This window comes from Euphorbia lathyris, chromosome 1 (genome assembly GCF_963576675.1).
Source record: "Euphorbia lathyris chromosome 1, ddEupLath1.1, whole genome shotgun sequence".
Classification (NCBI taxonomy): domain Eukaryota; kingdom Viridiplantae; phylum Streptophyta; class Magnoliopsida; order Malpighiales; family Euphorbiaceae; genus Euphorbia; species Euphorbia lathyris.
In genome coordinates this window covers 92972914-93045002 of record NC_088910.1, presented here as the reverse complement: position 1 = coordinate 93045002, position 72089 = coordinate 92972914, and the positions used below count along the sequence as shown (strand labels likewise).

The window sequence follows — 72089 nt, the reverse complement described above, 5'->3', positions numbered from 1 at the left end:
TCCTTCTTTTTTCTGCCTCTCTCTTTCTTATTCTTCTTTTTGCATTTTTTTAGAGAGGTTGTGGAAATTTTTATGTCGGTTGATGAACCATTTTTCAAGGGAAACTTGCGTCGGTGGAGTTACGAAGCGTGATCGGCCTTGGTTTGCGTCATTTTTATTCTTCGACTTTTGTTTTCTCCGGAGCTTTCCTTCCTTCTCCTCAACGGGTTGGAAGGTGCCTTTTGGTACCCAAATTAGGGTCAAATACATGAATATCATAATTAAGTACACAATTACAACTAAGTCATATCACCAAACTTAATTCTTAATATGTCATTATTCTCTATATATTATGATTTTGCATTATAGTTTAAAAATTCTAGACTCCAATTCATAAATCATAAACCCTAGAAAACAGATTCTAAATTTCTAATCCTTAAAATATATTAAAAGTACTGATTTTACTAGTTTAACATAATTCAAAATTATAATTTGATATAGTTGTAAATAGTTATTAAAGGATGAATTTTCCAAAAAAAAAATTACAAGTGTTGGACATGATAAAATCTCACACAGAAGGATTTCCTTAAGAGAGTAGTTTAGTCTTTAATATACAATGGAATATAAATAAGGGTACCCTTTGAAGGTATGACTATGGAATTCTTTGGCCCTGTTTGGTAAAGAGCGTTTTGGGATAAAAAGAGCGGTTTTGACCAACTTTAGAGGTTTGACCACTGAAACCGCTAATTGGAGTGTTTGGTGGAGAGAGGTTTGGAAGAGAGTTTTGGGATGAAAACGCTAATTTAGAAAAAGCTCTTAAAAGGAGCTTTTTTAATTAGCGTTTTGCAATATTAAAATTAATGGACTTCTTTAACCCTAATAGATAGACTCCCTCTTCTCCTGCGCCATAATTAATGCCCTTATTCGTCTTTTTGTACAAACCGCTGTTATCAATCAGCTAATTTTTACCAAACAGGTCTACACAAACAGCTAATCAAATCAGCTAGTCAAATCAGCTAATGTAATCAGCTAACAGCTAATAGCTAACAGCTAATTCCCAAACAGGGCCTTTATATTTACTTCATATATTCTCCTTAACTTCCTTAAGGAAGTTAAGTCCTGAATGATTAACTATATTGATGAGAGTCAGAGCCATTAAAGGAGGATCTATCTAGCCTCCAAAAAGTCTTCACCTCTTTAAATGCTAATATGTGGCAAGAAATTATTGATGATGAAATGGACTCTTTTGAGTCAAATACAACATGACACTTGGTTAAATTACCATCAGATTGGAAAACAATAGGATGCAAATGAATTTTTTAAAAAGAAACTGAAATCTAACGGTTCAATTGATAAATATAAGGCGCATCTTATATCTAAAGACTTCAAACAAAGAGAGAACGTAGGTTTCTTTAGCACTTATTCACATGTCACTAAGATTACATCCGTTGTGTTGATTGCTCTTGCTTTGCATAGTCATGTTGTGCATCAAATTGATGTTAAAACCTCATTTTTAATTGTAAATTAGAAGAAGATATTTACATGGAACAATCTAAAGGCTTTGTTGTTCCTGATCAAGCTCAAAAAGTGTATAAAGTAGATAAATATTTTGTTGGATTCAAACAAGTACCTGAGCAATGATATGAAAAGTCCAACAACCTTGTTATCTCATATGACTTCAAAGTGAATGAAAGTGATAAATGCATTTACTATAAATCTGAAAATGGTATTTACACTATTATATGTCTATACGTGGCTGACTTGTTGATTTTTTGTTTAAATGTTTGTGTTATGAATCTTGTGAAATCCATGTTTTGTGAGAACTTTGACATGAGAAGCCAATGTTATACTTGGCATCTAGATAACTAGGTAAGAAATGAACTTTCTTTACCGCAATCTTATTACATTGAGAAAATCTTAAAGAAATATAATTACATTGATTGTATAAGATAATAAGAGTATACTAGCATAATCAGCAGCCTTCGGTAAACGAATGATTGTGAAATCCATATTTTGTGGAGGTTTAGTAGACCTAGTGATGAAATATTGAGACTGAATAGTGACAAGTCCACTTGATTCGGTCCACTTGCATCGGGAACGGTCTCTAGGAGAGACTCTAACGATCAGGTAAGTAAAGTATCAATAAAGAGGGAAAGTATGAATGCAGAGAGAGAGAGAGAGAGAGAGAGAGTAAAAAAATGGATCTCTTACTTGATTGTCGTTCAGCTGTATTTATAGATATTGTTTGCATGCCAAATGTATGGTATCCCTTATTCCTATGCTAGTTGGAATAGGGTGTCATGTGGATTTTTTGGTGACTGCGGAGACCCTTCGCATACTTTGGCTCTCCTAGGCTTTTACAAATGGTCCTGTTTAGTAGGAGATTGGTTGGCTTGGATACAGTATAAGACAATAAGAGTATGATATCATAATCAACAATCTTTAGTAAGCCATTGATTGTACTATACCTAGCATAGCTTATGTCATGGAATTATTGTGCATGTTTACTAGTACGGTATTGAGCACTGGAATGCTATTGAAGGGGTCATGGGGTACCTTAAAAGAACCATGAACCTTGGTTGCATTATTATAGGTTCCAAGTTGTCCTTAAAGGATGATGTTGACAAGAACACTCTGTCAGATGATTCCAATGCAACCAGTGGCTATATTTTTAGTATAGTTGATGGAGCTGTTTCATGGAAGTCTAAGAAACATACTTTTTAGCTCAAACATTTGTGGAATAAAAAATAATAACACTAGCTACATCTAATGAAGAAGCGGGCTGGTTGAGAAGTTTGTTAGGTGAGATTCCCTTATGGGAAAGACTGATTCTAGTTGTATTGATCCACTATGACAGTATCAAGACTATTGCTAAAATTCATAATCGTTATTATAATGGCAAGAAAAGATACACACATATCATAAGAAAAGTCATGTTAAAAAGTTCTTCTCTATAGGAGCTATTAGAATGGATTATGTATGTAGTTATGATAACTTAGCTAATCCTTTGACGAAAGGATTAGCTAGAGAGAAACTACATAATACTTCGAAAAGTATGAGATTTATTCCCTTATAGTGATAAGTTACACATAATTGTTACCCAACCTACAGACTGAAGATCCTAAGAAATATGTTCAATGGGTAACAACAAGTTATGTTGTAATATGAGATAGATCATGCATACTGAAGCATGAACTTTTGAAGTGATGCCAGGTTGAGGTAATAGAAACTCTTAATAAGACCTATACTCCATTTGAAGTGGAGTACATGTATTAATACTTTTAATAGGGTCACATATGTGAATGTTGGAGTAGGGCCACTCCCTATGAATTTTGTCCAAAAAAGTTTAGAGAGTTCAATATACCGGGACATACGTGCATGACGATAAAAGCACCAAATTTTTTGAACTACACATTGAAAAGGTTTTGTATGGTACAATGTTAGAGATAAAGTTCAAAACTACGTGTCAGTTAGTATAATCTAAATTCTAATTACTATATAAAGGTTCAAGTCGAAAGATATCTTTGTTTATTCTCGATCTTACGTTTTGAAGTTACTGCTCAATAAAATATTTTGAAAATTCAAGTGGGGGATTATTCTTGGGCTTGGTCCTATTTTGCGAATTTATAAAAATATTACGTTTATCTTAACCTAAATTTGAGACTTGATAAAAATTGACTTAGTGACTAAAGTCCAATTTATAAATCTACTATAGTCTCGTATGGGATAAAAGAAGTGTTAAGAATTCAACATATATAACTTATCACTTCTAAAAAATAGTTTATAAGGTTGTGCCTCATGCCCTTGGAGTGTTCCTATATGATATTTGTTTAACCTTTGACCACCATACATGCGTGGGCTGCCGCTGGTTAGACTGGACTAGAATGGGTTGGTGTGGACACTTATATTTTTTGGAGAAATTTTATTGAATTAACAATTGTTTTTTTATTATTTTATATTAATTATTTAATTCAATTTTATTTAAATCTTTTTGAATCAGTTATCTGGAATATTTTCTTTTGAATCGGTCTTTCTAACAACCTGTATTTTTCTTAAAGCATATCTTTCACAGAAAAAATAATTTTCAATTTCGGAAAGATCCAAAGCAGTCTATTTTCTTTGAGTATAGTTATTGAATGATTCTGAATCATGCATATTATAATCGATTATAGTATGACCGAGTTGTTTTATCCTGGAGGCGGCTGACTGATAAAGTGCTTTCACATCTTAGAGGTAGTGTCGTGAACGTCTTAAATATAGCGACCTTTTCCACAACTCATTTTAGTTTAGTATTTTAATTCTTCCTTTTACTGTGAGACAACATTCTAATATCATGTCAATATGTCAAAGAATCATTTGACTCGAAAATTTAAACAAATAGATAAAGTTTAAAAATAGATTTTATTTTTTTACTGTAAGAATAAATTTTACTAAGCAATGAAATGCTTCCGGAGTTGAAAATAAGCGTAGGTCCGAAGTTTCCTAAATAGGTCAACCTTTCAAACTTCTATTGAATCCATGGGCATGCAAAAAACAACATGCCGAACTGAAAAATCTTAGTAACTACAGAAAAAGAAAGCAAAAACAATTCTCATAGTAGCGGTGAGTGCAATGGGATTAAAAAAAAGGGATTGCGGGAGGGAGAATAATACAAGCATCGTGCTGCTAAGCGAAGCACCTGGGTGATGTACCTTAGATGGTAAAGTCTATGTTGGGCTTATGGAGACTAATATATATAGGCCCAACTGAAGCGATGGGCCCAACTGCAGCGATCCAACTCATTCATTATAGTGAAATATCCTGGCTTGGTAGTGCCCCCAGACGTAGTCATTCTAATCGAGTGGCGAACTGGGTAAACAATTCTTGTGTGTTTGCTTATTTTTCGTTTATCGTAATTTCAATTATTCTTAACAACTGGTATCAGAGCGAGGATAATTACGATGGGAGACGAAAAAACCCATGTGGAGAAATTCGATGGTTCGGATTTCGGTTTCTAGAAGATGCAGATCGAGGATTACCTGTACGGTAAAGATCTGTACCAGCCTCTAGGTGAGCAGCCGGAGGATATGTATGATGAAGAGTGGAAGCTGTTGGACAGAAAAGCGATGAGCATGATTCGCCTGTCGCTGTCCAGAAACGTGGCGCATCACACGGTGAAGGCAAAGACCACGAAGGAGATGTTGGAGATCTTGAGTTCGTTGTACGAGAAGCCTTCCGCGGCAAACAAAGTTCATCTGATGCAGCGACTGTTTAATCTGCAGATGACGGAGAATATAGCAGTGGCGACGCACCTGAATGATTTTAATATAACAATCACTCAATTAAGTTCTGTAGATATTGATTTCGATGAAGAGGTATTAGCCCTAATTCTGTTATCTTCTTTACCAGAGAGTTGGAGCGGCATGGTTACTGCCCTAAGTGCTTCAGCAGGGAAAGAAAAACTTAGTTTTGATGATGTCAGAGACTTGATTATAAGCGAGGAGATTCGCAGGAAAGAGTCAGGTTCCACATCTGGATCAGCCTTGAATGCAGAGAATCGAGGCATGTCAGATCGCAGGTCAAAGTAGAATCATGGCAGGTCTAATTCCAAAGGGATAGGAAAACCTGTGAAGGACAAGAGCCACATCAAGTGCTGGAATTGTAATGAGAATGGTCATTACAAGAGTGAATGTAAGGCGCCGCAGAAGGAGAAGTCAGTGAATTCAACCAGCGAGGATTTTGGTGATGCGTTGATTCTGAGTAATTCAACTGCAGAAACAGCAGTAGAAGCCTTGGTATTGAGTGTAAGAAGTCCTCTAGAGTCTTGGGTATTAGACTCAGGAGCTTCGTTTCATTCATGTAGTAGTGCAGATTTGATTGAAAACTATACCCCTGGGAAATTCGGAAAGGTCTATATTGCTGATGATGAGCCTTTGGAGATTGTAGGGAAGGGAGATGTTTCAATCAAATCCCCGAATGGATCTGTGATAAAGCTGTCTAGAGTAAAGCATGTTCCTGGCTTAAAGAGAAATTTGTTGTCAATTGGGCAAATGGATGATGAAGGTTATTGTGTAATCTTTGCAGGTGGTACTTGGAAAATGACCAAAGGAGCCATGGTGGTTGCCCGTGGTGAGAAGGTTGGATCGTTGTACTTAACAGACAACATTTTCAATAGCATTGATGTCGTGAGGGAGAATGTCAACGCATATTTTTGGCACTGTCGTCTTGGTCACATGAGTGAAAAGGGGATGAAAGTGCTGTGTTCAAAGGGTCTGCTGCCGGGTCTGAAATCTGCTGATCTTGGGCTGTGTGAGGACTGCATCTTCGGGAAGCAGAAACGAGTCAGTTTCTCTAAGGGTGGCAGAACTTTGAAGAAAGAGAAGTTGGAGTTAGTTCACAGCGATCTATGGGGTCCTGCACCTGTGAAATCTCTTGATGGAGCTTTGTATTACATGACCCTCATTGACGACTCCACTAGGAAAGTGTGGATCTATTTTCTGAGAAAGAAATATGATGCTTTTGATTCCTTTCAAAAATGGAAGGCCCTGGTTGAGAATGAGACGGGTTTGAAGGTAAAGTGCTTGAGGTTTGACAATGGTGGAGAGTATGAGCTTAGAGAATTCAAGGAATTCTGTGCTGAGAATGGAATTCACATGGAGAAGACTCTGAAAGGAACTCCTCAGGAGAACGGAGTTGCAGAACGAATGAACAGAACTCTGTGTGAGCGTGCTAGAAGCATGAGGATGAAGTGCGGACTTCCGAAGACGTTCTGGGCAGAAGCAGTTAACACTGCAGCATTCTTGATCAACAGAGGGCCATCGAGTCCCTTGGAGAGTGTCATTCCTGAAGAGGCTTGATCAACAGAGGGCAAGAAAGTTATGTTGATAGGATATGTGGATGCAGATTTGGCATCTAGTGACCTTGATAAGAGAAGAAGTACAACCGGATATGTATTCACATTGGGTGGTACTGCTGTCTCTTGGGCTTCAAAGCTGCAGAAGGTGGTGGCTTTGTCTACTGCAGAAGCTGAGTACGTTGCAGTGACTGAGGCTAGTAAGGAGATGGTATGGTTGCAGAATTTCTTGCGTGAGTTGGGAAAGGAGCAGAAGGATCCTATTCTGTACAGCGACAGTCAGAGTGCCATTCATTTGGCAAAGAATCCCGCCTTTCACTCAAGAACAAAGCACATAGAGTTGAAGTATCACTACATACGGCATCTCTTGGACCGGAAGATATTGCAGTTGATGAAGATTCCAGGCACAGATAATCCTGCAGACATGTTGACTAAGGTTGTAACCTTAGAGAAGATGAAGCTATGTATGGCTTCAGCTGGCCTTGGTAATTAAGTTAAAGGCATGGCACTACCATCAGATGACGGATTTAGTCTCCAGGTGGGAGATTGTTGGGCTTATGGAGACTAATATATATTAGGGTTTCAGACGATTAGGGTTTCAGGGGTATAAATGTAACCTCTTTCTCTGTAATCCGTATCTCATTCATTATAGTGAAATATCCTGGCTTGGTAGTGCCCCCAGACGTAGTCATTCTAATCGAGTGGCGAACTGGGTACACAATTCTTGTGTGTTTGCTTATTTTTCGTTTATCGTAATTTCAATTATTCTTAACAGTCTAGTAACGATGTTAGCTCGTTTTTTCTATAGGGCCGTATAATATAAAATAAAGAATTAAATTTCCTCTTAAACTTGGGTTCTATATAGATTATTTGAGTTATCAATTCATTCTTTTATGATGGTGACTACAACATTTGGTTTGTGGTTATTGAGGATTACAACACTTGCTAGAGATTAATTGGATTTACTTAGAATGTAGCTACATCTTTATTATCTTCTTCTACTAGAGAGCTAGATCCTTTTTTATGAAATAATGTCACCCATGCTTCAAGAATCCTTTCCTTTCATTTCCATTAGCTAGGTTGGGTCATCCATCACCTCATTAAAGTTTCACTGGTTTTCCACGCAATTTCACACACTGCATTAGATTTGATGATGGACTAGAATTATTTCTATACATTCTAAACATAGCTACAGAGAAAGCAACTTACCCTCCTCCTACTGTCCAAAAGGTTGTTAGACATATATGCTTCATTATCTTCAACAAGTTTGATTGACACTACAAAAAGTTTGATTCGCATTCAACTTTCAAAATATTTCGATAACTCTCTTAACTCTCTTCAACTTAGGTAAAATGTAGTCAATTAATCATCGGCTATAAAAAAAGTAAGTTACATACAGAATGTGACAGCCTGGAAAAGTAAAACGACCAAGGTCGAGGTATGAGATTCTAATATCGGATATGACAAGTTTTACAATTGAGTAAGTAAGAACTTCCTTTTTAGTATGTTTTAATCTATTATGTGAATTATGTAATAACATTCTAAGGAGGGTGCAACACACCTTTCGCATTCAGCTTACTCTTTTTTTTTGTAACTGAATGATTAATTGATTACATTTTAAGCAAGTTGAAGGCGCTATCGCGACATTTTAAGCAAGTTAAGGGACTATTTAAAATTTCAAGGGGCTATCAAGCTTTTTGGACAAAGTTCAGGGGGCGAATAATGTATTAAGCCTTCTTAAAACTACGTGAGTGTTTGTTTCAGCTTTTCGGAACAGCGTTGAACGTTTCAGTCCAAACTGCATGAAATATGGTGTTTGGATATGTTTATGCAACAACTGTTTTTATCTTTTTTTATTATTATTATCATTGAAACACACCGTTTTGGATAGTTTTATACAACATATGTTTGTATGTATTCGTATTTTCACAAAACACATTTTTGTTGACGTTATTTATATCTCTATCATGTTGTTACTGAAAGGATAAGGTTTTATTCCGTTAAATAAATTTTTAATTTTAATTATTATTTAGTTTTTTAGATTTTTAGATTTTTTTATTAGTTTGTGTATTGCAATTTTTATTTTTATAATTTAGAACATGGACATATTAAACATTTTACATACTAGCTAACAATAACATTTAATTACAATTTTACCAAACATTAAAGTGTTGTTTGTTGCAGGAAATAGAATAGAATATGTATTAGAATATGAGAGAATATAATAGGTATTTCTTAGGATTAAATATTCCTATATTTGGTTGATCGAATAGCTACTTTTATTTTATAGATTAAAAGACAAAAATGTGAAAATGGTAAAAACGGAAAAACATACAAAAACGTGAAAACGGTAAAAATGGAAAAACATACAAAAACGTGAAAACGGTAAAAAAATAAAAATTAGTGAAATATGAAAATACGAAAAATATGAAAAATTAAAAAAAATGTGGAATATAATAAAAATACGAAAAACATAAAAAAACTATATATACATATAAAAATGAAATAAAATAAAATAAAATAAACTATGGTTGGCACTTAATGAACAAATAATTTCTCATGAGGTAGACAGATACTATAATTAAAGCTTTTCTATTTGAGATCCATTTAGATTCTGAATCTTAATGTATAAATAATTTTCTAAAACAGATGAATAAAAAAATAAAATGAGAATATGGAGATGCATGGGATAAATAATTTTCTAAAACAGATTAAGAAAATTGGTTTCAAGTGGTTTGCAATTTGAATTCGCTACTAAATTAAATTTTAAAAAATGAAAATATGAATGAACAGGACCGGCCCTGAGCATAGACTGGGATACGGCCGCCTAGGACCCAAGGTTAAAAGGATCCAAAATTTTCAATTTTATTGAATATATACTTTTTTTTTTTTTTTTTGTTATAAATGTAGTTATAATATCCATTCAAGTCTAAAAGTTGATCAACTAATATGATATTTTAGGTCTAAAATGGGTCCAAATTTCTATTTTAGACTTTTAAATACAATTTAAAGACCCATTAATTCTAATTTCGTCTAGGGTCCATAAAATGTTAGGACCAGTCCTATGAATGAAACGAATCTACTAAACATATGTGAACGTTGTTGTTGTGCAAAACTTCTTCATATAACAAGCAATTATGCTTTTTTTTTGTTTTTTTTTTGTTTTTTTGCTCTGTTTTTACAATTTTCCGTATTTCAACGTTTTTCCAATTTTTCGTATTTTTACTGTTTATATCATTTTTCACTTTTTTTTTACATGAAATATGAAACAAATGATCAATAGATATGAAAGAAGTAATTTTGGAATTAAAGAAAATATTGTTTATGAAATAGCTACTCCTGGATTAAATTAAGGAATCCCTATTCCACCCATTGTGAAATACAAATTTCATGAGAAAAAAAAAAGAACCAAATGGTAGAATACGAATTTTCTAAAAATAACTATTGTATTTCTATTTTATTCTATATAAACGTTAAATTATTAACAAACAACTTGTAATACTAAACAACTAATTTCAATTATTGTTATTTGGATTTATGATTTTGGAGAAAGAATTTTTAATTTTTTATCAAAATTATGAGAATGACAAAAAAAGTCCAAATGGAGACGGTAATAAATAATTTGAAAGCAGTATTTAGCAGCCCACCATATAAATGGGCTAAAGGATTGTGAGCTAATAATTGATGGGAAAAAAAAGGGAAAATTACACAGAAATTCATCTTTTAGAAACTATTTACAACTATATCAAGTCATAATTTTGGATTATGTCAAACTAGTAAAATCAGTACTTTTAATATATTTTAAGGATTAAAATTTATAAATTAGAAGTCTAAAATATATTTTCTAGGGTTTATGATTTATGAATTGGAGTCTAGATTTTTTAAATTATAGTGTAAAATCATAATATATAGAGAATAAAGACATATTAAGAATTAACTTTGGTGATATGACTTAGTTTGACAATAGGCTTTGATATTCATGTAATTGACCCGGAAAAAAAGGGTACTGGAAATCAAATGTATGGGCCGGAATTGCAGTGAATAAGAGGGGATTGGGCCGAAATTGAATGGGTATGGGCCTCTCGTACCATGCATAAATAAGGGTAGAAAAAGTTGAATGACTATAAAACAATTAATAATGTGAAAAATCTAAAAATCGAAAAATTAAAATAAGGGTTTGGAAGTAGGTAAGAAAAATATACAAAAGGATGTTATTGGTTTTTACATAGGGTCCGTTTGGATTAAAATCTCTTCCCCTTTTTTATTGCTGATATTTTTCAGCCAATTTTGTGATGGTTAAATCTCTGTCTTATTCCAATCCCGCAACCATTCATCACGACAACATTCTAATTTTCGATTATCATCTGAAAATTAAGTGCTGAAAAAATAAGTACTGAATTTTAAGTACTGAATATTATAAGTGCTGAAAATATTGAATGATTTAATTTTTAAAAAAGTATAAGTTGATAATGTTTAACTTAAAATGATAAGTTAAATATTTTGACTTATCAAAATAAGTGGTTTTTAACTTAATTAACTAATTTAAGTGGTGGAAAAACAACTGTTATCAAACGCACTTAAATTAAATAAGTGCTTAACATTTTAATTTAAGCAATTAAGTGCTTTATCAAACAAGGCCTAAGAATTCATACAAGATTGAAGCACAAAATATTCAAAGTTATATAACATTCATGGAAGGTAGAACTTACATGACATTAAATTAAATTCAAGCAACCAGACAATATCAATGGCTCTTTTGGTTTTACTGTGTCAACATGACATTGAAATTAGATTACTGCAGATTTGATATTTCCTTTCTGTTGCTTTAAAGTTCATTCCTAATTTTGGTTTTACACTCTAATTTAAAAATTATAAGTCCTAATTTATAAATCTTAAACTCTTAATTTATAAACTTTAATCATTAAAATATGACTTTGACTTGGAGATAGTTTTTGAGGTGTGAATTTATATACACGGATAGGATATATAAATGGGCTAAAGGATTGTGAGCTAATAATTGATGGGAAAAAGTGGACTGAAAATCAAATGTGTGGGCAGAAATTAGAGTGAATAAGAGGATATTGGGCCGCAATTTAATGGGTATGGGTCTCTGGTACCATCTACAAGAAGTTGAATGACTATAATACAATTAATAAATAGATGAAAAGTGAAAATGCTTGAAATGAATTTTTAAAGTTTGCTTTTATAATAACAAACGTATAGTTTTAAGAAATAAAGCTGTAAATTATTTGATTAATAAAAAATAATTTAGAAACTATAATAACAAATGTATATTTCTAAAGTCAGTTTTGATCACATGGACTTTAATGACCATGTAGTATTTGGTCATTTACCATTAGATATAGGCTTATTAGAATCCTAAGCTGGAGATTCAAAGTATACATGTATATACATTTCCCTATATGTGTCATTCATTATAAATATGATAATTCAATTTTAATTAAATCTAATTCTAATTATGTTGTTGTCGAGATTAACTTTCAATAACTATGTTAACTTTAGCTCTTTCCCTCAGTAACACTAACGCAATCTTTCCACGTTTTCTTTCAATTTTTCTTCCTTTCAATTAATTGATTCTTCCTTCTGATTAGAATTTCTTCTCATTCGGATTTTTTTTATTGCCGTTATTGCTAATATTTTTTATTCCAATTTTGTGATTGTTCAATCTCTGTTTTATTCCAACACCGCAACCATTCATGACGACAACATTCTATCATCTTTCTCTTTCAACTCCGATTACCGACTTATCAACAGATAAGAAGAACAGACCATTGTTATTTATAACAGAGAACATAATAAATTTATATTACTGTTTACCATTAAAAACAAACAAAAAATAAAGATATTTCATACTTATCAGAAGAACATACCTTATTGTTTATAACAGAGAACATAATGAATCTATACTACCGCTTACAATTAAAATTAAAGCAAACAAAAAAAAGTAAAGATATCCATACTTATCAGCAGCTAGGAAGAACAGACTTTATTATTTATAACATAGAACATAATGAATCTATACTATTATTTACCATTAAAATTAAAAAAAAACAAAAAACAAAAAAACAAAGATATTTCATACTTATCAGTATATAAGAAGAATATACTTATTATTTATATATAGGGCTGTAATCGAGCCGAGCTTTGACCTGTTCAAGCTCTGCTCGCTATAAAAGTAACGAGCTCGAGCCCGAACCGAGCTTGCTATAAAATTAACGAGCCGAGCTTTGGCTTGCTCAACGAGCTTCGAGCTTGTTTCGAGCCCAAAATCCTCTTTGGACTTGGTTCATTAAGAAAATTATCTAACCATTAATTGTTTGTGAGTAAATTGTTAATTATATTTGTGAAGTTTACTCGCAAATAGCTCTTTAATTGTGTACATAAACAAGCTCACAAGTAAAGTTCGTGAATAAATAAACAAGATGCTTACAAATAGTTCGTCTATTACTTATTTATTATGTTTGTGAACGAACTCATCTAATAGCAAATGAAATATATTAAATTTAGATATTTGTGAACAAACACAAAACTATATAGTTTTCTACAAAACTAAAATTTGTTCATAAATGTTCTAATCGAGCCTGCTCGCGAGCTTTCGAGCCGAGCTTTGGCTTGCTCAAGCTTGGCTCGTTTACGAACCGAGCGAGTAAATCGTGTTCACAAGCGGCTCGTTTACAAATCGAACCGAGTCGAGCCGAGCTTTTATCGAATCGATCACCGAGTCGCTCATGAGCGGTTCTGTTCATTAACAGCCCTATTTATATAGGGAACAACTTTAAAGATTTCATAATTATAAAAGTAGAATAAAATAAGTAAAATTTTAAAAAGTAAGAATTTATTTTCTTTCTAACCCAAGATCTCACCACATTTAAAATACATAATTACCTTAACAATAGAAAATTTTGATTCATTAAGAGAAAACTTATGGGGGCATTCGGAAAAAAGAAGAAGAAATTCTTCCAAAAACTAGTCAACAAATGCAACCCAAATAACAAATATGCATGATTTAATGTTATTTTTGCTAATGTTAACTGTTGTTTTGTTAACTGACTTAGAATCAATTCCAGCTTTTTCTATTACAATTCTTTCGAAATCTAGTAAGCACTGACAGTTACAACACTATTGGACATCGACACTCAAAAAAATAAGCAATGTTATCAAGCTCGGACCGGACCGGCCGGTCGGACCGGGAATCGGCAAGAAATCCGGTCCGAGCTTGACTGGTTCGATGGATGTTAAAAAAACCGGTGTGAACCGGAGTTGAACCGGCGACCGGAGGTCGAACCGGGAACCGGTGCAACTCCGGTTCAGTGTCTTCCCAAATTCCAGATCTAGAGAAAAGCTTTCCTACGCCGTTGAATCTTCTGTTTGTTCTTGCCCTTTTCAAATCCTATACCTTCTCCTTTTTGTGGTCATAAAAAATCTATAAACAATAACATAAAAGAATTTGAAAAATCAGAAAATGAGAAAGAGAGAGACGGAAGAATAGGAGAGAGAGAGAGAAAGAGAGGCGGAAATTTTTTTGAAGACGAAAGGTGATGAAGTGAAAGAACTTATAAAGACAAATTAGGTTTCTTAAACTGATGGGCCCAACAAATTTCAATTATCCAATTAATTTTAAAGGCCCAATAATTTACTATATTATTCATCATATTCATTAGTCTCACTCCACTAAATATAAATGGGCTTTTTAAATTAATTATATATAAATAATATTTATTTATTACGTCATCCGGTCCGACCAATCCGAACCATCCGATCCGACCAAGTGACCCGTGACCCAGTTATAAATCCGGTTTGATGTCCGGTCCGGTTCTGATAACATTGAAAATAAGTATTTCCTCTTTTTCTTTTAGAATCTGATAACAAGGGAAAAACTTCTGATCGGAGCTCGTCCCTGTGGGGGGCGTCGTTGGGTTCGACGGGGAAAACTCCGATGCCAAAGTGAGTAGAGAATATGAAGGATAAACTGTATTGACAAAGCTTAGAGAATATAGAAAAGTCTGAGTACCTTGATAGCCTAGAATGGTAGGTTATATATAGTTGAGAAGTTCGTAACCTCTAGGTAACTAGAAAGTCCTCAATAATGCTCATTTAATGGCGGTTACAAGTTACTCTTAACCTGGCGGGTAAGACAGTTAATGACCCATTTAATGATCCTTTATGGCCGAGCCGGCGGCCAGCCGTTACCAAGGTGAATGGAGAGATTCGCCTTATAGATCCGCTAGTGGATCTCTTAGAGCTAGTCCAGGGAGATCCGCCAGCTGACTTCCTTTGCTACGTGGCCTACTTAAAGGCAAATATCTCTTTTGGTCCTCATGATAATATCTCGATGTTATCAAAAGCCCCCCCTAAAATGCCTTTAAAGTCCTTTAGGGCTTTTAGACTTCCGCGCGCCGTCATATGCTCCATCATTAATGTGCGCTCTGTTCAACGCTATTTGATGGTTGACACGTGTGGTGGCACACTGTCCCAGGTAGGTTCAAAAGAAACCTTTTTCTCCTTCTAATTTCTCTTTCTTCTTCATTTCTTCATCTCTCTCCGTTTTCGAAGCTTTTCCTAGAAGTTTTCCAGAGCTCTTCTTCAACCTTCTACGTTTCCATGTAAGTGCCCTTTCTTTTCATCTTGAATGTTTAGAAGTTCATCCTCGTCTTCTGGGTCGACTTCTGAACTTTTTAACTCGTCATCCCCTCCTAAGATTGAAGTAGATTTTAGTTGGACCACTTCATCGTCGGAGGACTCCCAATCTTCTGTAGGTGCGATTAATTCCGGTTTAGCTGAGTTCAATAACTCGGCGCGTAACCATTACCAGACTCGTTCGACCAGAAATCCCTCTTTCTTTTTTCCTATTTCCAGTGCCGTTCCTGCCGGTGCTCGTAATCGGTTTCTGGGTTCCATGGCCACTTCTTCCCTCCCTACTAAGAAAAAGAATCCTCGAGCGGAGTCCACTCCATCCCATATGAATGCCGCGGATTTGGCGAATCTGGCGGATCGCTTTCCGTGGATCAAAAATTACGAAACCCAACTTGCTGCTTCTCATCAACGCCCCTCCAATCCGCCTAACGGCTTCCTTACTGTATTCTGTAGTCATGTAGTGAGAGGGTTTCGCCTTCCTCTTCCTAAGATGATGGCGGATATCCTCTCATACTTTGATATTGCCGTCAGTCAGCTACATCCGAATGGCTGGCTCGACATGGCCCTAGACTGCTATCTCGCTTCAAATTTAGGCGTTGTTTATACGGGCCGTATTTTTAGGGCCTTTTATAAACCTTCCAAGAGGAAGTCAGAATCATATCTTACATTCGCCAAATTTGGTGTCTATTCGCCTTTTTACGACAAAATGTCCAACGTTCATATCTGGGATGAGAGTTTCTTCTATGTGAAGATAAAGGAGGATGAACCGTTAGGTTTCCCTTCAGTTTGGAATTCTCGTCCGCTACATATGGCGGGTGACATGCGGATCTTAACAAGCAGTGATGAAGAGGTGGCGGATCTCATGAAGCAGATCAAGGCGGATGCATGGACTTATGCAGATGCCTTAGCCTTCATGATGAGTGACATTCCATTGATTCGCCGAGAAGGGGATCAATTTATTTATTCGAAAATTACTCAGTTTGATCAAGGTACCTTTCCGTTACTTCAAAAGTCTTGATTGTCTTGATGTCTTCTTTGGCAGGGGTGTATCTAAGGCCAATCACGCTCTTGCAGAGACACGCAGGAAGCTTTTGGAAGATGAAGCGCGCAAGAAAAGTCAGGCGGCTAATCCTCAAGTCGATACGGGCAAACGTCCTGCAGAGATAGCTGTTGATCCGCCACTGAAGAAGAGGCGACCCAACACTATGGGTAGTACCAAGATTATGGCGGACGCGATACGATCCGCCAAACCTGCTGAGAAGATTGTTCAGGTAATCCATCTTTTGATTTCCTCTGTTGCTCATCCGATTCTAAAGTGATGTATGGCTCTTCTCTGTTTGTGCAGATGGCGAAGCCCGATATTGGAGGATATTGGTCCACCAAATTAGGGGCCCAAGGTTCTTTTGAGAACGAATCCCTTCTGAATGATCTGGATGAGGCCTTGGGTCAGGTGGGAGAGGTACAAAGGAACTATAACCAAATCCCTGGGCCAACTCATGTCCAGAAGGGGAAATCGGAGCTTCTTTCGGTGAGTTCAAAAAGAATGTAGATAATGATAATTCCTTCACCTCTTTTTCGCCCTTAGACTAAATCATTTTGTCTTTTATAGCTGTATGCCCGTCTGCGTACTTTGGAAAATGGACTCCTTCAGAACGTGGCGGACAGGGCAACCATTGAAAGGTTAGAAAAAGAGATAGCGAATGCCAATTCCACCATTGCCTCTGCAAACGCGGATCTTGCTTCCGCCACAGCGGCCTTAGTTCTTCGGGATGAAGAGATTAAAAGTTTAAAGGCAACGATGGCTTCTGATGCCAAAAGCCATGAGGATGCTCTCGGAGAAGCTGAATACACGGCGGGTGTATAGGCGTTTTACTACGGCGAGATGCTTATGGCGTACTTCTCCCTGGCCCATCCCGAAGTTGACTTCACGGATCCTCTGCTCGCCGTCCCCGAACCGGAAGACGTGGCAAGGTTCAACAAAATGCCAGATGGCAGGGAGTATCTTCGCAATTATGTACGAAAATGGATGAAAGGACCCGCGCAGGAGACCAAACCTTCAACCACAGTTGTGGCAGACAATTCTGAAGAGATGCCGCTCAAGGTAGGCACAGAGCCCATTCCTGATTCTGTCCTTCCACCGGGTCCTACTTCTTCGAAGGATAAGGAGGTATCTTCTGGTGGCAAATCTGTGACTGCGGAGAAGAAGGATCCTCAAGCAAGCATCATAGGCGAAGGAAGCAAGAAAGAGGATGCTCCTATTATTATTTAGTTTTCTGTTTAAAGATCTTTTTGTAAAAAATCTTCTAAGTAAAATCTGGTTAATCTTTTACACTGTTATCTACTTATTTTACTCTCATATTTACGTAGAGAAGTACGTTAAACATAAGCATGTTTAGGATTTTATGTTTGGAGTAGGTGGCCAGCCATACTCCATGGTATGAACCTTTGTGAAGGTTTGAAGCTGTTTTATTCCTTCTTGGAGGAAGTAAAGCTGCCCAGAGGTTCAATTTGCTACCTATCTTTGAGGTGAAATGATCCGCCCATAGGACTTGTGAATCCCTCTCTAGGAGGGATAAGAGAGTGTAAAGACCTTACGTCCAAGGATCGTTTTAACTCAATTGGTGATCAGGATCCGCCAAGTGGCGGATCTACATTGAATGTGGAGAGCGTTGGATGCCCCCCTTCTTTTTAAGACTGGAATATTGATATTGCAGCAGTAAACTATAAAAAGAACATGAATAATAAAACCAACAATGTTTATTAATGAGAGAAACACCTTATTACAGCGAATAGGTCTTTATAAATGAGCCTCGTTAAAACCTTTAACAAGAAAAACCACATGGGAAAAAGCTTGTTTAAAGGAAAAAGAGTACTCAAGACCATGGTCATACTTCATTTTCTAACAAAGTATTTGCGGAGGTTTTGGAGATTCCACGTGCGTGGCAGCGTATTTCCCTCCATATCTTGTATTTTGAATGTGGTTGATCCAACCTTCTCCACTATCTGGTATGGACCTATCCAGTTGATCCCCAACTTGCCTTTGCCTTCTCGAGATTGGACTTTATCAGCCTTGCGAAGCACAAGATCTCCTATCTTTAGATCCACAAGCCTGGCATTTTTATCATGATAGGATGCGATCCGCTGTTTGTATGCTGCCATGCGTACATAGGATTGATTCCTGCGATCCTCAACCTGATCCAGACGCTCCCTTAATCGCTTATCGTTGTCCTTTTCATAATAAAAGGCCACTCGATCACTGGGGACTTGTATTTCAACGGGGATTACGGCCTCCACTCCATGAGAAAGGGCGAATGGCGTTTCTCCCGTAGCAGTTCTTGGGGTGGTACGATAGGCCCATAAAACACTTGTAAGCTGGTCTGCCCATTTTTTGTCGTGTTCTCCCAACCTCTTTTTTATCCCCTTTACAATCGTTCGATTGGTCACTTCGGTCATTCCATTGGACTGGGGATAATAAACGGAGGCGAATCTGTTCAGGATGCCCAATCCTTCACAAAAAGCCTTGAATTGGCCACAGTTAAACTGTGTCCCGTTGTCAGTGATGATGGTATGTGGAATGCCATATCTTCCCACGATGTTGTCCTTGACAAACTCCACTATCTGTTCTGTTGTAATGGAGGAAACAGCCTCGGCTTCTACCCATTTGGTGAAATGGTCGACCGCTACTATTACATACCTCTTTTGCCAACGAGTTGGAGGAAACGGGCCAACAATGTCTATTCCCCAAAGGGCGAACGGACGGCCCTCAATGATTGGCCTTTGAATGTGTTTGATAGTGTGTGACTCATTTGCATGAATCTGACAACTGAGATAAGATTCTACCAAACTTTGGGCATCTAACTCAGCTGTAGGCCAGTAGAAACCTGCTATCCTGGATTTCCTCAAGATCGTGGCGGATGCTTCATGCGACCCACAAGATCCCTCATGTAGCTCCTTGAGGATCTGCTGCCCACTTCAGCCAAGGATGACTAAAGGATTTTCTGTAAAGACAATCATTGATCAAGGAGAAGTAAGCTGATCTCCTGACAATCCTCCTCGCCTCTTCCTTGTCTTCAGGTAATTCTCCATTTAATAGATATTGGCGGATGACTGTCCTCCAATCATCTTCCACCGTTATGAGTATGGACACTTCTTCGGCAGCAAACGCTGGAGCCATTTTTACTTCGAAGGGACAATCTAGATCCGCCCAGTTTACTTCACTAGAAGCCATTTTGGCCAATTGATCAGCCTCCGTATTGGATTCCCTTGGTATGTGAATCAATTCCCACTTCGTTTCTTTAACTTCAAGGTGATCCAGCAACTTTTTGACTTCTGCTACATATTTGGCCAGAACCTCGTCTTTCACCTCGTAATTCTTGATTACTTGGTTGACCATTAGTTTTGAATCGCTATATATCACGATCCGCTCTGGGGTGATTTCCTGAAGTAGACATAATCCCAGTATCAGAGCTTCGTACTCAGCAGCATTATTGGTGGCATGGAAATTTAATTTTGCTGCGTATCGCAATCTTATGTAGTGGGGACCTTTGATCACAACTCCCACGCCTGCTCCATCCGCCGAGGAAGCTCCATCAGTGTACATCGACCATTCTTCTAACGGAGGCTTGGGATGAGATATCCCTTCGTCAGTGAATTCATTCACGAAGTCCGCCAGGACTTGACTTTTCAAAGATGATCTGCTTTCATATCTTACATCAAATTCGCCCAGGCGAATCGCCCATTCCATCAACCTTCCTGAAGTGTCTGGCTTCTGTAATACTTTTCTCATTGGTATATTGGTTCGAACTATTATAGTATGCGCCTGAAAATATGGCCTAAGGAGAACTGTCGTGGTTACAACAGCCAGTGCCATTTTATCCAGCTTTGAATATCTGGTTTCAGCGTCTTTCAAAACTTTACTCACGTAATAAATTGGGAATTGTTGGCCATCTTCTTCTCGTATCATGACTGTGCATACGGCTTTATCCGTGACCGATACGTACATGTAAAGATCCTCCCCTTTCAAAGGTCGGCTCATCATGGGTGGTTCTGTGAGGAACCGCTTGATTCCTTCAAAGGCATTTTGACAATCTTCAGTCCACTCGAATGTTTTTTGTTTCTTGATGACTTCGAAAAAAGGCTGACATCTACGAGCTGAGCAAGAGATAAACCTGCCCAAGGCTATGATACGTCCGTTGAGGCGCTGTACTTCTCTGATATTCTGGGGCGCTTGCATTTTTAGGACTGCTTTGACCTTGTCAGGATTTGGGCTGACTCCTTTTTCGCTGATCATGAACCCTAAAAACTTCCCATATGTTGCCCCGAAAGTGCATTTCTCTGGATTCAACTTGATGTTGTGGTGCCGAAGTACGCCCAATACCTCCTTTATATCTTCTGCATGCCTTTCTACAGTTGTGCTTTTAATGATCATATCGTCTACATAGACAGAATAATTACCGCTTTTATTGTCCACAAATATCTTGTTCATCATCCTCTGATAGGTAGCACCTGCGTTCTTAAGCCCAAAGGGCATGACTTTAAAACAATAAGTAGCTTGATGCGTTACGAACGAGGTCTTAATTCTATCTGAGGGCTCCATGGGGATTTGATGATAGCTTGACTTCACGTCAGTAAAGGAGTACATTGCGTGACCGGCAGTTCCATCTACAAGCATGTCTATGCATGGCAAAGGATAATTATCCTTGGGGCAAGCTTTATTGAGATCTGTAAAGTCAATGCACATGCGGTAAGATCCGCCAGCTTTCTTGACTAGCACGACGTTCGCCAACCACTGTGTGTAGAGTACCTCCTCAATGGCATCCGCCTTCTGGAGCTTGGCGATCTCTTCCTGTATCACCTTTTGCCTTTCCGGACCATGGTTTCTCCGCTTCTGAGCCACAGGAACTGCATCTTTATCGATGTTGAGCTTATGGGTGATCACATCTGGGCTAATTCCTGGGAGAACTTCGTCCTTCCATGCAAAGACATCTTCAGCTTCACAAAGTACTTTGGTGATTGCATCTCTAATCTTGCCCCGTAGCCCCTTAGCTATTCGTACCTGCTTCTCCTCTGCCATAAAGTACATTTCGGTTTCGCCTAAGGCCATTATGACACGCTCCTCTTCATCTTCTTCCTTAGATTGAGGGCGAATCATTAAGGATGCCGAATATGTTTCTTGGGCCACCTTTTGACAACCTTTGACCATCACACCTCCCTTGAGCGTGGGAATGTAAAGTGTCAAATGACGAACAGAGATAAGAGTTGCAACTTCGGAGATAAAAGGTCGTCCGAGGATAATGTTATAAGCTAATTGTCCATCCAAGATCGAGAACTCCAAATCTCCTCTCCAAACTTGATCATTATCCACAAGCTCGCAATCCAAAGTAACTTGGCCTTTCGTCTGAATGGTATGACCTGTCACTCCCAAAATGTCAACCACCGTCGGCTCTACCTGGACGGGATCTATCCGGAGTTTGGCGAATGCTCCTCGGGTAATGACATTACATGAACTTCCCGTATCAATCATTACCCTCTTCATTTCCCAACCTTCGACCATCATGGTGACGACCAGTGCATCCGCATGGGGTGGAATCTCAGGACCTGCGTCTGAGAAAGGGCGATTTAATGATGTCCTATCAAGGGCGGTCGTCTTTCCCTTTTTCGCTGCTGGCTGATAACCAGGTCCTCCTGCTATGACATTGATGGTACCCTTTCCTTTCTTCTTTGGGTCCTCCTTGGATCTATCTTCTTCTTTTCCTTCAGCTTGGATGAACCGATCCAATTTACCTCTTTCAATGAGTCGCTCAATTTCTCGAGCTAACTCCCAGCAAGCATCCGTATCATGGCCATTTTTCCTGTGATACTTACAATAATTTTTAGGATTTTTACCTTTATTGGTGTACTCCCCTCCTTTTGGCTCGGGGTATGAAATGCTCCGCTTGTGCTGACTGTTCTCAATCCACATAAGAACTTCACTCTTAGAGGCATTGAGAGGTGTGAAGGAGGTAACAAACGTTGATTTATTCCGAGAATCCCTTCGTTTGTTCCGAGAAGAAGAATCCTGACGTTTGTCCTTGTCCCGGTCCCGAGGACGAGATTCGCCTCTGTCCTTTTTTGGTGATGATGGCGAACCTCAGCGAATGTCATCCACTTCTATAAAGTCTTTACAACGCTCCATTAACTCTGCCATGCTAGTGGGCTTTTTACGAATGAGATCCTCTTGCAAACTTTTACAAGTAGTGTTTCTCACAAAACACTCCACAGCTACGGAGATATCTACATCAACGATTTGTATACACAATTGGTTGAAAGTGTCCACATAATCTCGGAGGGGTTCATTTGCCTTCTGCTTTAATTCAAAAAGCTTTCCAGATTTCACCACTGCAGGAATACAACCAGCAAATTTAGCACAAAATTCCCTGCTTAATTGATCAAAGCTGTTTATTGATCCTGGAGGTAGAGATTGAAACCACAAATAAGCTGGACCTCCCAGTGTGGTGACAAACATTTTGTAGAGCACGGGTTCGGTGGCTCGATTGAGCCTGGCCAAGATTCGATACTTTCGAACATGAGCTTCCGGATTATCTTTGCCTGTGTATATTGCAAGATTAGGAATCTTGAAAGCTCTGTCGGTTTCCTCTGCCTCAATCCAGGCTGCAAAAGGCGAATCCCTATTGGCGAATGGATTGTGCCTAGCATTTTCTTCGTTCATTTGGAGTACTAGGGCCCTCACTCTATCATCAAAATTCTCCGGATCTGCCCTGGGGCGACCCCTTCGTGGCGATCTACTTGGAGAAGAAGAAGAAGAAGAACTTGAATCAGACGATGGATCCGATGGCGAATGTCTTCCAGCATTACCACGTCCGCTCCCTCCTCTTCCTCCACCATCTCCCCCACCACTTCCTCTGCCTGGGGGAGTTGGACCATTTCCTCCCTGCTGGCCTCCAGACGAGGTGCGTCCACCAGTTCCTGAAGATGGATGTGGCGGTGGTCCACCTATATGAGATGTTTTTTCTGGCCTTTTACTTCTTCTACGACCAGTAGATGGAGGTGATCTGCCACGGCGTGGGGATCCTGCTTGCTTATTTTTATCCTTTTTATGCTTTTTACGAGTGGGCTCCTTAAATCCGCCAAGAGACGAATTTGTCCGCGAACGCCTAGGTACATTTGGTCCATCAAGATTAAACCTTGGAATCCCTGATCCGACAGGAGGGACCGTATCATTCCTTCGACTTCCCTCGCCAGGAAATAACTCCCTGATAACCGGTCGTCCGCCTCCCGATGCCGTAGTAGTTATCATGGAATCAATGTTGTGAGCTTGAAGGAATGAAGAGCTATGGGCACCTGGTCCCAGACCAAAGTTTAATGGAGGTAAAGATGAGACAGCTGACGTAGATACCGTACTCCAACGAGGAGGAAGAGTCATGAACGCCCGGAGGCGGTTCCCAATTTCAAGCCCATATCGTGCCTCGATATCCCGAGCACACATATCGATGAAAGAAGCAGTGGGCATGTTTCCATCGATATTTGTTACAGGAGCAGTTGTGCTAGTGCGATCAGCACTAGATGGTGTAATTATCGGTGATTCAATCCCAGAGGAGGGATTTTGTCCTCCATCGGTCATGATGTTTCAGTGTGAACGAAAAACCCTTTATTTGATCAAGGATTCCACGTTCACCGCACCAATTGATAACAAGGGAAAAACTTCTGATCGGAGCTCGTCCCTGTGGGGGGCGTCGTTGGGTTCGACGGGGAAAACTCCGATGCCAAAGTCAGTAGAGAATATGAAGGATAAACTGTATTGACAAAGCTTAGAGAATATAGAAAAGTCTGAGTATCTTGATAGCCTAGAATGGTAGGTTATATATAGTTGAGAAGTTCGTAACCTCTAGGTAACTAGAAAGTCCTCATTAATGCTCATTTAATGGCGGTTACAAGTTACTCTTAACCTGGCGGGTAAGACAGTTAATGACCCATTTAATGATCCTTTATGGCCGAGCCGGCGGCCAACCGTTACCAAGGTGAATGGAGAGATTCGCCTTATAGATCCGCCAGCGGATCTCTTAGAGGTAGTCCAGGGAGATCCGCCAGCTGACTTCCTTTGCTACGTGGCCTACTTAAAGGCAAATATCTCTTTTGGTCTTCATGATAATATCTCGATGTTATCAGAATCCATAGCTTAAGTTAGTTAAAGTTAATTCATAATAGAATCAATGATTAATAACACAATATGAAAACAATATGAAAAAATAAATGATACTTAATCCTTAAAACAGCTAAAATTCATGGAATTATAATTATGGTGCAGAAAAGTACAAGAATAGATATACTCTTGAATCACATGTTTATTTCCTAAATAAGATTTTATTTCCCCAATGAGCAAAGTAATTAAACCCTAGAAATGATATCAATCAATTTGTTGAAATCTCTAGCAGCACTACCACCAGGCTGAGAAGCCATCAAAACAACCTTCTTCAATTCCCCAATATTTTCCCTAATCTTCTTCACTCGTTCATTTCCATCCGGTAAAAACACCTCCAAACTCTTCAACAATCCATCCTTAGTAATCACTCCATCTTCAATCTTAACACCGATTCCCCACCCCTCCTCCACCAATCTCGCCGCCATCAACTGATCGCCGAACATCGGCCGACAAATCATCGGTACACAGTGAACAATGCTCTCCCGGACAGCATTATACCCCGAATGACTTATAAACACAGCTACGGAATCATGGTCTAAAACTGACCGCTGTGGTGTCCAAGCAACAATTTTTCCGTGATTGCTTGTTCTTTCAACGAAGCCATCTGGTAATTTTGATCTTAGATTGTCCTTAAGTGACCATAAAAATGGAATCTTGCTGAATTCCAGAGCTTCAGCTAGTTCCTGAAGCTCTTTATCAGGTAATGACGCCACAGTTCCAAAGCAAATGTATGCTACAGATTTTGATTTTTGCCTGTCTAGCCAAGGTAGACAACCTGCAGGATCTGAATCGGATGAAGGCAAAGACTCAGAAATAATCCCCAAATTCAGAAAATCTCCGAATATTAATTTGAAATCTTTGTTGAGTGGCTCAGGATTGAGTTCTTCAAAAGAACTTACAGCAACAGCAGTAGCTTTTGAAAGAGCATCTCCGATTAAAGAAAGTGTTTTCAAAAAACCTGATTCCCCCAAATTGTCTAAAAGTACTTCGCCTGGGATGTCTCTCACACGCATCATAGATAATGCTGGGATGAAATCCAAGTACTCATCTTTATCCAATTTTTCATCCACAATCCGCCGGCGGAGAATATCGGTATACATATGAGCAGCAAGGCCACAAGGAAGGCCTGTAAACACAGGAATCCAAGGAGTACTAATTTTCTCAGCAATCTCGCCGACGAACGGCGATAAGAAAGCGTCTGTTATGATAAAAGTGAAGTTGATGCCGGTTTCAGCAGCCACTGCTTCAATTTCTCTGGTTAGATTTTCAGCGGCGGGTTTTAAGAAAAGATCCAAGGGCTCAACAGGGCTGCCGGAGAATTGGTGACCCAATGGAACACCATCTTCAACGTTGTGGATTTTGATGTTGGACGGTAATTCGAAATCGGAAGATGAGAGCAAGGAAAGATTGGATTTTTTTGTGTTGAAGAAGGAAAAGAGAATGTTGGGAGCAGAAGTTGCCAGTTTAAGTAAAAGGGTCATGATAGTCCTAGGATGGCTGCTGAAGGGGAAGGCAAGAACTGCAACATGTTTTTTAGTTGACATGTTTAAGTTTGCAGAGGCAGAGAGAGATAAGTGTTTGAAGATGAAGATGAAGATGAAGTTGGAGATGCCTACTACAATTTCAGAATTATATAAAGAACTTCAGAATTATAGAATGGGATGAGTTGCCCAAATGGTCTTGGTACTACTAATTTAGACTCCAAACTTAATATCTTGGCTTAATACATCATTTGTTTTTGAACTTATCCAAAAATATTGATTCACCTCCTGAACTTTCGAAGTGTCTCGATAGCTCTCTAAACTTATATAAAATGTTCAATTAGTTTTGTGAACTTGCATAAAATGTAATCAACTAATCACTCGGTTACAAAAGAATAAGTTAAATACGGAAGATGAATTGCATACGTCTTTTAAAAAGTAAAACGATCAAGGTCGGGTATGCGATTCTAATATTTGAGAAACAGTTGAACAAGTTTTTTAATCTATTTTATAAATTATGTAATAACAATCTTAGACATATATAATACATATTCCACATTTAACTTACTTTTTTGCAACCGGATGATTAATTAATTACATTTTATGCAAGTTCACGAGGCTATCGAGACACTTTGAAAGTTTAGGGATCAATCAATCTTTTTGAACAAGTTCAACGGGTAAATGATGTATTAAGTCTAATATCTTAATATAAACGACGTGTCATAGATGTCTAAATTCATAGTATTTTACAAATGTTAAGCATACATTAACGTTAATTTATATCTAAAAACTAAATTGACATTCTAAAAAAAGTTTAGGTGCATTTTTTATATTTTGAAAATGATTTGGTGTAACATTACTATGGAATTAAATGGGGGGGTGGTAGGTAGCAAGTATGGTGCGTGGGGGGGAGATGTGTAAAGTCTAGAAACGTAATTACAATCTCATTTATGTCGAATTGAAATGCCTCGAATATAACAAATTGGAAGACTTTAGAAACTTGCATTTTTATGTTTCAATTTTTTTTATTACTATTATTATTTTCGTTTAACATAGTACCTTATTGCAATAATTAATAATTAATTTCAGAACATACATCAAATTCTCAAACTTTCCGTTAATTATGATTCATTACATACATCCAACTCTTGTAATAGAATAAAATGGATATTAAATTCGGTTGAATTTGAAATTGTATTTTCTTATTATCTTAAAGGATGAAGGAAATAAAGAAGCCAAATTAAAAGTTATTCTAGCCTAGCAATGTTTGAAACGAAGACCATCATCTAAGTTTAGATATTATAATATATATTCTAATTAAATTTATATAATAATTTATTGATTAACAAATAAAAGTATAAAAATATAAATATAATTACTTTTCAACTAATCCTCAAGAATCATGTTCGTCTAACTAACGTCTAGAGATTTTTATAACCTTGATAAGAACAAGAAGTTCTTGTTTCAATCGATATATGGGTTTAAAGTTATGACTTGCCTGCCAGTTATATGTTGTAGGTTATTGGATAACAAATTTGGGGCTTTTCTTGAATATAACTAAAAATATGTCGGGTACTCGGAAATCGAGTTACATGAGAATTAGGGTCTCCATGGACATTCGAAAACCGTTGAAGATGTGCAAAAGAGTTTAATGGACTGCAACGGAGTTTATTCAACTTACTTCCAAGTACGAACGCATGTGCACTTTCTGTTACTTATGCGATATCCTTGGCCACACGGAACGATTTTGTGATAAACTATCCAGTCCTCATATGAAGGAGTTTACACGTGAATACGACGAGTGGCTCATATCACCAATCATGAGAAGAAGCACCCAACCGATGTCTTGTTGGCTGCGGGAATTAGGAGGTACTATGGAAGGAGGAAGATGGTCAGCTAGCAGGGGGATATATGAGCTCTAATAGGGAAACAACATTTGATTGGGGTGATAAGAATGTCGAGGATGATGCCCATATGAGCTCAGGTGAGGATGTGATTTTGGAGCTTTGGGAAGTAAGGAAAATGAGAAGGGACGAGTCGAGCTTTGGCTCGTTGCTGAAGTATGTTCGACTGATGTTGTGGGTATGAGTACGGATGACATATCTGAAGAGGTTTCCTCTTTGCTTAGCAAGGATAAAATGTGTTTTTCTGATATAAAAACAGTGAGGTCTAAGGACCAGACCCGCCGGACATTATGAATTGCTTAAGTTGGAACTGTCGGGGCTAGGGCTGTAAATGAGCAGAGCCGCTCATGAGCAGCTCGGTGATCGGCTCGATAAAAGCTCGGCTCGATTTGTAAACGAGCCGCTCGTGAACATGATTTACTGGCTCGGTTCGTAAACGAGCCAAGCTTGAACAGGTCAAAGCTCGGCTCGAAAGCTCGCGAGCAGGCTCGATTAGAATATTTATGAACAAATTTTATTTTTGTAGAAAACTATATAGTTTTGTTTTAGTTCACAAATATCTAAACTTAATATTATTTTATTTGCTATTAGATGAGTTCGTTCACAAACATAATAAATGAGTAATAGACGAACTATTTGTAAGCATCTTATTTATTTATTCACGAATTTTGCTTGTTAGCTTGTTTATATACACAATTAAAGAGTTATTTGTGAGCAAACTTCACAAATATAATTAACGATTTACTCACAAACAATTCATGGTTAGATAATTTTCTTAATGAACAAAGTCCAAAGAGGATTTTGGGCTCGAAACAAGCTCGAAGCTCGTTGAGCAAGCCAAAGCTCGGCTCGGGCTCGGCTCGTTAATTTTATAGCAAGCTCGGCTCGGGCTCGAGCTCGTTAATTTTATAACGAACAGAGCTTGAACAGGCCAAAGCTCGGCTCGGCTCGGCTCGTTTACAGCCCTAGTCGGGGCCTCGGTAACTCCCGGACAGTTCGGTCGTTAAGTGAGTTATTGAAAGCTTACAAGTCGAACTTGGTCTTTTTAATGGAAACTTGACTGGATAAGAATCGTATTAAAGGTTTTACATAGAAAATTCAACTTTGTTGGATGTTTGTCTGTTAATGCGCAAGGATATAATGGAGAACTTGCGGTTTTGTGGAAGGATGATTATAAGGTTTATGTGAGCAGGTTTTCAACTCACAATTTGAATTCTTTGTTGGTGATTTGGTTAGGATGATTGGAGATGGGTAGGATTCTATGGGTTTGTAAATAGAAATATGCAGCGTGAGTCGAGTAAAATTTCGTGATGTAATTTGTTTAGCATTTTTTTATTGAATTTGAACTTATATTTGGCTTAGAAAAACTCGTATGAAATTACTTTAATATTTAGTTATATATGCTATTACTTTTAAGGTGTAAAAACACCTCTAACGTTTTGAGCCAGGAGTAATTTTACCCTAATTTTGGAAGCTAAGAGCAATTTTACCTCTATCATGGATAAATTGGGTTAATTTGAAAAATAATTTATCAAACTGTTTTCTCGATCATGAATCTCATCATCTACACTTCACACATGCGTCATTTTATCAGTAACACATCACAAACATATGTTGGGATGTAAAAAATAAATAAAAAAATATACTGTCTGAAATTTAAAAAATTAACTGAATTTATAAATATTAATCTCCAATTCTATTATTAAATTATAAAAAAACATGAATTTTTTCAGAATTAATTGATATATAATTGGTGCAGAATAAGGAATAAAAATATATGCGTTTTATAATAGTGTGTGAAATTAACCCAAATTATCAACGTTAGGATTAAAATTGCTCTTGGCTATTAACGTTAGGGGTAAAATTGTACCATTTTAGACGTTATGGGTAAAATTGCTTCTAACCCAAAACGTTAGGGGTATTTTTATACCTTAACTCTCCTTTTTTTATTGAGAATTATTATTTCCAAGAAATATATATAATATTTGAATTTGTTGTATAATTATACATATTTAATTAAATTATTATATCATACGAATAAATAGAAATTTATAATTATATAGAGAAAATAATTTTTTTTATAAATAAAGATGGTAATGTAATTATTACATTAATTTTTCAATTTTACTAACCATAGTAATAAAATTATTACTGCATTCCATTAAATACACATTTAGTTACATTCAAATTTTAATTACATTACATGGTATTACAACGGAGTCTAATAGTATTGTAGCAATTTAATATTTGTCTGAATTAGAACAAAATTTTCTTTGCAAACACTATATCTGTATTTGATCCTAAAAATTGTGGATTGGTCAATCACGATGCAAAATGTTTATGTATCCAATAATAAAAATACTCAAAGTAATGTATACTTTTTAAAAAAACAACAAAGTAAACATATCTATCTTAACTCTTTTTTATTATTATTATTATTATTTTAGTTGTATGTAAAGATGCATGTTGGGATTAATTCACTGGCCCATCCTTCATGGATTGGGTTTTAGTGTATTGTCCAGTTCGGTAGAGTTCGAATATTTCCCTTTTTATTATTCATAATTATAATTTATTTTATTTTATTTTTTAATATAAACATAGGGAAAATTACATAGAAATTCATATTTCAAAAATTATTTACAACTATGTCAAGTCATAATTTTAGATTATGTCAAGTCATTTCATATTCCCGTACCTAGACTTCATTTTTGTATAAGAAGCATAGTTTGACAAAGTCTCTTACTTAAATATTGGACCCACTTAAGTTGTAAAGACAATTTATCCCTTACGTTTCCATCTCCAATTTTTCCATTCTCTCTTTTATATTTATATTCTTCTCCCTAAGACAATTTTTCCTATATTAGAACAAGACTTACTACATACATAATTTTTTCGGTAAAAATAAAATGTATAGGTACTAAAATGTAAAAAATGTAAAGTTTAGATACCATGATTGTAATTTACCTAGATTTTTAACGTGTAACCGGCCTGTTATAGCAGGTGAAAATAGGTACTATATTGTTTAGTCATCTTAAGTTAGGGTATTTTTTTGTGATATAATAAAATCTAAGTACCAAAGTGTAAAAGAGAGAAAGTTCAAATACTATGATTGTAATTTACCCATAATATCCATATAGTATTTTGTATTATTTTTTTAAAGGATTTTCTATTGCTTTTAGGGAAAAAATTGCAAAACAGGAAAAATGAACCAAAATGAAGAAAATTCAAAAAAAAAGGAGAAAATTAGAGAAAATTGGTAAAAATGGTAAAACTATGAAAAATGGAAAATATAAATAAATACTACAGAAAATAAGAAATAATCAAAATGGCTACTTTTGTAAAAAAAATAATTATATTCAATGAATTTTAGGATAAAATTCATTTTTAAATTATATCCATCTATCATTCTAGTAGAATTTAGACTTAATACATTCTTATCTACTTGTTAGAAAAAGTCAACTCTCTTTTTATATTTTAAAATTTATTATTTACTATATGAATTCTTTTCCAATTTATCTCTTCTTTTCCATCTTCAATCTTCCCATTCTCTCTCTAAAACAATTTCTTTCCATATTAGAACAAGACTCACCTGGACTATAATTTTTTTTTGTTCAAAAATAAAGTCTAGATAATAAAGTGTGAAAAATATAAAATTTAGGTACCATAATTATAATTTATCTATTTTTAATGGTTAACCGGTTATAGCAGGTCAATAGGTTAAGTTCGGATCTTTTTCTTGTGATAAAATGAAATCTAAATACCAACTGTGATTGTAATTTACCCATAATATCCATATATAGTAGTATTTTGTATTGTTTTTGTTTTTGTTTTTGAAAGGATATTCTATTGCTTTCAGGGAAAAAAAAATTGCAAAACACGGAAAATGAGCCAAAATGAAGAAAATTAAAAAAAATGAGAAAATTAGAGAAAATGGGTAAATATGGTAAAACTGAGAATTCCTCAAAAAGAAAAACTATGAAAAAATGGAAAATATAAATAAATACTACAAAAATAAGAAAGAGTCAAAATTGCTATTTTTGTAAAAATTATATTCAATGAATTCATTTTTAAATTACATCCATCCATCCTTGAGTAGAATTTAGGCTTAATACATCATTATCCCTTTATACTTGTTAAAATTGTAAAAAAAAATATCAACTGTCTCTTTATATTTTTTTAAAAAAAAATTATTTACTCATGAATTTAACTTTAAGTGATAAATTAACTCTCTGTACTGGACTTGATTGGATGAATGGTAGGGAAGGGTTAATAAAGGAAAAGTAGGGAAAGGTAAGGAAATGGAAGGAAAGGGAAGAAATGGTAATTTCTAACCCTTCCAAACCCACCAAATTAAAGGGTTCAAAATTGGATGCAATTTGTTAAAAAGAAACCCTTCAAAACCCCTCCAAATCCTTACCCTCCTAATTTTTTTGTTCCAAACATGGGTTTGTAGAAACCCTTACTAACCCTTCCTTCTTCCAAACAAGGGTTTCTATCAACCCTTGCTAACCCATCCCTTACTAACTCTTCTAAACCCTCCATCCAATCAAGCCCCTCTTAACTTTTTTTAAAGTGATTTATTAACTCCTAAACTTGATAAATATGTATAAATTTCAAATTTTTCAAAATCTCTTTTACGCAGACACGTAAATTTTAGGAGGTTAATTGTTCACTTTAAATAAATATAAGAATCAATAAACTATTTTTAAAGTTTAGGGTTCCGTTGGTGTGACGCTGATTGAAAAATAAAAAAAAAAGGTGATGCATAAATTGTTGAAACAATTTTTGACATATCTTTGAGGGATCCACAAAATGAGTTTATTTAGGGACAGCTACTTAGTTATAGTGTAACAATCAGCTATTATGATGTGCATGACATGACAAATTATACCTTCTTTTATATGCATACAAAACACAGTCACTGAAACCCAATACTATATATATGCTACTTCACATGTAAACATATTCATTCTTTTTCCTTTTTGTTATTTTAACTTTTCCACATTTTAGTATTTTATTATTATTTTAACTTCAATCCACACTCACATCATGCTTTCACTCTAATTTTACGATATAGAAGGTTTAACGGTATAAGTATTTGATGTGTCAATTTATATGAGTGAAGTTTTTAATTACTGTTATTTCACAAATATCTTGAACTAAGATCAAGAATTCTTATTATTTCTTCGTTCATGGACTCAATTCAATTTAGTGAAATCTTTCATTCAATTTTTTTTTTCATCAAGAATGTTTATAAAACTTTTGAACTCCCAAATTTGGAGTATCTTAATTTTACGCAATTTATAGAGTTCAACAAGCAATGGATATTTCACGAGTAGTGGTCCTTAAGAATGAAATTATGTTATTCTATACTTGTAGACTAAATTAGCTACCAAGGCCGGCTTGGAACTATTCGAGACCCTAGGCGAGATACGAAATATAGACCCCTTATAAGTAAAATTATAGACATATATATATATATATATATATATATATATATATATATATATATATTTATATGCATCTCTTTTTTGACGTAGAAACACCTTAGAATTGAAAAAAATTATATATTCATATAAAATAAAAATTTAATATTTATCTAAAAACTCTCTAGCCTTTTTGAAATGCAAAATTACTAATTAAATTTTTATATTCAATATATTTTCATATCCCATTTTTAATAGATAATAAAGCTAATTCATTTAATTTTTACTGAGACATAATAGAAGGCAAATAATTTTTAAGCAATATACCAAATTAAACCCAAAAATTAAAACAAATTATAAAATAAATTACCAAGATGACATGTAATTTTGTGCGTATTGTTTGTAGACGTTTCATTTGGATGAAGATCACTAGTGTATGAAAATTAATCGAGACTAGTTGTGAATTAAAATTTTATTTTTATAAATAGATGAGAAATTGTAAAGAAATTTAATAGAAAAAGTATGTTTCTCTGCGGAGCTCTGGGGCATTCTCTCTAGGATCCAGCTAGCGATTAGGCTGGGTGTTAAGAGGCTTTCTGTGGAGTCAGATAACTTGGAGGCCATCAATATGATTTTGGGTAGTCATGACATGGGTCTTCATAGCCACAACCTTATTAAAGCTATTAAGAGGCTTAGCCCCTCATTTGATATCCTTGAGTTCAGCCACATTTTCCGGGAGCAGAACCGTGTTGCAGATCACTTGGCGGCGGCAGGCCATGAGGGGGTGTTAGGTGTTTCTACCCTTACCGTTCCCCCTATCGCTCTTTCTCCTCTTCTTTTAGAGGATATGATTGGGGTTAGCTTTCCTAGGCTAATCCCGGTGTAGTTGCTTGTTTTGCTTTGCTTTCCTTTCCTTTTCTACCAAAAAAAAATAAATAGAAAAAGTATGTAATTTATAAGTTACATGAATATATATAGCTATTTTCTATATTGTTTTGAGTTAAAAAAATTATTGATGTTGCAATTTATTTATAAACGGTAATATATATATTTGGATTTGGATAAAAATATATTGGATTTTGGATAGAAAGATGGGTTGGTCATTAATTTGTTTTATTTGATTTTTACTTTTTCATACTTCCCTTTACTTTTTCCCTTTTTTTGGTTAATCCGTAACATAATATGATATAGTATATTTTTTTTCCAAATTCTATCCATAATTTATCAAACTAAAATATATATGAGGCCCTCATGTTTTAGGGGCCCTAGGCGGTGGCCTTGGCTGCCTAGAAGGCACGCGGGCCCTGTTAGCTACTCCCTACAAACTTGAGACTATTTTGGTACCTGTTAGCGATAATTTACGGATATGCCAATTTCAACATTGCCACGTGTAGTTTTGGATACATGCATGTCAGAAAAATTAATTCTCAATTAATGTGGATGGTTAAGTTTATGGATTTGCGCACCTAAACTTAATATCTAATCGAAGCGGTTGGCGAAGGATGCAAGGATTGAAAAAACTCATCTTGAATCTCCAATGCCATTATGAAAACTTTGCTAGATAATTAATTCTATTTTAGCTATTGCGGATAAGTAAAAGACAAGTGAAGGTAAATAAAAGTGCGAAATTGACATAGGATTTGGTAAAAAATTGTATTTATTGATATGAATAAAGGTTTGAATACATGTGTATAAGATGAATAATTACAATTGAAATCTCCATATCAACTTATATATGAACAATTGCAAAATAAAGCATAAACAATTCAATAACATGTGCAAGAATCGAATTGCAATAATTACAATAAAGGAAATGGAATAAAATATTCAAACGACAAACTCGGAGTCACAATTGGCAACCTCGGTTTGGCATTGAATTGGCGCCGACTTTAGATCCACGAGCAGTTCAAGCCATCGCTATACAGTCGGACTGACTTCGTCTTCGGGTATCTGATTCTCGCGGTACTTAATGGCTTGCAAATGGAATTAGTGTTTGACTTTGGACAGTTTTTGGTTGGAATTTGGATGACTCGTGTGGGAGCTTTCGGGCATTGAAATGAGTAAATCAAAAGACTAAATGAAGTTTAGGAAATCCAGAACAAATTTATATAAAAATTGAAGACAGAAACGGACTTTAAATGGTCTGCCATCAATGTTAATCTTGGCATGTTTGGAGTTATAAAAGAAATAACTGATTAGTCTTTCTATTGCTATTGAAGGTTTTTTTTTTTTTGAAAAAAAAATAAAAAATATGCATGGTCAAGGGAACAAGAAAATGTCGGACATAATGTGTAAAAAGCTAGGCAGAAAATGATTTATAAATGATCTTTGAGCTATGGAATCGATAATTGTTGAACTCAAGATTTGACAATTGAACGTAAATGAATTAAAAACGGGTTGCTGGACAATTGAATTGAAGTTAAAATGACCTTAACAAACAAAATTAAAGCTTAGGAATTACGGAGAAAGAAACCTAAAATTCTAGGAAGAATTTGACAGAGTGTAGGTGTGTTTTTGGGTTAATTAGTTGGGTTTTGGAATGAAGGATTTAGGGTCTATTTATATTTTTTTGGAATGGTTGGTTGGTTGAACAAGTTGCACACTTCTTTTAAATTTCTCTCATCTTCTTCCCGCAATCTAAATGCATCCTTCCTTCCTATTTTTGCTCCATTCCTTTGCCATTTCATCCCACTCTTCTTTGATACGTGGCTTAATATGTAGTGGGTAGTGGATAGCTTTTTAGCACATGTGCAAATGACGTGTCAAACTTCATGGATGATCCATTGTTTTAGATATTAGCTCGTTGAATAGTCCATGTTGTCCCAACTTGTCGAACCACAGGTAGATAGGCTGTTGGAAATTCAAGTTGCACGACGTGTGGAGTAAGTCAAACACTATGGGGCTTCTTTACACGCTCATTTTTTTTTATCGTTTTGTGTTTCACACGACGTGTGACTTAGAACATACATTATTGTGAGCACAGATTTTTTTTACTCTAATGATGAGATTAAGTTGCATGTGCTCAGTACATTGCATATAGACTTCACATCACATTGTACGGGATAAGGATATGGAACCTGAGCCACTTTTTTAGGAATATTAGTTTTTTTATTTAAGGGTGTAGTCGATCGGCTACAGGTTGTGGCCGATCGACTATAACCAGTGGCCGATCGGCCATTGGTTTTTGTTTCAAAATGCCACCATTTTATAAAAGGAAAATTTTGCCCCATTTACCTGTTTGTGGCCGATCGGCTATAGAGTGTGGTCAATCGGCCAGGTTGTAACGAGTTTGTGAATCAACCCGCGATCCGACCCGTTTATTAACCGAGTTTTACGACTCGACCCATTTAACACTTTGACCTATTAAGTCTCAACCCTAACCCGCTTAATTTGCAGGTTACACGAATCGTGTTATCGTGTCATGACCCATTTTGACACCCCTACCTAGAACTGAAGAACTTTCTAGGAGCAGAAGGTGATGAGTACTGGATGATTACATGCAAGATGAACTGATCAATTCAAAAGAAATGACGTATGAGACTTACTGCGCCTAACATTGGCAGTGAAGTGTAATTTTACCCCTAACGTTGTCAAGTTTGGTCAATTTTAGACATTATTATAAAATAAATATATTTTGTTCCTTATTCTGCACCAATTGTATATCGGTTCGTTTAAAAAAAAAGAGATTCCATATATTTGTGTGATTTAATAATAGAGTTGGAGATTAATATTTATAAATTCGGTGATTTTTTTATCCAAATCGTACAATAGACAAATATATTTTTAATATATTTTTTAACTTTTTTCACGTATAATTATATGTTTATGATCTGTTATTAGTGAGTTATAAAATGACTTACATGTGAAGTGTCAATGACAAGATTCATGATCTAGAAGGCAGTTGGATGAATTATTTCTCAAATTGACCCAACTTGACAACGTTAAGGGTAAAATTGCTCTTGACTATCAACATTAAGGATAAAATTGCTCCTGACTGTAAACGTTATGGGTATTTTTACACGTTATCTTTAATAATTATAATTATACATATTTAATAATAATTTATAATATTTTATTAAAAACTAATTTCTAATTTTCAAATTAAAATTTTAATCAAAGTTTCATAAAAAATAATAATTTATATATAATTTTATTTTTATTTTAATAATATAATAAATTTAAAAAAAATGTATAAGTAGTTGACAGGAATGGGTACCTGTCAACATAATGCTACTTATAGCTCTGTACGTACCGTAATGAGTAATTATATTTTAGAAAAAAAAAAAAGAGGAAGAGAGGAAAAAAATAGAAAGAGGAGTTTGGAGAAGGAGATCACAATAGAAATAGAAAATGGTAAAAGTACATACGATACAAAATTGCCATGTAATTTTAGTAATTGGGTTTAGCTTAGTAGGTAATATGTCATTTTTGGGTTGACACGAAACTGACGCGCATATATTTAGGTTGGGTTATGGTTGATATACTAACCCGAAAACAACACAAAATGACACGAATATAAAATTATTGTTATACTCTTCCATGTTTTTATATATCACTTTATTAATAAAGATAATAAAATTATAATTATTATTTGCAAGTACAATTTAAACCTCCTAAATTGTTATAAACATATTATATGACTCCGTAACATGATATTAGCGAACTTTTAAATAGTTAATATTAACTTACTAATCTAAAAATGTAATAAAATATTTAAAAGTAGTATCATATTTTCTTATATTTTTAAAAATTATCATTAATATATATGCATAATATAATAACATGAAACTAAAAAACACAACACGAAATCGATACTAATCTGAATAGGTTAACACGATTGTGACACTAAAGTTTTTGGGTTGAGTTTGAGTTTACTCTTTTTAATACGAACCTGAAATGACATGACACTGAAATGACATTATACGAACCTGACTCGAATACTATAAATGTCAGGTCTAGATCACAACACAAAGATTGGGAACCAAAAACAAAAAGGAAATAAATAAGGAGAGGAGAGAAGGTAGGCGGGTGATTGGAAGAGCAAGAAAAACAACAAAATAAAGAAAGGAAGAAGGAGGACGAAATTGAAAAAAGAGCTGGGCCAGCAAGAAGAGAGGCGGACGAAATAGGGGAAAAAGAAAACAGAGTCAAATCAAAGTGAAAGTGAGTGAAACTCTGTGAAAACAGAGTGAAAAATCATTGCTTTTTGGCACGATATTTTCTGCAAAAATCATCGTTTCGTTCGGGGCTCCATGCTCCAAAGAATTACTGACACGTGACAAGGAGTCAGTTCATTGTTCACAGGTTTCGACTATCGGAGCTCGCTCGAAGCGTTCGTCAGAGTCTACTTCTACGTCAACACTGGACCAAAGCTCGGAAAGTAACTTTCTAAAGGGTTTAAAAGCCTCCTTAAAGTGTTACGTGCTTTTAATTTCTGTTAATCGCATGTATTTTTTAGGAATCTTTTAAACATTCCGGGTTCAGGTTATAGTTATTATTTTCATAAAAATATTAACTCCGTTAGATTAGAATAATTATCAAAGCCTTTATTTTTAGGATTAGAGTTGTATTTATCGTTTTCTTTTATTTATTTAATTCCAATAGTTTAGGTTAATTATCAAAGCCTTTATTTTAGGATTAGAGTTATACTTACAGTTTTAATTTATTTATTAATTCCAATAAGTTAGAATAACCTGTAAAAATGTCTTAGACGTAATATATAATAAATCACGGGATAAAAAAGGTACTTTAGGAATATAATTAACCCACTATAGATAGGTAGATATAGATCACGGTTCTAATGCCATGTTGATATGCCAGTGCCTTAGGAATTATTTGAGTCCTACTTTATCGAGTCTGATGTCGTAGCATAATTTCGAAGATGGGTCCCAATATCCCGCGGCTAACATTTGTTTGTTTTGCAGGTTTAATAGATTTATTTTTAGGGCTAGATCAAATGTATAGGATTTGGATATTAAATTGGGATGTAATTTATAATTCCGAATTTATTTATCGCTTTCTGAATCTATGTGGTGAATGTGTATAAACTGAAAACGACTTAGAAATATTTGGTATTTTAACGGAAGACAAGTCTACGATTTTATTAATCAGATCCTTAATATTTAGTTCACGAAGATAACTCTGAAGAGATGACATAGTGTGAGCTCATATGTCATCTAATTTTTATGTTCCCGGACATTAATCCCAGGTGGCGACTTTGACATATCGAATTAGCCTAAAAACATGATAAAAATGGCTAATAAATAAAATAACGCGTGCACCGGAAAGGACTGCCAACCGGCGTCCTTAAAAAGTTAAGGGTGTATCGCAAAAACAGACCTTTCCAGGCTAAAGGATCGGGCACTCACAGCTGCCTAAAGAGACTGAAGCAATGATAGTCTGCAATGGTAAATCTTTATACCATAAGATAGAAGTTGAAACCGACAGAATGACGTTTTCCCTCCAACGGTCTTTTCGAATTTCAAAAAGCTCCATCTTCAGGCTTCACTATAAAAGCCCCACCAAATGCTACTTTTGTCACTTGATAAAATACGTTGAAACCAAGAGAAATATTCTTCAGGTGAAAACCAAAAAGCAAAAAGCTCATACACATTCCATTATTGTAATTCACGTAGAAAATAGAACTTCATGTGTGTTCCAAGTTAGAAGAAAATCATCTATAGTTAAAGAAGATCAGAAGCTCTTCTGTTTACTTCGGTTATAGGTAAACATGTTGAGAGATAGATATAGCTGAGTGTGGTGTGTAAAGGACGGTACTTTAGAGAACCTCTATATCTATTCGAAAGGTTTGTGCTCTACCGATTGAAATAATTTTTTAGTGGATTAAAACCCAGAAGAATGTATTCTTGGGACTGGATGTAGGCAGGAGGTCGAACCAGAATAAATCGTTGAGTAACTTCTCTCTAACCCTTTACTTTACTTACTTCTGATATTTGCTTGCTGTAATATTAAATCATACAAGTAACGCTTTCGACTATCGTAGAAACCTCATCCAATTCCTCATCATCTTCATCTCGAAGTGAAACTCTTATTCCAGTTCCTCTTTACACACGTCTTAAAACCCAAATGCCCAGAAATCAAAGTATTTCGTTTGGAATTACATTAATTCCATTGGACTCTTTTCTACCTAGATACAAAATAAAAAATGGGACACATATTTCAATCTACTAAGTGTCGTTTACACAGACTTAGTTATAGAGTTCTATATGAACCTATATGGTCACCCAGAGGATGATGATCAATTAATAACAACTCTTAAAAAGAAAACCTTCATCATCTCTCCTCAGTATCTGGCTTATCTACTAGAGGTAGATCTAACAGGAACGGAGCTCCAAGGATCTGAAGATGAGAGAAACGTTCCTGATTTCTCTCAAAAGTATCTCACTTCTAAGAATATCCATGGTGAGCTTATTGCCACCTCTCTGCCTCAAACTCCGAGATAACCTCACTATCTAATCGTCAATTAACTGCTGCTGAAAAAGGGATCTGTAAATTCTATGTCCAAGTTGGAGCTATGCATAATCTGGCATATCTTTGAAAACAAGCAGCTAAACCTGCCAGTCAATCTGATTGATGCAATGAAAAGAAGCCATGCTCAACTCAGTTTCGGCTCTCTGATCAAGAGGTATTCAAAAACCAAACCAACTCGAAATAACCGATGGAACCGATGAATTTCGGTTTTCGTTCTAATAAGTTCGGTTTTGGTTTTAAATGTTGAAATATATCGGCGAGTTCTATTTTTTTGAGACAATAACGGAAATAACTGAACTAAACCGAAATAGGAATTAATTAAATTAATTATATATTAATTATCTATATCTTGAATATGTCTTGGCTGATGGACAAAATTTATATACTATTATTAGTGGCTTTCTTCCAGATTTGAGGAGTATCCAAAAAGCAAGAGTAAGTTCATAAATTTTGGGGGAGTAAGTAAAATCTATTCATTTTTTGAAATTTTTTTATCACCTTCAAAAAGGGGAGATTGTTGAAACACAATTTCTATAGAGTTTTTTTTATTATGACAAAAAAACTATTAAGGAATTAGATCCCCAAAATAATTAATTTCAGAATTGAATTAAATTGTTTTATGCTAATGTGTTTGTTAAGTATTGATTATAAATTAAAGCATAAATTGAAGACAACTTAAAAAAGCCTCAAAAGAATTAAAGGGTCAAAGCTTAAATCTGGACCAGAAACCAGATCCGGAACCAAAAGCTTGTTGATAGACAAGTCAACTCAAACGTTCTAAAAGAAGCAAAATGACAAAAAAACAGAAGATCATATCATATAAACGTCTCTCTCTATCAACCATATGAAAAGTTTCAGACTGAAACTACAATGCTAGAAATCAGAAGATGATCATTGACGCAACTCAACAGTCGATAGAAGTCTAATTTTGTTAACGGTAACTTTCCCCCTATGGATAAAACTGGCGCAATGGAAAGAAGCATCTCAGAAGATAGAAGACAATAGGATTTTCCCTCTAGCGTCTCTTTTGAATTTCAAATGGTCTTCTCCAAATGCTCCACTATAAAAGCCAAGCCGAGAGTTCATTTTCACCACTGATCCAATCTTCAAGTGAAAAACTAAAGAAAGATTGTAATACACAATAGAGAGAGTAGTTCAACTGAGTTCTATATCAAAACCAATTTTCTATTGTAATTCAGAAGCTTTGTTATTGCTTCGGTTATAAGTGAATAACTAGAGAGGTAGATAACTGAGTGTAAGTGTAAAGGAAGGTTCTTTACAGAAGCTTTGTTTATTATAAAAAGATTTGTGCTCTACTCGTTACAGAGTGCTTTAGTGGATTAATGCTCAGAAGAACAAATTTTGAGAACTAGATGTAGGCGAGAAGCTGAACCAGTATAAATCTGATGAATAACTTATTGCTTAACTCTGTCTTTATTACTTTTGATTATATTGCTTGCTTTGATTTATTTACCTCACACAAGCTCTGATTATTGTGCGCCAATTAAACTGTCATCCATCTTGAGAATAGTCAGAAGCTCTACTGAACGAGATGTCCTCTCAGTGCATATATCAAAAGTATAGTCAAGCTCAGTATACTGATTAACTCAGTAAACTGAACTTGCCTTTGATTCTTAAGCTTGCCTATGTGCTAGCCATTGAACGATAAGTGGAAATTTATAAAAGGTTAAAATTAACCAATAGTTCTATTCACCCCCGCTTTGGAACTAATCTAACCTCACAAGGGACCAACAACTATATGTGTTGGTTCAGTCTCTATTTCAACAAAACTCAATTCACTATTCTTGGGTTTGGGTTATGTTCGAGGGTTTGTACGATTGCGTTCGTGATTCTATATCTATGCAAAACTGGATAACAACTCGGAAGGTAACTTTTGAAGGGTTTAAAAGCATGTTTTATTAATTGCAATTTGTTTTATTTTCATATTTGTGTTGCTAACATTGCTGAGATTGAAGTAGAATTTTGAAGTTCTTCGTATGGTGGCTGATCGGCTACCTCCCATAGCCGATCAACTACTTACTCATGACTTTCAGTATGTATTCTTAGATATTTAATATGTGAAATAAAATCAATCCGGGTTCAAGGGTATTTTAGGCATTATTAAAATAAAAAATTAAATTGGTTAGAATTGATAAGACTAGGTTCTCGGATCAAATTTCTATATTGTTGTGCTAGATTTATAGGATATGATTAAGTCCTATGTGATCGAGTCAAACGTTGTAGTATTAATCCGAAAGACGGATCCCAATGTCGTGCAACTATGTTTATCTATTTTACAGGTTTAATAGTTTTATTTATGGCTAGATTAATTGTATAGGATTTGATATTAAATCGGGTTGTAATTTATAATTTCGAAATTATATATTGCTTTTTTGTGGTAATGTGTGGTGAACATAAATGAATCGAAAACCACATAGAAATATTGGTATTTTAACAAAAGACAAGTCTACGCTTTTATTAATCAAACCCTTAAAATTATTTAATTCATGAACCCAACTCTTAAGAGATGGCATGGTGTGAGCCCATATGTCATCTAAATTATGTTCCCGGATATTAATCATGGGTGACGACTCTGACATATTAAATTAGCTCAAAACATGATAAAAGGTTAATAAGTAAACATACACTGGAAGGGACACAACATGTGTCATCCTTAAAAACATTAAGTGACATTGTATTATTCAAACAAAACACTTTTACCCAACAAAAAGGATAAACGGATTCCGGGGTGCTCATAATGCTCATAGTAGCCTTGGGTGTACATATTTGTAAAACATTCATTAGTTGTACCCCTACAAATCGTTAGAACTCCTAAACAATGAGAGGCGTAGGCAAGTATATCGTGTTATGAGAACTTTTTTGTACCCCACGCTAGGTCGTTTCCAAGCTCATATCAATAATTATAGTCATTATCCCTTAGGATACCAAAACCATGCATTTAATTTGAGATACGAGTTTGTTTGTCCCAGTTGATGAATGCATAAAGCCAACATCTAGGACAGATGAATTTTAACCAATCGATTTCGAGGAACAAAGTTGGAAGGGTGTGATATAATTGCATGTTATGTGTAATATGTCCCTAACCCGTTTGTTGATTTTGTTTTGTTTTTCTTTACATGTACATTAAGTCGAAATAAGTCAAATAAGTAGTATCATTTAGAGTGTCACATGCTAACCAATTTTGGCAACCATTCTAATGTTAATAGATTTAAGACATATTTATTTTCTAAAGCATGAGAATGGTGTCGACCCAAATTGGAGTCAAATTATACCCATCCAAGTGGCATATCATTTATATCATGATGCATCTCATATGTCTTTACCTTATCAAAATACTTGTGAGTTGTACTCATATTGTCATGATATACCATGTATATCATTTGTTTCGTGTACAATCAACATGGTCGTGTTAGTAGACATATCAAGTATGTCGCCTTTAAATAATATCTGTGTATTCTAGAAATACACCATTATGTTGTCCATTTTCCGAGTCAAAATTTACCATTTGACACATGCCACATATATTGTCTTTGTGTCTTGTTTTGTGTCTCAATTCAGTAAGACATACCAAATATGTCAAATTTTCCCATAATGAATCAGTATTTTGAAAAGTATGTCATTATGATGTTCGTGAGTTGAGTCTAAGCTAATCATGACACATACCATGTATGTCAACCATTGCGTCTTGTTTTTACCTCGTTAGACATACCACGTATGTCGTCATGTCTCATAATGTGATGTATTTTTACAAATATGTCGTTATGTCGTTTGTATATCGATTATAAATCGATCTTTAATGCATACCATGTATGTCGTCATCGCATCTCGAATATTTTTCGAATCACACTGTTAAAAAAAAATCATGTTGTTGATGTTCATCTAATGTTTACTTAACATGTGTTACATGTTCACTTTTGATAAAAAAAAAAAAATAGTAGTTACGTATGAGAAAAATGGGTAGAACCCGTTTTTTTTTTTTTTTTTTTTGTTAACCATGAAAAAAATTGATAAAATCTGTTAATTGAAAAAGCTAATCAAAGTTATTAATTAACTATTGATGTGGTTAACTGACATTAATGGATCAATTTCGATTTTGATAGATAATAGATTGGGTTCAATTAATAAAATAAAATACACGTTTCACACAATACGCATTTTATAATGAAATTAAAGAAGTGTGGATAATATAAGTCTAATATATGTTTAAATTTATAAAATTGGGAAGCATAATATTGAAAAAGATTGTGGGAATCAAATTCATTGACCAATGACCTTTCCCACCAAACTTTAAAACACCCAACTATTAGTTTTTCCGCACATTGTGATTTTCATTGACGGACCAAATAGCAATTTATTTAAAATGATTTATTACTAGATATCCTTGAAATTTGGAAATTAATCTGATTTATTGGATGAAACTTAGGGAAATCTTGCATGTTCCGGCCAAGAAATTTTATTGAATATGTTCAATGAATAAAAATAGTTTTACATACCATTTAAATGGTATGAAAAATGATTAATGTAAATAAACAGTTTTGATCACATACATTTTAATGAGCATGTAGAATTTACTTCTTCATCATTGGATTTGGGTTTATTAGAATTCTAAAGTAGAAATTCAAAACATCCTGAGACGTAGAATTAATAAACTGTTAAAATAAATGAGTAAATTCACTTATTATTTAAAATGCATGTGAAAATTCATGCGTAAATAAAATATATATACATAGAACATGAATTAAAAAATCAGAGTATAAATAGTAGTCCAAAAATTTCTGTTGAGGCAGGCTAAGTTTGTTTCGAATTCATGAACATATTTATTAATCTTCCGACCAAACCGAGGTGAACTGAATTCACGTGTTGAAACGCATATTGATTTTAAAAGGAAGTTCGAAACGTAAGTTGACCATTCATGAACCAACCTCAAGACTACGCCGTCATCAACCCATGGTTGCACCGTCCATCAATACTACCCATTTTAGCCCCCCACTCCATCCCTCTATATAATAAACTACTTTCCTCTCTTCTTTCCCATCATCACTCCTTTTCCTCACTCACTTTCTCACTAGATTCCCCTCCACTTTCTCTCCTCCCAAACACCCCCTCAATTCAATGGCTTCTTCATTCTCCGCTTTCAAAACTCTCTCTCCTATGAGAATTTCAAACCCTGCTTCAAGATCCGGCGACACCAAATCACTCCTCTCCCCTTTTAAGATTCCGATCAATCCCTCTCTCACCTATAATTCGAAAATCAACCTTTCTAGAACCGCTACAAGTTTTAACACCGCCCGATCTTTCTCCTGCAAAAGCCAGGCTGCTCCATCCGATGATTCTCGAATCAGTATGTGATTGGATTTGATCTTTATTTCTCTTAATTAATTTCTTCGATTTTTGTTGTTATGATGATTTTAATTTCGATTTGAATTGTTTTTCAGGCGGAATCCAAGAGCTGAATGTTTATGAAATCAATGAAAGAGATCGTCAGAGTCCGGCGTATCTCCGGTTGAGCCAGAAGGACGTGAATTCAATTGGCGATCTTGTTCCTTTCAGCAACAAGGTATATAAATCTCTGTTTTGTTTGTTTCCCGGCCCTGAAATTTCTGGCATCTTGTGTCTATTCAACCGTCAATTTTGCTCATTCGAGAATTTTCCCCTTGCGGAATAGTACACCGAATTAATATTAATAAATAAATAAATATATATACGTTACATCAATTAAATGTTTATGGTATATACTATAAGGTGACAAAGTTTGTTATTGACTGCTGAAATTATGAACGCAGCTTTACACCGGAGACTTGGAGAAACGGATAGGAATAACAGCAGGGATATGCATATTGATCCAGAACAAACCGGGAAAGAAAGGTGACCGGTACGAAGCGATCTACAGTTTTCACTTCGGAGATTACGGTCAGATAGCGGTGCAAGGATCATACTTGACATATGAGGACACGTATCTAGCAGTGACAGGTGGGTCAGGAATATTTGAAGGAGTGACAGGTCAAGTTAAGCTTCATCAAATAATATTTCCATTCAAGCTATTCTACACATTTTACTTGAAAGGGATAAAGCAATTGCCAGAAGAATTAGTGAAAAAGGCAGTGGATCCACACCCTGCTGTTGAACCTCATCCTGATGCTAAGGCTTGCCATCCACATGCTGTTGTTTCTAATTTTACTGATTAAGTTTTAATTTTTAATTATGTCTTTAATTATGCTACAGGATGTTTTTTTTTTTTTTTAGTTGAATGTTGGTGGACCTTTTTATGAATTTTGACCGTACTACATTTATTCTAATATATGGAGCCTCATTACAGTTGAATTTTCGAATTTGAGTGCTTTTTTTTTTTTTTTTTTTTTTTTGACAATTCAAATATACACCACCACCTTCTTTCCTCATGACTATATATTGGACTGGACAATGATTTATTCTAAAAAAGCAAATCTTGTATTTTAAAAAGAAAAATATATCGCATGTGTTTGTGCATGTGATCATGTAAGTTAAAAAAAATCGTTGGGCTAATCATTAATTAAAAATTCCTCTTTATTTCTTTAATTACATATGATTCATCATATGTAATTATGAATTTATATAGGTATAATTTATAAGACCCAAACCACGTTATAATTTTTCCATATAATGACACTAATACAAAAACAACATAGTTTTTATATATTAGGATATTTTGTATTTGTCAAGATTATACTATTGACTCTTGAATTGTATGAATATGTTTAATTAGCCTCTTAAATTTGAATGCACAATAATCTATTATAATTTTATATTACTCTTAATCAGTGATATAATATAATTGTGTCTTATGGAATTAGAGGGCAAATACATGTTTTTTTTAATGGTAATTTGCACTCAAGCTTATTGAAAATTGGATTTATTTCAAAGAAAGTTACTGAATCTATCCTATGGCTGTCATGTCATGTTATACGTAAATGTCAATTATTTTGTCATGCTATACGTAAACGTCAACTATTTCCATCGTGATGAAATTTACTATTTAGATGGTTTTTTTATTTAAAATAACTTGATTTTATTGAAATAAAACGGAAATTTTAATAATTTTTTATTGAAATATAATGAAATTTGATGATCTTTTTAAAATGTCTTAATACATCGTTATAGCTCCTTGTACTTTTCGAAAAAGGTCAATTGTCTCTTTATACTTTTAAAATATTCTATTTACTTTCGAAACTTGTTTAAATAGTCCATTAATCCTCTAAAATTCATGTGACGAAATAAATAGAGATTTTGAAAAAGTTGAAACGTATACCTTTTAAGTAAGGCTAATAGATCATTTAAAAAAAAATAGAGAGCTAATAAGTATCTTTTAGAGAATGGATTTGTCACTAAAATAGAATTTTTTCAAAATAAATAGAGATACAGTTTGAATTTTTATACTAACAAATAATGGAGAGTAAAAATGTACTAGCATTCTAAAATTAACTCCAAAATTGAATCACCATGAATGTGATACATCAATGCAATTGCAGTGCATTTATAAAATGAAAACGTGGTAGTGGGTGAGGATAATGGTACATAAGATTGGGGTAATGGATTAGAGAGTCAGCGGCAAAAGCAACAACAACTTGTTTGGGTAATTTAAAATAATATTTTCTTATAATTAACTCTTTCTATAAAATAAAAAGGAAGTTTCACTTTCCTAATTATTAATTACTCTTTCTATAAAATAATAATTTGCACTTAATATCTTCATGATTTAAATGCATCAATTGGTCTAAATACATTTCTTAAAAATTATACATTTCATTGTTCCCTATTTCCATTCCTTTTTTATTTATAAATGGCCTGTCTCCCTTCTCTCCAAAATCAACAAGGATGTCAGAAACTTTCTCTGGACTGGGGATAGAGACGCTCGGAAGCTGATCTCAGTGCCATGAAAAATTTGTTGCAATAGAATGGATGAGGGGGGTCTTGGTATCAAGGATTTTAAAAGCTTCAATTCTGCTCTGATCGGGAAGTTTTTGTTGGGATCTAATTCAAAGTAATTCCTTCATCCCCTCGTTGCTGCGATCGCGTTTCTTTGAGCAACCGGGGATCCCTCGACGGTATATATCAAATTCTACAATTTGGTCTTCTGCGCGAGATGGAGTTGCTCAGGTTAGAAAGGAAATGGTTTGGTGGTTTGGGAATAATTCTGAATTGAATTTTTGGACAGACATATGGATCGTCCCGTTGGTTGCTGACCAGCTTGATATCCCTTCTAAGGATCAGCGTAACCTGTACGAGCCTATCAGCAACTACCGCACTGATAACGAATGGACAAACTTAGAGTTATTACCTGATCACGTCCAATTTAACATCAGACGGATTACTCAAAACTTCGAGGGGCAAGACATCTGCATTTGGAAGCCGTCGGGTTCAGGTAAACTTACAGTGCGTGAGCTTTACTCTTTCCATCAATCGGCTGCTGCTGTTGACTGGCGCAAGTTCGTTTGGAATGCTGCTATCCCTCCCAGAAGATCCTTTGTCTGTTGGCTCATTATTAAAAATCGTATCTCGGTTCAGACAAATATCCAGAGGTGCGGTTATCAAATTGCCTCAAGATGCGAACTATGCAAATGTAATATTGAGACAATTGATCATCTGTTTGTGGTTTGTCCGGTAGCCACAAGCCTTTGGTTTATGGTATTCACCCTTTTTTATGTGCTTTGCTGCCGTGGTATGAATTTTAATGAATTCTTCTCGTCGGTTCGTGTTGTGCGGCTAAGGCGTGAAATGAGGCTTGGCTGGAATCACACAATTATAACCACTCTGTGGTTTATTTGGAAAATTAGAAATTCTGCAATCTTTAATGAAGAACTCCCTTCGATCCAAATTTTGCAGCGTCGTCTGCGTAATCTGTTTTGCGAGTTGAGGCACGGAAGCCGTCCACCACCGGCTCCGGATTTCCTGATGGTTCGATGGATTCGGCCTTCCAATGGTTGGACCAAAGTCAATACTGACGGAGCAGTTTTCGGGGCCCCTGGAATGGGCGGTGCTGGAGGGATATTCAGAAACTGCAGGGGCTTCGCCAAAGGTTGTTATGCTTTCCCTATCACTGATACTTATGCGCATGTAGCGGAGCTGTTAGCAATTGTTTTTGCGGTTGATACGACATGGGAAAGAGAGTGGCACTACCTTTGGCTAGAATCAGACTCGCTTTATGCAGTAAATCTTCTGGTTGCAAAGTCTGCTGAGGTCTCTTGGATAGTCAGGCAGGACTGGTGCAGATGCCTCTCTCGGGTCTCTGCGATGAACTGTCGAATCACTCACATTTTCAGAGAGGCTAATCGGGTAGCGGACAGATTAGCAAACTACGGGAAGACGGTGACGTCAGTTCTATGGTGGTCATCTGCTCCATACTTCTGCCATCCCTTAGTGTTTGATGACATTTGTGGCTTAGCTCATATTCGTATGCTGTAATTATTTTTTTCCTACTGTTTTTTATTCTTTATTCTTTTTGCTCCCTTTCTCTTCTTCCTCTTCCCTCTCATTGTAACTCTTCCTTTTCTTTTTTTAAAAATATTCGGGTTGTTGGGAGTGTGCTTGGGGTGCCAACCTAGTTGGGATGCCTGGCCCTTCCTTCGCGTCCCATCATTTTAGTCAAAAAAATTTCTTTAGTCACAATCATCTCTACTTCTTTCCACTTATTCATCACTATGTTTAGTATGAAGGAAAAGAAAAAGGATGTCGGCTAAGTAGTAAGAAATCACTCTTGTAATACTATCCACTACGGGACTCAAAAATCAAGGGCTAATTTTAGTTATACAATTGGGGTAATTTTCTAAAGTTCGTACTGGTGGGATGGAGCAAACCTTTTTTAGCTTTTAGCATGTTAAAACTTTGTCGTTTTGATGTACTGGTGAAAAAATTAAAAGTATCCAACATAAAAAAAAGGGAAAAGTACAAAAATAAACATTGTGATTTGGACCATTTTCAAACGTATACTACGTGGTTTAAAAGTTTGCAAACAAGTACATTGAGGTTCATTCCGTTAGCAAACAGAGTCAAAAAAGACTAACGGTGTTAAAAAAGATGATGTGGCAGTCAAAGTCAAAAAATTAAAAGGGCATTTTTGTCATTTCATTTACTTTTAATTTTATTATTGATTTTATTTTAAAAATAATACACTCTAGCCAGTACCTAAGTGACACCTCACTGAATTTCTAAATACTATACTCTCTTTCTTTCACCTATCTCTCTTCGTCTTCCTCAAATACATATAAGAAAAATAAAGGTAAAGTTTCCATTTCTCCATCTCTGCAACTGAAGCACCATTACAGAGTAATAAAGGTAAAGTTTCCATGGTGACAGCAAAGCTTTTGGCTTCTATAATCGCGATTGTTGTTAACATTAATCTCTTCTCTTCCATCTTGATAGTTTCAGGTGGTGATAATGCAGCAGTATATACATCTTTAATTAATCTCTTCTCTTCTTCACTTCTCCCTTTCGCAATACTTATTTATGCATCTCTTTCTCCTCTAAATCCATCAATTCTACCGCCAAACTTACAATCCATCAATGGCTTGTTTAAGCGACGAGAGCTGGCCTTCTCCTCTTTCTGAAATTCTCTCCACACGCTTATCTATCAATGACGGAGAAGAAAAGAAAGAACCGGAAATCAATTTCCCGTTCGAAAAAGTGTTCCCTGTTTATGCAATGGGATTTTTCAAGCCTCACTCTGATTCTATTTTGTGTTCTGATGATTTCAGTGATCCGATTTGGGATGTCGTCAAACAAGAAGCCAAGTTAGAGGTTCCTTCTTTTCTTTTCTTTTTCCCTCTTTTATTGATTTCCTTTCGTCGTGATGAGATAATTTTAAATTGTAATCGAGCGTAGGTTTATCAGAGTTATTCTTTAAGTTTTTCATCAATGGCTTCTTAATTCTTGTGAAAATGTTCATTGTAACTGTTCGGAATTTTGAACTTTACCTTTATTACTCTGTAATGGTGCTTCAGTTGCAGAGATGGAGAAATGGAAACTTTACCTTTATTTTTCTTATTTGTATTTGAGGAAGACGAAGAGAGATAGGTGAAAGAAAGAGAGTATAGTATTTAGAAATTCAATGAGGTGTCACTTAGGTACTGGCTAGAGTGTATTATTTTTAAAATAAAATCAATAATAAAATTAAAAGTAAATGAAATGACAAAAATGTCCTTTTAATTTTTTGACTTTGACTGCCACATCATCTTTTTTAACACGTTAGTCTTTTTTGACTCTGTTTGCTAACGGAATGAACCTCAATGTACTTGTTTGCAAACTTTTAAACCACGTAACGTTTGAAAATGGTCCAAACCACAAGGTTTATTTTTGTACTTTTCCCTAAAAAAAAATATACATATTTTTTTGAAGAAAAAGTAGACATATTTAGTTTTCTATAAATTCAATGATAATTTCTTAAAAATGATAATAATTTACTTTTTTGTTTTTAATTATAATTTTATTTTATACTTCATAAATTAAAATGTAGTTATGAAATTAAGTTATTTGAGTCTAAAAAATAAAAATTGATTTTTTTAATAGAAAAGAGATATAGTAAAAACGTGTTTAAAAATGTTATGAAAATAAAGAATCCATTGAAAATAATTAATAATATAGGGGAATTCATGAGCTTTTGTAGCCCTGCTGCCACAAAGTGTTGTTTTCCTTCTTGCGTCATTTGTACTCTTTCCCGATAGTGAGGATAACGATGGTTGGTGCTAGATAGCTTATTCAACTAGATCCTATACTGTTCGTTCCACCTTATTTTCAGCAACTTTTGGTCTTCCATTTGGCATATTCAATTGTCGAAAAGGATCCGCCTTTTTCTCTAACATATATTTTTTCTCCTTTTTCAGAGTTTGATATGCCCTGGCTGGTGATATTCGAATCAAGTGATGGCTTGGAAGGTTCCTTTTTGAACTTATTATCATTATACTCATGTTTAGGTTTGTTAGAGCTTCTGGATGGCTTTTTCCTGTATTTGTCACTTTTTTTTAATATTCGTTTTATTTTGCGAGTGAACATGTCATCTCTTCATCATTAGTAGAACTCCCGTCAGTAGAGTCTGTCTTTAGTAATATTGACTTTTGTTTCTTATATTCTAACTTCTCCTTTACTTTGAAGTTTTTCGTGGAGATCTCGTTAGTAGCAGAGATCCGATGGGCTCATCATACTTGTAGGGTTGTCAAGTTCTGAGCTTCCTCAGTAGTCATTTTCTTGGCTTGCCAACTCTTCGGAAGGCTTTTGAGGATCTTCTTGATTTGCTCTTATTTTGAGAATGTTTTTCCCAGCCTCTTAAGCTCATTTATGATGTTGGTAAATCTTGCATTCATGTTAGAGATACCTTCACCATCTTGCATCTCGAATAATTCATATAATCTTATGTTTTGGTTGACTTTTGATTCTTTCACCTTGCTAGTACCTTCATAGGTCACTTCTAGCATGTTCCATATTTCTTGGACAGTTTCATAACTTGAGATCTTGTTATACTGTGCAGCATCCAGAGCACAGTGAAGCATATTTATATTCGAAGCATTTATTTGTAGCTTCTTAAGATAATCTTCTGTCCATTTATCCTCTGTCTTTAAGACTTTTACCCCAGCTACATGTATTAAATATATTGGATTCACACCTTACAAATAAACCCCAGTCAGTATCTCCCCATTGCCGATGTGGGATTCAGTTCATTCCTGCTCTCATCGTCATCCCTTAGGGCCGCTCATTGCTCGGGCCTTCTACCCTAGTGCCACCCACTCTAGACCGAGCCATTAAAATTTTTTAGGACATTATAGACCTAACCATATTGAGAAGAGTTCAATTATCTTCTCGACAACTTCAGATTAGAGTGTTTGGAATTGAAAATTGATGTATAATTCCTTTCATCACATAAAACTTTTGAATTTATCTGAAAGATACACTCGACCATTATGAGTTGTCAAAAGTTTTAGTGTTTCATTCTAATTGATTCTCAATTAGGTTAATAAACTTCCTAAAACATCGTAAAACCTTGAACTCATAAGAAATCAAATAAGACATGACCATACCTTCTATAGTCATAAATTAAGGGTGATGAATCATTAGGTTATATGCCTTGACCTCACATTTATTGAATCACAAACATTTAAAATATAGGCTAATTGTAAAGTACATTCAATTTTTATAATGGTTCTATAAACTATCAGGGTCTAAAATAGGTAAAACATTCAAACTAGAACCATAAAATGTATCTTCCAAAATAGTACTTAAACTGTTGTCCTTGAAATTAAAATTGAATTCTAAGTTCAACATGGCTGTAACAAAATTTTAGATAGTTTTGAATCTCAAGAAAAATTAAGAAATTATGCTCGAGGAGAGTGCGACCACCAGTAGAATTAATCTACAGGTTTTCCATTTCTCATGCTACAATCCTTGAGTTGTTTTGTACTTATATCAATCTAAATTTTACTTTGATAAGTGAAAATTGGACAAAGGTATGTCAATCCTTTGTCATATGGCCCACTATACTTGAATCAATAATCCACATAGGATTAAATTCTTGTCATAATAATACTAGATACTCATTTTTCACTCATAAGTTACTTAAATGCATCTTTACATAAAATTCATAATTTGATGATTGACACCTCTTAATGGCATTGAAACACTTCACAACTATGAAATGTTTAGTTTCCTGTTCTTGGACCTATTGTTCTCTTTTGTTTTAGTTTCTTAGGCCCATTGGCATGCTCTCTATCTTTGCCATTGAAATGCTTACAATTCTTTCCATTAATAGTTGGAATTGGTTTCCAACTTAGTATGAATGTGTAATATCATTTATCTTAATTAATGCTAGGAGATCCTAAGCGTGTCAAGGCTTGGTGAATAACATCATTGAATAATCTTGTTACATTCAATATGATTTAGTCGTATGTTTTTATGCTCCTAAATGTTAGGTAAAGAACAAAAAAAAACAATTTGTATCTTCATTCATTGGTCAACTAATGTCCAATACCATTAAGCTCACTGCACCATGTTTGAAAACTTCCATAGATATTTTAAAAATTTGATCATGACATTTATTGTAAGTGACAAATTTGATTGTTAGAGAATAAAGCTTTATCAAAGGTAACTCTTCGAACTTTCTTCTAAAGAGATTCATATATTCTTTATGTTCTATTGCTTATGAAACTACTTAGTGATGTTATCATCCATTTCATTTGAGCAAGATTATTCGAGCTCCAGAATTCCTTTTCTAGACTACATAAGTCTTTTGGTCCCTTTTATGACGGGTTGTAACACCTTTTCTTTTTTTTTTGGTAAGAAGGGAAGAGAAACAACAAACAAACAAAAAACCTAACCCGGGATCAGTCTAGGAAGACTGACCCCAATCCTATCCTCAAGAAGAGAAGGTAATAGAAAAGAAGGAGGAACGGAAAGGGTAGAAACACCTAACATCCCCCCATGCCCAGCAGCTGCCAAGCGATCCGCCACGCGGTTTTGCTCCCTATAAATATGGGAGAAGGTAAGAGAATCGAAGGCAGGACGAAGCCTCAAGATGGCTTTAATGAGATTCTGGCTCTTAAGACAAACAACCTGTCTATCCGAAATCCTGTTGATAGCCTCCAAATTGTCAGACTCCACCGAAAATCTTTTAACACCCATGCGAATGGCGAGTTTGATTCCTGACAAGATCTCCCAGAGCTCCGCAGAAAAGGAGGAGCCCGTACCCAAGTTATGGGTAAACCCAGCCAGCCAGGCGCCACCAGCATCCCGAAGAACTCCACCAGCAGCAATTCTGCCATTACTAAGGCAGGAGCCATCCGTATTCAACTTGATAACCCCTTCCCTGGGCTTCCTCCAACCAACTAACTGGACCTCTTTAACCGGGGAAGGGCGAACCAGGGGCTCTCCTTCAAAACTCTTTGTAATAACAGAGAGCTTTTTTAAGAAGTAAAACCGGAGGTCAGGAATAAAGACAGTCTTCTCAGCAAATAACTCTTCATTCCTCCATTTCCATATTTGGTGACAAATAATAGCGAAGAGAATAGCCCCGTGCTCCATACTGGCCAACAAATTCCCATTAACGCCTTCAGAGAACCAGTCAATATCAGAGAAACCCATAAAGGAAGGAAGGATGTGGTGAGGAAGGACCCCTTCCCAAACCTTTCTACTATTCGGGCAATCCCTCAAAGCATGGTACAAGGTTTCCACATGACCGCTGCATCTGCTACAGGCACCAGAAATCGTCAAGTGCCTTCTGTATCTATCTGCATTCGTGAGGAGCCTGTCTTTGACTCCCAGCTAAAGGAAACTCCTAATGCGGTAGGGGACTTTGAGGGCCCAAATGGACTTCCAAATTTCCAATGGAGGATCAGCCCTATTAGGGGTAAAAGCTTCATAGGCCGATTTACAAGAATAAGAACCATTATTAGTCAAGGCCCAGCAGTGTCTGTCCTTATCCTCCTCCTGATTACTAATCTTCACACCTCTAATATTAAGGAGGGACTCCAGGCTAAGGAAGGAGTCGAACTTAGACCAGATCCAGTCTCCCTCCGAGTCCACCACATCAGCAATTTTCCAGGAGAGGAGATCATTCGGCGGAGGGGCGATGCACACCTCAATCAACGGTTTGTCACCAATCCAGGTGTCATACCAGAAACTAATGGATCTCCCATTACCCACTTCCAAGCCAATCCCCATACAGAACTCAACAAAAACAGCACTAAGCCCTTTCCAGAGGAAGGAACAGCTGACAACCCTCTCCTTCGGGCCACCAAAGATTCTATCTTTCCTATACTTGCCACACAAAAGACGAACCCAAAGGGAGGAGGGGGATTGCCACATTCTCCAAAGAAGCTTCATTAATAGGACTTTATTATTGTCCTTAGCTTGCCTTATACCAAGACCCCCTATGCTCTTAGGCTGGCAGGCTTCCTTCCAAGGGACCAGGTGAATCTTCCTCCCATCCCCAGACTCTCCCCACAGAAAACGCTGATTAATTTTATCAAGGTCGTTGAGGATCGGCTCAGGGAGCTTACAGGCTTGCATGATGTGATTTGGAGCAGCGCAGTTGATAGACTGGATTAAAGTAAGGAGACCTGCAAGGGAAAGAGAACTAGCTTTCCAGCTAGCACACAAACCGTTAGATTTGTCCAAAATATCTTTAAAAGAGGCTTTGGACACCCTGTCACTATGAAGAGGGACCCCAAGGTATTTCCCAAACGATTGAGTCAGGGGAATGCCAGACATCTCACTCAGTTTTCTACACAAGCTATTATCCATATTCTTGGAACATAGCATACGGGATTTATGGATGTTAATCTTCTGGCCAGAAGCCTCACAAAAGCAGTCGAGGATATCCATCACAGCCTTAATTTGTTCCTCATTACCCTCCACAAAAAGCATGACATCATCAGCAAGGAGTAAATGGGTAACAGGGGGCAATGTCTGTTGATGGAAACAGGGTTGAGAGTCCCTTTGCTCACCGCCTCTTGGATCAGGTGAGACAATCTTTCCATGGCAATGACAAAAAGGAAGGGGCTCATAGGATCCCCTTGACGAATACCCCTGGATGGAGAGAACTCATCCGACATATCCCCATTGATCATAACCTGGAAAACAGGAGAGGAGATACACTTTCCAATCAAATTCCTCCAGTTCTCCGGGATACCAGCTTTGGCTAAACTATCCAGAAGAAAGCTCCAATTCAACATATCATAGGCTTTCTCCAGATCCAGCTTGAGAGCCACGATCCCTTTCTTACCTTTCTTAATCTTCATAGAATGGACAACCTCCTGGGCAATAACAACGTTATCCATCAATTGTCTTCCAGGAACAAAGCTCCCTTGATTTTGGCTGATAATATCCGGAAGGATCTTCCGGATTCTATTAGCTACAATCTTAGTAATAGCTTTATACAAAACATTACAAAGACTGATGGGTCTCATCTGGAGAAAGGAAGAAGGCTTGGCAACCTTAGGAATCAAGACAAGGAGGGTTTTATTAACCAAACTGATATCATTCGAACCACCAAAAACACCTAACACAAAGCTGTATATACCCTCTTTCACAGTGTCCCAGTGTTTATGATAGAAACTAGCGGGGATACCATCAATACCAGGAGCCTTAGTGGAACCGATGCTGGAGAAGGCCAGATCAATTTCTTTAGGCTCAATAGGATGGAAAGCCTCATTAATAGCATCCTCCCCCAAACGAGGAAAGGAAATGCCAGAGTGGGCACTCTCTAGGTCCATAGCTTCCTCTCTGAACAGGTCTTTGTAGAAATCAAGGGCAAGGCGCCGAATGTCCTCCTCCTCAAAAATCCACTCACCACTGGTGTCTTTAATAGCCTCGATCCTATTTTGCTATCTCCTAATGATTGTTGAGAGGTGGAAAAACCTGGTATTCCGGTCCCCGTCTTGAATCCAAGCCTTCCTAGATTTCTGGAACCACAGAAGCTCTTCCTGTCTAAGCACAACTTCCAACTCGTTCTGAAGAGCTCTTAGGTGACCATTCAGGCTATGATCAAAACGAACCTCCAAGCAACGCTGAACACCTTCCATTCTCCTCAAGAGTTTGTTCTTCCTCCTGATAATATGACCAGAAGTATTTTTATTCCAAACAGCCACATTCCTCTTGAATTCCTCAGTAGCGAGGAGAACATCAGAGTGGGGATGCCAATTGCTTTTAACGAAATCCTTAAACTTGGGGTGAGACTCCCAAGCCACCAGATACCTAAAAGGTCTATTACCTTTCAGCCGATTCCCTTTGACCAAATTAATGAGGATAGGGCAATGGTCAGAGTGACGGAAAGGGAGATTAAGCACCTTGACCTCAGGAAACCTATAAATCGCTGCAACATTAGCGTACACCTTATCCAACCTAACAAACACACTATTCCTTTTCTAGATAAATTTGTGGCCAGCAGCACCCAGGTCCGAAAGCCCGCACATATCCATACTTTGCTTATGATTAAGACACCGGTTCACATAATGATTACCCCCTCCTCTCTGATCACTCAAGAGGGCAATGTCATTAAAATCCCCAGCAACCAACCACGCCTCCACCATGTTAGAGCTAAAAGAATGAAGGATCTCCCACAGCCTTCTTCGGTTAGTCAAAATAGGATCAGCATAGACGAAGGTAATAAAGAAGGGTTTATTACCCGGGTAACACACCTTACTATGGATGAATTGACTGTCCATAGTAACAATATCAATATTGACTTGACCTGGCTTCCAAAAGAGCCAAATCCCCCCTGCCCAGCCAGTAGCCTCCGACCTGACGCAATTCCAATTCTTAAACTTTCTAACCACCTCATCTGCTTTGGCTCCACTGACCTTGGTCTCTAGAAGGACAAAGCAGGAAGGGTTAAACTGTTTAATGAGATCATTGACATGAATGCGGGTAGCCTTGCTCGCCGCACCTCTAACATTCTAAACGAAGAAGTCCATCAGAGGGGGAGACTACAGACGCAGGCCCAAACCCTAGATCCGGTATTTGTTCGGGGCTCCGGAGAGCCTAGAGGCGGTCCCAGAAGGACCCCTTTTATCCAAAGAATTCAAACCATGAAGGTTCTTTTTAGGTTTCCCTTTGGGATTCTTCATGTTAAACTTACTCACTCCTATAGTTTTACCAATAGGAGCATCAACAGGAGGATGTAGAATACTCGCCTCCCTACTCAAACCCTTCCCAGCTGATAGGATAGACTGGGGAATCTCTTTGCCTTTAGCAGAAGCATTAGAGACAAAGAGAGGATTAATAGAATTACCCAGACTAGAGGCTTGCTCTACCGACTCCAGACCCGGCATGCTTAAATCAATCTGCTTATCAGAAGGATCCGAGTCCTGATCTTCATCCATAGACAAAACATCGAACCTTGACCCAAAACCCGAAGCTGAGTCCACTCCAGTCTCAATCCCCTTCTTAATATCTGGGGGTCTGACCTTGATCTTAGGAGCAATCTGGAGAGTAATCATCTTCGTACTGATATCTGGTGAATGATTAGAACTAACATTAGCACGTGGCTTCCTTCTCACTGGCCTCTTGGCAAGCATCTATGGGCCAAAGCTCCTTACTTCCCCTTAACTCTTCTCAGCTTCGCCTATGATAGGTTGCACCAACTCCTCCACGTCCTTCCTCCTCTTAGGACACCCCTCAAAGGTATGGCCAAACATACCACATTCATAGCAGATGTTGTGTATACCTTCATATTCAATATGAAAGACCTTGTTTTGAATACAGAACTGAGAAAGAAGAGGTTTAGCGAGATCAATATCGATACAGACCCTGGCAAACTTGCCTCTTACTGCCCCAATGGTAGTCTTATCAACATGGTGGACTTTCCCAACAAGGCTACCAATCTTGTTCAGGAATCTATCACTGTAGTATTCAAGAGGTAGGCCCGGGAACCTAACCCAAGTAAGGATCCTATTAACAGAGCAATCATGTGGATCAAAATTTGGGACCCAAGGTCTCAGAGCCAACACATGATTGGAGATTATATACGGACCTCCATTAACAACAGCATTGAAATCCTCAGCCCTTGTGAATTTAATGACATAATAGTCATTTTCAAGGTCTGTGATAGTAACCTTCCCTTTCTTTGCCCATTGAGCCTAGATCATCTGGGCAAAGTAATTGAAACTGATCCTTTTCCCCAACACAGTGATGATTAACGCCAATTTCCACTTCGATCTCATGACCCGTTTGTCTTCTGAGGACAACCGGATCCTAGGACACAGCGGGTTATCAGGCACTCCGTCCTTAGAATCGGAATCAGAAAGAAAATCCCCGGAATCATTCTCAAAAGCATCCTCCTCCATCATGGGATCCTCCTCTGACACCCCTAGCACCTTATCCCTCCAGGAGGGGACTCCCCCATCCTTCTGATAACCTTGGGCTTGCTGTCCCTGAAAAGCCTTGAGTCCTGGGGACAAAGCCCCTTCCCTAACAGTCTCAGTCGGCAAACTACTCGAATCCACAGAATTTTCCGCTTGAGCGGCTTGTGCAGCCTGTGCGGCTTGCGCGGCTTGTGCGGCCTATACGGCTTGCATGGCCAGCGCGGCCTACGCGGCCTGCAAGGCCAGCGAAAGCCGCAAGGCATGCTCTTCATGCTGGGGAGAGACGGTAGGAGCCCCATGTGGCCCGAGCACCAGGCTCGGCCCTACCACACCGGAAGCTTGCGCGCCTCCACCCGCGATAACCGAATCCAGGGCCGCGGCCGCGGCACCATCACCATTCAGCCCCCGATCGGCCGCCGCAGCCCTAGAAACCCCCAACGAAGCCATCGCCCCCCTAGCACCCCCCATCAAACCCGCCGGATCTACCTCCCCACCATCCATCCATTCCAATCTGCTCCTATCTCGAGACCGATCCCTCCGAAATCCTTTGCTCCGCCTCCTCCCCCGAGGAGATCCTTCGGATCGCCCATCATCCGCCTCCGCCCAAGCATCGTCGAGCCCGGAATCACTGCCCCGTTCGCGCCCCGCCATCGCCAGATTTGCCAAAGGCCAGCCGCCCGCCTTCACCGACCCATCCCCCATATCCTTCGCTATCGCCTTGGACATCGCTTGGAGAGAGAGAGAAAAAATTTAAGAAAATATTATTTTAAGTAGGTTGTAACACCTTTTCAAATTCAATCATTCCTTTCTCTAATATATATATATAACCGAGTTATTGGATTTAACTAATCTTGCACCCTATAACAAGAATATTAATGTTTCATATTGACTAAAGGTTATTATAACTATTAAGTTACATTCATAAATATCATTAGTGTCCAAGTAATAAATTATTCAATGATAAATCATTAAAAAAAACAATAAACCATGTTAAATGTCATTGAAAATTTAATAAATATACAACAATAATAATATCCAAACAACTCCAAGAAACTAACATTAAATTCCTTTAAATCTCAATCCTCAAATGTACACCAAGCCAACTATAACCTATAAAGCCATTAAAACGTTATTATCTAATAAATAATATTTTTTTATTGACCAGTATCGACTAGTTGACTTTCATGATAAGTCTAGTCGTTACTTGGATAAAATTTCTTTTATACATTTAAGTATAAATAGTGTGTTGCTATTTACCGCCCTATTTTTCCTACTTACCGTCCGAAAAAGGACATATTAGCCTCTTCCCTTTATTTTGAAAAAAAAAAAAAAAATTTCAAACCCCTTCCCTCAATCTAAATTTTTTTGAAATTTTGCATTGGCGAGCCAAATGGCCCGCCACTAGACAAGGGATGGCGGGTCATTGATGGCGGGTCAATGACCCGCCATCCCTTGTCTAATGGCGGGCCATTTTGCCCGCCAAGGCAAAATTCCAGAAATTTGAATATTTTCTAATTTTTTTGAAAAATTGAGGACAAATATGGTAAAAAAGGGGCGGTAAGTAGAAAAATAGGAGCGGTAGCAACACCATATAAATAAGGTTTTCCATCCTCAGCTCATGCAATAATGGCCCACGAGAGTTGTAATATGTAGGTTGCTTATTCGTCTTATAAACTTTATTATGATTCGTACATAACGTTTATCACTTGGTATCCAACTTTTGGTTAGTTAATGCCATAACATTCATGTTGAAATGGATATCTTCAGCACGTTGAAAAAAAGTGTATACTTGCCCATAAGCTAAATCAATGACCCAAATATGATTTTGCATTAATTTTTATAGCTTAAATATGTAAAGAATAATTGTTTCCTTATTATCCCATCTGATATGTCGATTTATTTTGCAACCATTTATTTCAACTTTAAAGTTACTAATAAGGAAATCAAGCAATACTTGGAACTCGAATCGTTTAGTTATTATGGTAATATATTACTTATAATAAAAAGATTAAAGTACAGATACAAATATCTTTACTTGATCAAAATATATTTTGATCGATTCAAGTTACTCATAAATTGCTCTAAAATATCCGGAACACAAATCATAATAGTCATAACTATTATAAGTAAATAGAAAAAATATTAAAGTACGTAGACTAATATTTTTAATTACTAAAAACCACATTCCGATTAATTTTATTATTTTCAAAATTATTTTCTGAATTTTCTTCAATTCCTAGGTATTTAAAAACGATTTATTTCTACCAAAAAAAAACGATTTATGAAATTTTAAAATAATTTTAGAACATTTAGAAAATAAAAAATAAATATTATATTCACCCGAACATTATATAAAATTCACCAAAGATTTAGAAAAATTGTAAAAATAAGATTTGTTAAAAAATGTAGATCGAAAATGACTCTAGAGACGCCACATGCGTTGGCGACGTGCCAAACACATGTGCTACACGCGCTCCATGTGGCATTGTATTATTGGATCACAAAATCCATGTGTCGTACAACAACGAAACAACCGTTGGATGACACATGGTGTGCATGAATCAAGCCTCTTCCTAGAGCAGCACTTGCAAAGACGATATGTGGGGTCCATGCACTGCCTTGCTGACGTTTTCTAACTCCATTTTTTTTTTCTAATGTAGGTTTTTTTTAGTGTTCCGATATGTTAGTGAGGTTCGTTTTTTAAACGACAACCAGAAAATTAGATTTGCGCATCACATACCCTCTATTAAGACTAAAACATTTTCTGAAACAGTAACAGAACCCCTAAATATCAAATCTATTGTATATTTCATGATTTAGTCCCGTTTTTTATGTATAAACAGTAAAAAAACATATTTATGCATATTTGATAACTATAATATATATATATATATATTAATCATACGCAAGTTAAGAACATTTCTTTGATCTAAAACGTGGATCCTACAACCGACGGAACACGAGATCTATGAATCCAATACCAATAAAGCAATTACTCTATATAATTCAGACATCAAATACCGGTTATCAGGTTTCCTATTGTAGCACAAAATCTCGTTCAATTATTGCAGTAGAAGAATCGAACCGTGATCGTATTACCGGTCACTCATCTCTTATGCCAACGTTAATGGGGAGGACCTATGACGATTCCATGAACTAAGAATGAAAGTTGAAAGAGAGAGATAGAGGGAAGAGGCGCATCCAGCATTATTGATCGGTTTCACTAATACTCTATTTATAGAGAGTAAACTTTAATCAATTATAATTCTAACTCTTAATTAGAATAGAATCCTATCTCTTTATATTATTAGGATTCCTATTTATCTTAATAATTTAAATAGATAAATCTGAATCCATATTTATACACCCGATCAAATTTAGTTACAGATGGATAATCCAACAAATACATTGTCTAAAATAAAATAAAAATTGTCAAGTTTAGTTTTCAAATCTTGATATTCGATTTGTGAAACTTATATATATAATTAAAATATTAATCAAAATTAAAATTCATATAACAAAAAATAAAAAAGAACCCGATGAATTCAACTACACCTGTCTAACAAACAACATTATACATTTGAGTAAAGTCCAAAAAAAAAACTCTCGTGCTTTCGCGTTTTATAAACAAGTATCTGTGGAATTTTTTTTATCCAAACAGAAAGTGTGGTTTTTTTTTGCGGTCAGGAGATGACTGAAGTTTTTTACTTTACTAAAACAAAAGACTTCAAAATTAAAATGACATTTGACGACCTCAAAATTGAAAAATTCAAAGACTTATGATATTCTAAGTGATTTTAATTCTTCAACTTTTTATTTTTGAGGTCATTTAGGTTTTTTTTTTTTACGATGAGAGAAAAAGTGAATTTTTAGAGAGAGAAAACTTCGAAAATTATGATTTTGAAAATAAAAAACATGGTTCCATAATAAATGTGGTACTAAACAATAATAATTCTTGTAATTATTCATTATGAGGTTGTTAACGATCATTTTTATAGGCAGTCCTTGCATTTGACAAGGTTTAAAACTCTTACAGTCCTTGCGTTTGACAAGGTTTCGTTCGCCACCGCCCTTGCCTCCGCCGCCCCCCGGCCGCCGCTCCTCCTTACTACTTCCTTTCCCAGTGATCACCGATGTGTGTTGCTCGATGGAAGATATAACAAACCACAGTGCTCAGCTCACCCTGGATGACGAGAACAATTCCGAGCTGGTCCTATCTTCGGATGATATTGTTGAGAAAACAACAGCACCTACCTAGAGCCTTGTTGGCCGGTTTTACACAGAAAGAAGCCTCAAGACCCCCATTATGAAGAATACCCTTGCAAACTTATGGCATCCATCGAAAGGCTTATGCATAATTGAGTTGGGTGCAAACCTGTTTCGTTTTGATTTTTTCCACCCGCTGGAACGTGATCGAGTAATCAAAGGCGGCCCCTGGACCTTTGAACAACACCTGCTGCTTACCCATAAGATCGTAGGGAATGAAAATCCAACAGAGCTAGCCCTGGACTTGGTGGACCTTTGGGTCCAAATTTACGATCTCCCCCATGGCTTCATGTCAGAAAAGGTCGCTGTCGGCATCGGGAATTTCTTGGGGACTTTCCTAGAATCTGATGCAAACAATTTTAATGGTATTTGGTCGACTCTTTCTGCCGATTAGGGTCTCTTTGAATGTGAAATTGCCTATCAAAAGGAAGATGAAGATTAGCATGACAGGCGGCACAGTTACCTAGATTAACTTCAAATACGAGCGGTTACCTCAGTTCTGCTTCTTTTGTGGTTGCATTGGCCACCCAGATAAATACTGCCCAGTGCTCCTAGAGGTGTCAGATCCTGATAAAGCTGAGAAAGCTTATGGTCCTTGGCTTCGGGCCCCGACACGTAGAGGCCCCTCAGTGCCGCAATCCAAATGGCTTTTACCAACGCCCCTAGCTCCTAGCCCGGCTTCTGGTATCGCGTCTCGCAGTACTGTTCCGCCACCAGTCCCGCCGATGCACTCAATTCTACGAGCTCCCCCATCCACATCAGTTCTGAACCGCGGTAATAATAAAAACCTTGATACAGGCTCAAACGAAGGAAATACGGGTAATGAATGTGCTGATGGTATTGAATTTTCTGATGTGAAAAGGAGGCATCAGGATCAGCCACCCTCTTCATCCGTGGCAACTATAGGGGGTCACTCCCGACAGGATCAAAATATGGTGGGACCTGAAACTCAGGCCCACATAGAGCCATGAGTACTATTAGCTGGAACTGTCGAGGAATTGGCAACCCTCGCACAGTCCGCATGTTAGTGGACCTCATGTCCAGGTTTCAGCCAAATTTTGTTTTCTTGATGGAAGTTAAATGTAAGCGAGCAAAAGTTGAATTAATAAAAAGAAAGATTGGTTATTCTGGCATGTTTTTCATTGATCTTGTGAATAATGGTGGAGGCTTAGCCTTTCTATGGAAGCTCCCTAATACTGTCCGTTTGCTTGGTTACTCTAATCATTTTATTGATGTTTGCGTTACTATTCAAGGTTTGTCGGAGTATCGATTAACCGGTTTCTATGGTCCTCCTGAGAGAGGTCGTCGTCAGGAATCTTGGCAGTTGATGAAGCAGCTTGCTTCGTCTCATCAAGGGGCTTAGGTAATTGCTGGGGATTTCAATGACTTGGTTTCTCAAGCAGAAAAGCGCGGGGGCAACCGTCATCCCTCTCTTCTACTTAAAGGCTTCAAGGATACAGTTATAGCTTGTGGTTTACTCGAGGTTCAGATGCTTGGCTACCCTTGTTGAAACACCTTTCCACATGATTTTGATTTGACAAAATTATTTAAGTGATGATAAAAATATTCTAACACATTAAATTTAAATGCTTTGATTTATTACACTAATGTGTTTGTTCAATGTTGAGTTTAATTGTTTATAAGACATTGAGATTAAAAAGCCCAAAGGCCCATAAAGTGGAAGTCAAGCCCAAATCAACACATCAAGACCATTCGGCTCAAAAGTTCAAAACGAAGCCGTATCAAGCAAAACGACGACTCAGCAAAAGAAGGATCGAGAAGCCTTCGAAGCAAAAGCTTCAAGTGGAAGTTGCTGAGTTGGACGACAATGCAGTCTAGACAGCGGCAGACAATGTTCAACTTCTAGACAAAGTAATTCTACTTTGGGAAAAGTTCAGAAGGCGCAGGAAGCTGTCTCATGGACTTTTCCTTAAATGTCGAAACATTCTACCGAAGACTGACGAAGACAGAAGATGCGTGAATCCTATTGGCCAACGACGCTGAGCACGCCCAGAGTGATAACGACAGGAAGCCATTTCCCTCCAACGGTTATTTCGAAATTCGAAATGACCAGGTGCCTCAAGTGTCACTATATAAAGGCCATCCATTTGCTTCAATCGATGCAGATCTTCAATTAGTCGAAACGCTGACCAAATTCATACTTGAAGTTTCTGTGAGAAAAGCAAAGCAAATACCTTACACCAATTTCCATATTATTGTGTAAAAGTCTAGAGTGATTTTTAATCATCTAAAGTGTCTTAGCAATTGTTATTTAGGGCAAACACTTTATCATTTCTAGAAGAATAGAAAGGAGAGGCTGAGTACTCGGTTATAGTACTCAGCGGTAGATATAGGAGTGAGTAGAGGTATAGAGGAAGGTACTCTTGTTATACTCACCTTCTATCTGTAAAAGGTTTCGTGCTCTACCTTTAAAGAGCTCAGTAGAGAATTCAAAAAGCTCGGAACGAGTTCTGGGGACTGGACGTAGGCAGAGAGGCCGAACCAGGATAAGTCTGCTGAGTAATATCTTTCTAACCCTTAAACTCCTTTAATATATATTGCTTGCTATAAAACTGACTAAGTAAAGAACTCACGCTGAGTTAAGTCTACTAAGAAGCTGAGTTCAGGAATAGACTCTAAGTGCTGTTTCCTGACTCAAGTAAAGAAGCAGACTTAGTCATAAGTTGACTAAGCTTGTGTCCTGAATCTACTTAGTGACGCTGTGTAAACCTTTTCATAAGAAAAGAAGCCAGCCTTAACGGACAAAATTTTAAATAGTTCCTATCCCCCCCCCTTGGAACTAACTTGTCACGTTATAAGGGACCAACAACCCTTTTACATGGGAAAAGAGCAGAGGCTTTAACGGTTTCGTGGAAGAAAAATTGGATCGTATTTTAGCAAATTCGGGCTGGCTAAATTTATTTCCGGGGGCGCAGGTCCAAAACGAATAAGCTCACTACTCCGACCATACAACGTTAGTCCTTCAGCTGTTCGTTCCAAGACAGAATAGCGTGAGACAATTCCGGTTCAAAAACGCTTGGCTTGTCGAGGAGGGCTGTCAGACTCGAATTCATAATGCTTAGACCAGCTACTTGGGGACTGATATTTTGCAGCATCAGAAACAGTGCGGAGAGCAGCTGTTTGCATGGGGAGAAGATTTGCGAAGGCATTCCGTGAAAAAATGCATCATCTCAGAAAACGGATTGCTCAGCTCCGGTATCGGCATGATCGTAGCTCGCAGCATGAACTGATTGCTGTCCGTCACCGTCTTGATGCTGCGCTTCATCAACAGGAGCTTTACTGGGCTCAGAGAGCAAAAAAGTAGTGGTTGGCTTCACGGGATGTGAATTCAAAGTTTTTCCACGCAGCGACAAATAATAGAAAGAAGAGGAATTGTCTGTCTCGGCTTCTAAATATCTCTGGTGTATGGGTTGGGTGGTAAAATGGGATGGAAGATCTAATTTTTAATTATTACAAGGATCTTTTCACATCCAACGGCAGTAATTCTGATCCGATACTCCGACATATTATGCCATGTATTACAGTAAGCCAAAATGCACAGCTATGTTTGTCGTTCACTGCCCTAGAAATCAAAATAGCTCTCTTTGCAATGCACCCGAACAAAAGCCGAGGGCCGGATGGTTTTAACCCTTGCTTTTACCAGAAATAATGGGATTTGGTGGGTCCAGAGGTCACGGCTTCATGTGTACAATGGCTAAATGATGGTATCCTTCCGGATGAATTGCATGACACTTAGTTAGTTCTTATCCCAAAGAAGAACACCTCGCGGTATGTTGCTGAACTTAGACCTATTGCACTATGTAATGTTATCTATAAAATTGTGTCCAAAGCTATTGCCAACAGACTTAAGAAGGTCCTCCCATGTATCATCTCCCCGGCATAGAGTGCCTTTATCCCTGACAGGCTTATTACTGATAACGTGATGCTTGCATTTGAAGTAAACCACTATCTGAAAAGAAAGACACATGGCAAGGTTGGCTATGCAGTGCTGAAACTGGATATGGCTAAGGCCTACGTCAGGATTGAATGGGATTTTCTCAGGAAAATGATGTTGAAAATGGGATTAGCAGAGAAATGGGTCCAACTTGTTATGCAATGCGTTACTAAGCCGCGTTATCATATTATTAATGGCTCTCAATCGACAGATATCATCATTCCCCACCGGGGACTCAGACAGGGCGATCCTATCTCTCCATATCTATTCTTAATTTGTGCTGAAGGCCTGTCTGCCTCTCTGTCGGCTCTAGAGAGCCAAGGTCTGATACACGGCTGCCGTGTCGCTCGGAATGCCCCTCCAATCTCTCATCTTCTAATCGCTAATGATTGCTATCTCTTCTTTAGAGGCACATCAGATGAGAGTTAAACAATCAAAGACTGTCTCCAACGATAGGAACTGGCATCTGGGCAACAGGTAAATCTGAATAAGTCTTCAATCACTTTCAGCTCCAACTGCTCCCATCAAACCCGTGATTCGATCAGTTCCTTTTTTGGTATACCTATTGACGCTGCAGCTGGGAAATACTTAGGGTTACCCAGTGTGGTTGGCAGAAGCAGAACTGCTGTTTTCGGCTATATGGAGAATATGGTTTCTTCAAGGCTTCAGGGGTGGAAGACGCGATTCCTATCTAGGGCAGGCAAAGAAGTTCTACTAAAGACTGTTATCCAGGCCGTTCCCTCTTATGTAATGAGTTTAGTCCTGTTGCCAAAAGTGATCTGTTATGACAATGAAAAAAGAATGAACTCTTTCTAGTGGGGTTTTGACGGAGTGGAAAAGAAGGGAGTCCGTTGGAAGTCGTGGGAGCGCCTCTGTGTGCCTAAAAAATTTGGCGGAATGGGGTTCCGAAGACTTCACCAATTTAATTTAGCACTGCTGGCTAAATAGGCATGGCGCCTTTTAAAGTACCCTGCATCCCTTGTTGCCCGTGTATACAAAGCTAGGTATTATCCTAATTCAGATTTCGCCTCTGTAGAATTATCTCACAATCCTAGTTTTATATGGCGGAGCATTATGGCGGCTAAAGATTTGGTGATTTCCAAAGCTAGGAAAGTTGTCGGCACAGGCTCACAAATTGATATTTGGCAGGACCCTTGGCTTCCGGATCCTGACAACCCTTATGTGGAAAGCGAAAGGCTTGATGGAGTTGAATTAGAAACTGTTGCTGATCTCTGGGTCAAGAATGGGACCTCTTGGGATGAAAACTTGATATCATGACTTTTCACGGATCGGGATTGCAGTCTAATCAGACAACTGCCTTTAAGCAGCAGGCAGGTGGCTGACGCCTGTGGTTGGTTTGGAGATCGGAGGGGGCGTTACAATGTGAAGGATGGTTATCATGAGCTCTGTCGAATTAGTCCGGTGCCTGCTACTTCGTTCCCGTCGCAGCGATTGTGGGGCATTCAGGCTCCTCCGAAAGCTAAGCATCTTGTTTGGCGAGGGCTTACAGATTGCTTACCTACACGGGAAGCGCTCAGACTCAAACACATAGTCGTCTACAACGGTTGCCCCCTTTGTTGTGGTGCTGTGGAGGATAACTATCATGCCATTATCGATTGTTGTTTTTCCAAAAAGGTTTGGAATCATACGTCTATTGGTGATCAAAGCACCCGCTTCAGTAACCTTGGGGATTTCTGGTCCTTTTTGCTAGAAAATAAGTTGAAGGAAGAGTTGGGCTTAGCTGCGTTGATTTGCTGGTTCATTTGGATGAACAGGAACGATTACATATGGAATAATAAAACAGCTACAACAGAAGTTCTGGGAAATAGTTCTGTTTCTTTGATTGAAGCTTGGTCCCGTGCCCAGGTTCATGCGCCTACTCATGGCACCAGGGGAGTAAATGAGCGCTGGTACCCCCCAAACCTGGTTGGGTAAAGCTTAACTTTGATGCTGCAGTTTTTTCTGGTAATGGCTCGGCTGGCTGCGGTTTCGTGGTGAGGGATCAAGAAGGTTTCGTTGCTGGCGGGAATGCTTTGCTAGGCATCCGTTCTGATCCGTTTTTAGCAGAAATTATGGCGTGCCGGGCTGCTTTGCAATGGACCATCTCGCGTGGCTGGCCTTCCGTCGAAATTGAATCGGATTCGTAGCTGCTGGTCTGTGCTATCCAATCTGCTCGTCCTATTTCATCTGATCTTGACCTTATAATAGAAGATTGCACTTCCTTGTTGCAGCACGTTGGTTGTTATTCTTTTAGCTTTATTAAGCGATCAGCGAATAAAGTTGCCCATGAGTTAGCCCGGGCTTCCTATTCAACAACTAATCGCGAGGAATGGGTAATTGTCCCGCCTCCTTTCATTTGTAACGCGTTATACGCTGATTACCATTGAATAAAGTTTCTTCCTCTAAAAAAAACGATCATTTTTATAGTATCAAACTAAAAAATCATTGTTTTTAACAAAACAAAAACATCTGTCCTAATTTAAACAGAAAAAAGTTAAAGAGATCTTATTTGACAAAACTTGAAAACGTATGGGTTTTTTTTAAAAAATTTACGCTATACATTTTACACTGTAAAGTTCTTATTCTTAAAAAAAAGATGATAAATAATCACCCCACGTAAAAAGTTTTTTTAAAATAAATATAATAAATGTCAATAATTATTTGCTATCATAAATTTAGAAACAAGATTAATAAAAAAAATGATAAACCAAATTTATTTTAGCAATTTTTTTCTCAATAAAAATTTATTCAATAGATGTTTCACCCATTTTACCTATAAAATGAAAATTACATATATACCATTAACTATTATTTTTAAAACTGAAGTACACTGGTAATCTAATTTTCAATTTCATATTCTCTCTTCCTTCATGGCCCATTCTGTGAATGACTGGTTCTCTGATGGTATTAGTGGAAATTTACTGTCTTACATGGAGCATGGTGACATTTTCTTTGCTATTATCTATCACCAAATTTGGAAGTGGAGAAACGAGGAGATTTTTGATAATAAAACTGTGTTTATTCCAAACTTAGCTGAGTTCTTCTCGAAAAAACTCTCATCTA

General features: G+C 36.7%; 1 protein-coding gene across 1 annotated transcript; it reads left to right on the top strand.

Annotated features, from left to right (window-relative positions):
- The first annotated feature begins 46017 nt into the window (after positions 1-46017).
- Positions 46018-47317, top strand: LOC136207002 (allene oxide cyclase, chloroplastic-like). The gene is made up of 3 exons (XM_065998242.1): positions 46018-46329; positions 46424-46545; positions 46772-47317. The coding sequence occupies exons 1-3, from the start codon at positions 46101-46103 to the stop codon at positions 47171-47173; spliced, it is 753 nt and encodes a 250-aa protein (XP_065854314.1). The 5' UTR covers positions 46018-46100; the 3' UTR covers positions 47174-47317.
- Positions 47318-72089: the final 24772 nt, after the last annotated feature.

Excerpts from the sequence above, each read along its gene's own strand:
- LOC136207002 (XM_065998242.1), top strand. The coding sequence starts at position 46,101 with ATGGCTTCTTCATTCTCCGCTTTCAAAACTCTCTCTCCTATGAGAATT. Across the intron at positions 46,330-46,423 it reads ATCCGATGATTCTCGAATCA|GCGGAATCCAAGAGCTGAAT; the intron begins GTATGTGATTGG and ends ATTGTTTTTCAG. Across the intron at positions 46,546-46,771 it reads TTGTTCCTTTCAGCAACAAG|CTTTACACCGGAGACTTGGA; the intron begins GTATATAAATCT and ends TTATGAACGCAG.